Genomic DNA, 72089 nt, shown 5'->3' on the forward strand with positions numbered 1-72089 from the left:
TGTACCACAAATGTTATCTGTATTGTTATGTTCTTTAATGATGTATTTTGTACTTTTGTTATTGTATTCTTATGTTATAAAATTGTAATTGACACCAGTTCATCAAATTAAGTAACTGGTAAGCATTCATTTCACTGCACACATTTCTGTCGGTCATAGTAATGGACAATATGTGAGAAGTAGGGACTGATAGTGTTTGCACGTGTGTTAATAATTCAGCAAGGGACTGGATAACAGCATTGCTGGTTCTAAGGACATTTCAAACAAATTTTTTATGAGTGCACAAGTGGTGGTTCATGGACTTGCTATATTATCCGCAAGACTCTTCGATGGTGATTGTGCACCTGCACAGTCGCAACAGATGGCTGCTGGCTGTCTCTACAAGGACTACAGTGGGTCTGCATCTTTGATGACCCACCAATACCATTATTTCTACAAGGAGTACAGTGGATCTGCATGTTTGATGGCCCACCAATACTGTAATCTCTACCAGGACTACAGTGGGTCTACTCTGTGATGACCTACCTACCAATATTCTTCAAAACGTCGAATGACTCTGCTGTGGGTTTGCTCTGTTGTGGCCCATTACCTGTCAGCATGTCAAGAGTCACCACTGTCTTTCCGTTAGAAGGACAACACAACTTTTTCAAGACTGCATGGAAATCCACTACTTCCGTGTGCACTGTCTTTTACTGCTCAGACTTTGAGAAAAGAAACGGCAGTGTCACTGTGATGTATGATCAGGACTGTCTTTATGGTCTGTGAGAAAATTTTAGCTTTTGACCAACATTGTATTAATAAGTGTGTGCATCTTATATTTTTCTTACTGTAATTATGAAAAATTTTATCAAATCATTATTGGCCACTGCCCAAAACAATTTGTAAAATTTTTTGTGGGGAGCATGGGGGCTATGTAAGTAGGCTATTTATGTTTTCTTATTGGCAACGTTACGTAGCGCTCTGTATGAAAATCATTGGCTGTGCTGTGTGCAGTCTGTGGCTAGTTTGCATTGTTGTCTGCCATAGTAGTGTTGGGCAGCGGCAGCTGGATGTGAACAGCGCGTAGCGTTGCGCAGTTGGAGGTGAGCCACCAGCAGTGGTGGATGTGGGGAGAGAGATGGCGGAGTTTTGAAATTTGTAATACTGGATGGCATGAACTGCTATATATATTATGATTTTTAAGGTAAATACATTGTTTGTTCTCTATTAAAATCTTTCATTTGCTAACTATGCCTATCAGTAGTTAGTGCCTTCTGTAGTTTGAATCTTTTATTTAGCTGGCAGTAGTGGCGCTTGCTGTATTGCAGTAGCTTGAGTAACGAAGATTTTTGTGAGGTAAGTGATTTGTGAAAGGTACAGGTTAATGTTAGTCAGGGCCATTCCTTTGTAGGGATTTCTGAAAGTCAGATTGCGTTGCGCTAAAAAATATTGTGTGTCAGTTTAAGCACAGTCGTGTATAAATTTTTCAAAGGGGACGTTTCATAACGTGAATAAAGAAACCACATCGAAGCTAACCATAATATCCCGCTCAGCAAATCGCAGACCATTAATCCGATTGATAAAGTCCGCCGTATTCTTTATATGGTGTCCACAGTGTCCAAAGTACGTAGAGAGGAGGCTGGCCAGATGTTTAGCAAGTTTATAGGTGGGCGATCCGATGGTACTCATTATCGGCCTCACCAGTGTGTCCTTTTTATGCACCTTCGGCATACCATAGATCGTGGGCGGTCTTGGTGCCTTGGGGAGAGGTTCTTAATAGTATTCTCTTCCAGCGATGACCGTCTGAGGAGCTCTGACGTCTTCCTCACTATTCTGGATGTTGGGTCCTGAGGTAATTTTTGGTAAGTGTATTCCTCGAACATCCGTCTGATTTTTGCGCCATAGTCGGCTCGTTCCATTAAGACGGCAGCATTTTCCTTGTCAGCTGGTAGGACGACGGTGAGAGGATCATTCCGGAGAGCACGGAAACCAGTGCATTCAGTTCTAGTCATCCTTAAAGCTGGTGGTTTGGATTTTAAAAGAATACGGCTCGTGTCTCTACGAATTTTCTCACCACATCACTTGGAAACTTACGAACCGCTTGTTCAACACCACTCAATATGTCAGCGAAGGGGATGCTTGGTGGTGAAGGAGCAAAGTTAAGTTCCTTCTTACGTGCTGAGATGGCACCTGCGTTGATGCTTCTTGCTGTCATTTTGATCACAGAATGTTCCGTAACTTTATGTTCTGCTCAATGTTGTTATAGCGAAAGGCTACTGAATTTCCCTTTCTGCTTCTCCGTTGTTGTCTCGATCATGTTTGCTGTGCAACTGTTGCTGCGTCGATCCAGTCCCAATCCAAAGCTGAAAGTGACCTTATCAGTTTGCCGGTGAACGGCCAAAAGCTCACGACCGTTTGTATCCAGCTGTTTTCTGGTGAAATGTATCCTCTCCCGCAGCAGGGCGAACAGTAGCACGGCGGAAGAAGGCCCATTAAGAAAGCTAATTTACTAAGCTCGTTCGCCTTCCTACTACGCTGCCGTGATGAGAAGACGGTTCCACGTTTTGCCATCGTTAACCATCACATCGACACCACAGCAGCCAGAAGAATTTTTCGCCATGCTAGCTTCGCTCTGCTGCGCCACTTACGCAAAGTTTTTAAGGAAAACGGTTACAACAACAGACAGATCTCACAAGCAGTGTCATCCAAGCCTCAAAGGAAGAAGACCTCTGAAGAAGACACCAAGCAGGTTGCATTCTTACCGTTTTGTGGTTCGACAATAGGGAAGATTAGTCGGCTCCAGAAGAGGCACAAAATAGACACAATCTTCAGGCCTCCGGCAAAGATCCGGAAACTAATGAAATCTGTGAAAGACGATGTAGGCCTCAGAACGCCAGGTATTTACAAGATACCGTGTGGATGTGGGCAGTTCAATGTCGGCCAGACAGTTCGCACTACTGAACAGCGCCGCACATAGAACATGAAAGGTGTTACCGTCTGCGCTATCCCGAAAAGTCAGCTATAGCAGAACATGCTCTGGAAAACGGACACCGAACTGTATTCGATGAGACGTCTATTATTCTGGGATAGCGTGATAAACGAGGCCATAGAGATTAGAATTTCTGACAACACCTTCAATAGAGACGGTGGACTGCAGCTGAGTACAGCGTGGGATCCGGTGCTGAGGGAGTTGAAGCGGACCCGGCGATCGCGCGGCCAAAACATTACCATATAAGGTGCGGGACCAAGCACCAGTGACGTCACGAGCGATGTCTCGAGCGACGGCGCGGCTGTATTACAATTCAGAACATGAAGTTCTCTAAGATTTTGGACCACTTAACTAATTTTTTTTCTGTGAATTTAATTTGGCTAGATTTATTAGATCAGTTTATTGAGACAGCCATTGAATATACACTCCTGGAAATGGAAAAAAGAACACATTGACACCGGTGTGTCAGACCCACCATACTTGCTCCGGACACTGCGAGGGGGCTGTACAAGCAATGATCACACGCACGGCACAGCGGACACACCAGGAACCGCGGTGTTGGCCGTCGAATGGCGCTAGCTGCGCAGCATTTGTGCACCGCCGCCGTCAGTGTCAGCCAGTTTGCCGTGGCATACGGAGCTCCATCGCAGTCTTTAACACTGGTAGCATGCCGCGACAGCGTGGACGTGAACCGTATGTGCAGTTGACGGACTTTGAGCGAGGGCGTATAGTGGGCTTGCGGGAGGCCGGGTGGACATACCGCCGAATTGCTCAACACGTGGGGCGTGAGGTCTCCACAGTACATCGATGTTGTCGCCAGTGGTCGGCGGAAGGTGCACGTGCCCGTCGACCTGGGACCGGACCGCAGCGACGCACGGATGCACGCCAAGACCGTAGGATCCTACGCAGTGCCGTAGGGGACCGCACCGCCACTTCCCAGCAAATTAGGGACACTGTTGCTCCTGGGGTATCGGCGAGGACCATTCGCAACCGTCTCCATGAAGCTGCGCTACGGTCCCGCACACCGTTAGGCCGTCTTCCGCTCACGCCCCAACATCGTGCAGCCCGCCTCCAGTGGTGTCGCGACAGGCGTGAATGGAGGGACGAATGGAGACATGTCGTCTTCTGCGATGAGAGTCGCTTCTGCCTTGGTGCCAATGATGGTCGTATGCGTGTTTGGCGCCGTGCAGGTGAGCGCCACAATCAGGACTGCATACGACCGAGGCACACAGGGCCAACACCCGGCATCCTGGTGTGGGGAGCGATCTCCTACACTGGCCGTACACCACTGGTGATCGTCGAGGGGACACTGAATAGTGCACGGTACATCCAAACCGTCATCGAACCCATCGTTCTACCATTCCTAGACCGGCAAGGGAACTTGCTGTTCCAACAGGACAATGCACGTCCGCATGTATCCCGTGCCACCCAACGTGCTCTAGAAGGTGTAAGTCAACTACCCTGGCCAGCAAGATCTCCGGATCTGTCCCCCATTGAGCATGTTTGGGACTGGATGAAGCGTCGTCTCACGCGGTCTGCACGTCCAGCACGAACGCTGGTCCAACTGAGGCGCCAGGTGGAAATGGCATGGCAAGCCGTTCCACAGGACTACATCCAGCATCTCTACGATCGTCTCCATGGGAGAATAGCAGCCTGCATTGCTGCGAAAGGTGGATATACACTGTACTAGTGCCGACATTGTGCATGCTCTGTTGCCTGTGTCTATGTGCCTGTGGTTCTGTCAGTGTGATCATGTGATGTATCTGACCCCAGGAATGTGTCAATAAAGTTTCCCCTTCCTGGGACAATGAATTCACGGTGTTCTTATTTCAATTTCCAGGAGTGTATTTATCTGTTGGTCTATGACTCATTTTATGTTTTTGGATGTTGATTTAATCAAATTTAATCTAATTATAGACAGATGGAATATATATAGTTAATTAAAAAAATTAACCTTAAAATTAAGCACCCAGTTACTATCATACTTTACCTGTTAATAAACAAGAACATACTTACTTCTGTTATTTCACTTAGGTTTCCACTCTCGCAGCATCTTTACATATGTTGATGTATAATCACATAATAAAAATTGCTGCTTTTTGCCGCAAGATGTTTTATTACATTTATTGTTGAATATCGGAAAGTAATTACAAGGACATAACAACATGTTTTGAAGAAATAGATCAGGAATTTCACTTGAAACGTCGTTTCTGTACACATGTATCCCTCAAGACAACAGACACTTAAGTGCGGGAAGGAGGACAGCATTGAACACGAAGTATGCCCCTTGGTGAGGTCTCACCACGAGGTGAAGAGATGACGCTCTCCGGTTGCAGGGAACTTTTCACTGACTTCTTCCGTTGTTGTCGCCCTTTCTTGTGTTCGGCTTTGGCAGAACTTTTCTTGCATTTCTTCGTCAGTGTGGTTAGTAAACTCCTGCGCAGAAAAGAATTCGACATTTGATTGAGATGAAAGAAAACTCCCTCTCTGCAAGAATAAGCGATGAAATATTTTCAAGGCTTGCACCGACGTCAGTAAGACTGCTAATTCTGAAAATTTTCACATCGAACAGTTCCACGTGAAATCATCTGATAAGACGAGTGCGTACTAATACACTCCTGGAAATTGAAATAAGAACACCGTGAATTCATTGTCCCAGGAAGGGGAAACTTTATTGACACATTCCTGGGGTCAGATACATCACATGATCACACTGACGGAACCACAGGCACATAGACACAGGCAACAGAGCATGCACAATGTCGGCACTAGTACAGTGTATATCCACCTTTCGCAGCAATGCAGGCTGCTATTCTCCCATGGAGACGATCGTAGAGATGCTGGATGTAGTCCTGTGGAACGGCTTGCCATGCCATTTCCACCTGGCGCCTCAGTTGGACCAGCGTTCGTGCTGGACGTGCAGACCGCGTGAGACGACGCTTCATCCAGTTCCAAACATGCTCAATGGGGGACAGATCCGGAGATCTTGCTGGCCAGGGTAGTTGACTTACACCTTCTAGAGCACGTTGGGTGGCATGGGATACATGCGGACGTGCATTGTCCTGTTGGAACAGCAAGTTTCCTTGCCGGTCTAGGAATGGTAGAACGATGGGTTCGATGACGGTTTGGATGTACCGTGCATTATTCAGTGTCCCCTCGACGATCACCAGTGGTGTACGGCCAGTGTAGGAGATCGCTCCCCACACCATGATGCCGGGTGTTGGCCCTGTGTGCCTCGGTCGTATGCAGTCCTGATTGTGGCGCTCACCTGCACGGCGCCAAACACGCATACGACCATCATTGGCACCAAGGCAGAAGCGACTCTCATCGCTGAAGACGACACGTCTCCATTCGTCCCTCCATTCACGCCTGTCGCGACATCACTGGAGGCGGGCTGCACGATGTTGGGGCGTGAGCGGAAGACGGCCTAACGGTGTGCGGGACCGTAGCCCAGCTTCATGGAGACGGTTGCGAATGGTCCTCGCCGATACCCCAGGAGCAACAGTGTCCCTAATTTGCTGGGAAGTGGCGGTGCGGTCCCCTACGGCACTGCGTAGGATCCTACGGTCTTGGCGTGCATCCGTGCGTCGCTGCGGTCCGGTCCCAGTTCGACGGGCACGTGCACCTTCCGCCGACCACTGGCAACAACATTGATGTACTGTGGAGACCTCACGCCCCACGTGTTGAGCAATTCGGCGGTACGTCCACCCGGCCTCCCGCATGCCCACTATACGCCCTCGCTCAAAGTCCGTCAACTGCACATACGGTTCACGTCCACGCTGTCGCGGCATGCTACCAGTGTTAAAGACTGCGATGGAGCTCCGTATGCCACGGCAAACTGGCTGACACTGACGGCGGCGGTGCACAAATGCTGCGGAGCTAGCGCCATTCGACGGCCAACACCGCGGTTCCTGGTGTATCCGCTGTGCCGTGCGTGTGATCATTGCTTGTACAGCCCTCTCGCAGTGTCCGGAGCAAGTATGGTGGGTCTGACACACCGGTGTCAATGTGTTCTTTTTTCCATTTCCAGGAGTGTAGATTGTTACTTGGGTAATCAACAAAGAAGATTCAATCCCTTCTTTCATTTTTTCGACAATAATGCAAAAGAAGTACGCAATCGTTGTTGAAAACTGAATCACTCATAGAGATCTGCAAAAAGAAAGCCCTTACAATCGTAAGTAATCATAATAAAATTTTATTGTGTCTATTTATGTGTTTAGTTGGTGTGATGTAAGCCATAAATATCAAAATGAACGTCATCTAGCACTAACTGGATACAGAAATGTCAGGGGAAAAAGTGTAACTTTCTGAAGGAATGATTCTGTTTAGAAAACTGAAGCGTACCAAAGACAGGGTGTATCGAAAAGAATGGAAATACTTGCAGATAGGATTCCTCATGTAAAAGTAAGAATAGCTGAGATCAGAATTTGTCAACAAAAGGTTAGTTTCTGAAAGCCGCATCGTTAAATACCGAACTTGATATATTATATACTGTTTCACAGTCTTCTGCACCTCACGCAAGAAGAGATACTTAATCAGTATAATGTCTAAACGGATTTCTTAAATGACGACCGGTTTGATTTATGTAGGGTAAGGTAACAGAGAAAAAATTCCGATGTTATGCTTGATAATGAAAGCAAGATTTAAGAGGGCAAGGCTCTCGTCAACTTGTGTCAGGTCTGTCAAGGATTTAATTATGTTGTAGTGCTCTGCTGCCCACATCATTGAAATGTGTAAGAGAGGTATTGTTTATGGTCAATCTGACTTATCATGTGACGTTGATGGTTCACCAATTTAAGCAAGTCTGATTGTGTGTGGAATCCCAAAACTGATGTCTCTTTACCTCGGAAACAATTTACATGTCCAAGTTGATACGACTTGTTCTTATTTTCATGTGTGGAATCGTACATCTGAGTACTATTCGTTTATTTATTGTTCACCAATGTAACATGGAAGCATGGTAACAAAATCAGAGCAAATCTACCAGATGGTTGATGTTGGTGTCCGAACAGTAGCACCATTACACAGCATTACTCGCACAGGAGGAAATGGAGGCAAAATTCCCACTTGTAGGCGTAGGCACAGGTGTCGATGTCATCATGCAGTTATTACCGGCCTTAATATCTTGCACCTATTGTTATGGTTCTGCGATGGTTGAGTTAGTTGCTACCCCAACCATGCTATATAAGTTTAATGGGGAAGAGGTAAGCGGTATCTCCTTGGTCAGGGCATTTCATGAACAGGATACACAGCATGTTGTGTTGTAGCAGTTGTTTGTGAACGAACGTAATCGCATTGCTGTCAAAGGAATTAGGATTAACTTAACAGCTGAAATTTTTTTTCCTCCATAAAAACCAAAGGCGAACTCAAGATGTGACTAATGCCCCCCCCCCCCCTCCCAAAAGAGACTAATCATATGGAGCCAAGTGTGTGTGTGTGTGTGTGTGTGTGTGTGTGTGTGTGTGGGTGGGTGGGTGGGTGGGTGTGCGTGTGGGTGTATGTGTGTGTGTGTGTGTGTGTGTGTGTGTGTGTGTGTGTGTGCGGGGGGGGGGGTGGGGGAAGGCAGCGGGGGATGCATTTATGATGCCGACGACCTCCATTTATTCTCTCCAAATGACTCTTATGATTCCAGAGGAGATGAGCAAGGTGGTGATGTGGTTAAGGTCTTACAACAGACGCATTTGCACAGTTACTTGCAGTCCGTGTTGAGGCCTAGAGTGTCACTCATAAATCCCAAAGGCAGTGTGGACGGCTGCCACTTTTCAAACAATCTGTGGATCGTGACTTGCATTTGTATGTCATGGTCATCCAGAACAAGGTCAACGATCTTGGGTGTCTGCAGTTTTTTATCCGTGGGGCTGGGAGGAGGTGAGGGAGAAGGGGGTAGAAAGTTTCTAAAATTTCCTTTTTTTTTAAATTTAACTGAGCCGATGAGTTTGAAGACGTGCTACCTCTAGAAATTAAATTTTAAGTGACACACACAGAACTAATTGTATCTCTAGGGATTAATGGTTATCCGTTTAATATTCTTTTGAAATCATGCAACTTTTTAAAATAATTTATAATCAAAACATCGCGAAGAAAATAACAAAAATTACCATTGAAGTCATAGAATCAGTTGATGCGTTTTATATTTAGGGCTACTGAAGACAACGATCGGTGGAAAGTAACGGAGAAGTAAAAATACCTTTGGTAAAATGAAAACTAAGCTTCTGATGTGCGTAAAACGTGCAGTTTACAATCACTGTACATTAACACTTTCGGCTTGTAACAATTAAACATGGACTTTGAATACAAAAACGGTTGGACTTTCAGTGAACATGGAGAGTTCCATAACTCAAAATAAAGTAGCCATCCAGAGCAGGCTGCTTAGTTAATAAACTTAAGGATGAAAGTAATTTTCGCATGATGTGTCATTGCCAAGCAACATAGCACACTGAAACTGGGACCATATACAGAAAGGACTACTACAGTAGAGTACAGTAGACAACTGCAAGAAATACGTACTGAGACGAACAAAAATGACACTTCTATTCAAAGACAATGGTTACAGTGATGTCCTAGCGTTTTTGCTGTTCACTAGGCATTAAAATGGAACATGGTTGCCAGTATGGTGCGTGATCACCAAAAGCGGCAATGCATGCTCTGCAACGTGCCCCCATGCTGGTCGCAAGGTTGTAAGGAGTTTTTGTGGTAGGGCGTTCCATTCCTCCACCGATGCGGTTGATAACTGCTGGATGGTCGTTGGTGGATGTGGACGTGCTGCAATGCGTCTCCCCAAAGCGTCCCACACGTTCTCGTTGGCACTGAAATCGAGGAATGGGACAGGGCAGTCTATTCGCCGAATATGCTCTCGTTCCAAGAGCTACTCTACCTACACAGCCCGATGTGGACACGCATTTTCATCTACACTCATGCTCATAAATTAAGGATAATTGCAGACTGTGGTGCCACACAACGTGGCCCTACACAAATCTGGCGCTGATAGCATAGGCACATAGGGAACACACACGACACAGATTTGTAAGTCCACGGTATGGGTGATAAGTTGAGAAAACCGTCCCGAAACACATGTGCTACAAAACACCACTGTTTGCTGCGGATGTACCCCGACATCAATATGGGATATGAACACCATGCACACGTAGACTGGCCGCACATCGGGTTGGCATTACTCTGGATCAGGTAGTCGTGCAGCTGCTGGGCTATAGCCTTCCATTCTTGCACCAGTGCCTGTCGGAGCTCCTGAAGTGTCGTAGGGGTTTGAAGGCGTGCAGCGATACGTCGACCGAGAGCGTCCCAGACCTGCTCGATGGGGTTTAGGTCTGGAGAACAGGCAGGCCACTCTATTCGCCTGATATATTCTGTTTCAAGTTACTCCTCCACGATGGCAACTCGGTGGGGCCGTGCGTTATCATCCACCAGGAGGAAGGTGGGACCCACTGCACCCCTGAAAAGACGGACATACTAGTGCAAAATGACGTCCCGATACACCTAACCTGTTACAGTTCCTCTGTCAAAGACACGCAGGGGTGTACGTGCACCAATCATAATCCCACTCCACACCATCAAACCACGACCTCCATACAGGTCCCTTTCAAGGACATTAAGGGGTTGGTATCTGGTTCCTGGTTCACGCCAGATGAAAACTCGGCGAGAATCACTGTTCAGCCTGTACCTGGACTCGTCTGTGAACATAACCTTGGACCACTGTTCCAATGACCATGTACTGTGTTCTTGACACCAGGCTTTACGGGCTCTACTGTGACCAGGGGTCAGTGGAATGCACCTTGCAGGTCTCCAGGTAATCAAACCATGTCGGTTCAGTCGTCTGTAGACTGTGTGTCTGGAGACAACTGTTCCAGTGGCTGCGGTAAGGTCCCGAGCAAGGAGTCCTGCAGTACTCCGTGGCCGTCTGCAGGCACTGATGGTGAGATATGGGTCTCCTTGTGGTGTTCTACACTGTGGACGTCCCGTGATGTAGCGCCTGGACACGTTTCCTGTCTGCTGGAATCGTTGCCATAATCTTGAGGTCATACTTTGTGGCACACAGAGGGCCCGTGCTACGACCTGCTGTGTTTGACCAGTCTCCAGTCGCCCTAGTATTCTACCTCTCATAACGTCATCAATATGTGTTCTTTGAGCCATTTTCAACACACAGTCACCATTATCATGTCTGAAAACGCCTAACACTTACTCGTTGCACCATACTCTGACATGCACCAACACACCTCTGCGTATGTGGACTGCTGCCAACGCCACCGTGCGACGACCACAGGTCAAATGCACCGCATGGTCATACCCCGACGTGATTTAAACCCGCAAACCGCTCACCAGAGCGTTGTTTCATCATGTATCAGCATTATACTTAATTTATGAGCGTGAGTGTATAAAATTAAGTTACGGCTTAATGCATCCCTGAAAAGACGCACAGGGCGAAGGAGCACAGTGTCACAATAACGTTGAAAGGTAAGCGAAACGTGTTCAAAGATGTGGAGGTCAGTGCACCCACATTATGCCTCCCGACACCATAACTCCAACCCCACTAAAACGTGCGAATTACGACTTCTCACGTCTTGACATGTGAGAGAACGTCCAGCATCGTCGATCATGATCATTTCGGTGGTCCAGGTAATATGGTGTGAGGAGGCATAATGTGGGTGTACTGATCTCCAAATCTCTGAACACGTTACGCTTACAGGTCAACATTATTGTGACACTGTACTCTGTAACGCGTCCTCTTTGTATTATTATGTTTTGCTATTGTTGTTGTTAGAAAAATCTTTATTCAGTCGGTCGTCGAAATTTTGAAATAAAAGTTATAGTGGATGTCGCGTAATAAACATTTAGCGTGAAGCGCTGTTGCGACACGGCAAAGATCAATTGTGGAAACTAAGCCACTGAATATTACAAATAATGTTATTGAAGAATACGTCCGACGGTGAGTGGTAAAAAAAAGCGTTAATACTGTGTAGGAAATATAGTTACGCTTGTACACACTCAGATGTATGCGAACATACGAACGGGATAGAGGCACGTACATTCTGAGTGTAATCATCCCCCGTGGCCTGGATAAAAAGAATTACAGTTAAATGCATTTATTCATCTTAGAACGTAAATGCGTGGACTTCGAAATTAAATGAAAAGGAAGACAGCAGGTTCTGAATGTCGCGGCAAATATATTGAAATTGACGGTAGCGGCCACGAAAGAAAAAAGATGAACACATTCACATACCTCTATTGTTGAGCAGCGTCGCCGTGAAGATCGTCGCCTCCATGTAAATTCACCGCATAAAATTAAAGTAATAGTAATAATTTTCCAGAATTTCAGGAGCTGGGACCCATGGTATCACAAAAGACGTCAAAATCACTTTCATTATTTAACCCAATTTTATCAGTAAGAAATGCCACAACACGTCTTAACACTAGGACAGGATAACAGTGAAAGGTAACTTAGTCTAAAACTAATAAACGAAGAGCGTAAAGCTTCTTTTGTTCAGCAAATGCTTTACGCATTAATCTCTGGTAGTTGAACTAGTGTCTATATATTCATAAATTTTTTTATATAATTCCTTTACAACTCCTTCGCCATGCGCGTCTTTTCGGGGGCGCATTCGGCCCTGACTTCATTTTTATGGACGACAATGTACGTCGACAGCGAGCAGCGCGGGTGGAGGAGCCTTTGGAACGTGAAGATATGGACTGGCCTGTCCGTTCACCCGAGTTAAATCCAATAGAGCACGTGCGGGATGCGATGGGGAGACGTGCTAGAGTAAGTACACATGCATCAACGATCATCCAGTAGTTAACCTCGCTGGTTGAGGAATGGAACGTCCTACTACAACACCTCCTTGTGGCCAGCATGGGACTCCACATCCCATTAAGAACCCTGTCCTACCTTTTGTAACTTCTACGGGACCATTATAAATCACGGTGTCTTTAAGTGTAATCGTACAGATCTATCAGTTTATACTTTACAATATTTTTCTTAATCATTTCAGGTAATTATACCGTTTTTTGATGTCCTAAATTCAGAAATGCTAAGGGTTTCCCTCTGTCACGTAAGTTTTTCTCAAAGTAATGATAAAGATCAAGATAATACAAAACACATATATTTTAAAAAACATTAAGAAACTGATAAAATAAGGAACTCGTGACATTATAATCAACTATTATGTTCTTCAGGACTAATACAAAGACACAATTCTCAGTGTCACTTCTTTTTTCCCCTCAAATCTCCAGTGCAGTTTCTTCTTCGCGCTGACTGAGGGTACTTCCTGTGCAGCAGTCAACAGTTGTCAGCTTCATGCTAACACTCCACCGTTTGGTACTTGTAACGTGTCCAAATTAATTTTGATGTTTCGTGTCGCTATGTAAGTAACGTAGTCGTTTCAGTCTATTTTGATAGAAGCATAATGTCGTAAAGCAGATAAAGGGTGTAAAAATGCTTTATTTCTTGTAATTAAAGTCGGTATACAGGGCGAGTCACTAAATATTTCCACCTAGAATAACTCCGAAAGTGTTACGTCTGCCACAGACGGCCCCTGCCAGGCAGACTACACCCAAGACACCCCTGTGTACCATATAACAGACACAAGCACTTGCAGGCGTAACCATGAGGAAAACAATTCTTCAAAATAAACAGAACTTGCTAGAGACTAATGCGAACCTTTTTCTGCAGAGGTCGCCTCACAGACACAAGTTGGGAGTACTCCACCGACCTCCGCCGGCTTTATAAGGCCAGCGCAGCAGCAGTACAGCCAGTTCCTCGCCGAGCTAGAACGAACTCCGACGGACCTAACTGGCGCTCTTGATGAATAGTCGTCTACATGTTATTTGTTTTGTTTGTGTGTATATAGTGATTGTTCGAGAAGTGTAGTTCAGTTTCAATAAACGACATTACACTGAGTGTTCTACAATACTGAGTATTCTTCAGAAAGTATGGTAGTAGTTGAAAAGTTTGTGGGACCAATTTTGCATGGGACCATGGGGGCCATAACATGACGTTGGTTTTTTGTTGCTAGGTGGGATCGCTTCAGAGATATGAAGGTCAACCTTTTTTTAAATGGGTTGCTGTAGTTTAATACTTATTGTCTGATAGCGGCTATCGAGACGAATCCAATGATGTGTGACAGTAAGGTCTTTGAAGCTCAACGAGGTCAAAAAGGTGGGATGAACTTCCATTTACGGAAGGTGTTCGAAGTGATGACCATTGGTATCAGTGCAGTGCTGCAATCTTCTTATCATGGATTGAGTGGTGTTCTCTATCACTTCAGCACTTATCGAAGCACATGCTCTAACAGTTCTCTCTCGTATATCTTGCAAATAGTAAATATTCTCCGAATACGGCGTATCCATTTAACGTGCCATTGACATGTAAACACCGTTCGACGGTTTCGCAATACAACACTAATAGCAACGGTATGAGTAGTATCGTCGATTCAAGCGAATGTGAATGATGTGTTCCTTCGAAGAACAAATCGATAGGCTTGTAATTTACGGAGAATGCCAATGAAATTCAGTGACCGCTAGAGACTTATATGTTGAAAGGTATCCTCAACGTACTCACCCTACATGTCGTACATTTCAATATATGTATGATAAACCGAGAACAACTGGATCTTTAACGCATCGGAAACATATCCGGCAAAGTTACTAACGAGGAAACGGAAACTGGTACCCTTGCCACTGTGGTTCGTGACCCTTGTGTTGGTTCGCGCCAAATCGCAAGAGAATCTGGCATGAGCCAGAATAGTGTTGTTCGTGTTCTGCATCGCCATATATATCATCCTTACCATTTCAGTCTCCACCAAGAATTAACTGGTACGGATTGCATGCGTCGCATTGAATTCTCCCGAGGGCTCAACTTCACATTCAGAGAGATGACACATTTATTAATTTGATCTTATTTACTGTCGAAGCTACATTCACGAGCCATGGAAATGTTAATTTGCATAACATGCATTACTGGGCAACTGAAAATCCATGTTGGCTGCGGCAAGTCGCACGCGAAAAACAGTGGTCGGTGAATGAATGGTGTGGGATTCTGGAGGACAGAATTATAGGCCGATATTTCATCGAAGGAAATCTTAATGGTAGGAAGTAAACCACATTCCTGCAAGAAGCATTAGGTCTGCTATTGGAAGAAATACCTTTATGAACAAGGAACAGAGTGTGATATCAACATGATGGGTGTCTGGCACATCTTTCGCTGATGGCTAGAAATGAGTTGCAGAGACAATTCCCATATTGTTGGATTGAACACGTGGGAGATGTGTCGTGGCCAGCTCGTTCGCCAGACATGACGCCTCTTGATCTTTTCTAGTGGGGATTCGTAAACAACATCGTTTATGAAGACGTTCCAACTACACCTGAAGAAATATGAGAGAGAATTGTCAGAGCATGTACCTTAGTGATAAGGAATACCACTCAATCCATGATAAGAAGATTGCAGCACTGCATTGATACCAATTGTAATCACTTCAAACACCTTCTGTAAATGGACGTTCATGCCAGCTTTGTGACCTTCGTTGACCTTCAAAGACCTTACTGTTACACATCATTAGATTCGTCTTGGTAGCCGCTATCAGAAAATAAGTACCAAACTATAGCAAAAAAATGGTTCAAATGGCTCTGAGCACTATGGGACTTAACATCCGAGGTCATCAGTCCCCTAGAACAAAGAACTACTTAAACCTAACTAACCGAAGGACGACACATACATCCATACCCGAGGCAGGATTCGAACCTGTGACTGTAGTGGTCGCGCGGTTCCAGACTGAAGCGCCTACAAACGCTCGGCCACTCGGGCCGGCAAAACTATAGCATTCCATTAAAAAAAAAAAAAAAGCTGACCTCTATCTCTGAAGCGATCCCACCTAGCAACAAAAAACCAACGTCGTATTATTGTCCCCGTTGTCCCATGCAACTTGTAACAACACTAACGTTATCCTACTGTATATGTAATAAATTTTTTCTTCTGAATTTCAATAAATTAGTATAATCGATGTTCTGAGTTCATTTCTTTTTTGTTTCATGCCATTATGTTGAAGAAGCTATAAACAATTTTCGATGTAAATTTTAATATTTATGTCAAATTTCAAGCAATGTTGTAATCGAAGGGAAGTGTACCTAATGTTGAAACTATTGTAAGATGTGAAAGTTGTATTTGTACGCCTGGTCCATACGTAGGCAATGTATTAGAATATGTGGAATGTAAAACCTTTGGTGAATACCCTGTCTGTAGCAGAGCGGTAAAAGGTGGAGGCAGGCGAGCGCGGGAAAATGCACACGGTCGCGGTACGGCACAACGGGCTCAGCAGTAGTAGTAGTCGGAGTTGGGCATCGATCTGAGAAACACGTGCTGGATCGAGGAGGCTCTCCTAGAAAAAGTGGTTTCGTTGAGCCTCGGATGCGCTGTTTCCGACGCCTATACAGCATGGCAATATTCCATAGGCACTAAATGGAAAAGTATTGCGACGCTATGAAGAAGTGAAGTGCCAATATTTCAAGAGCCATTGCTGTAATTGCATGTGTGCTTTGTGCCTCGCCATCTCGCCGCCTGCCGACCGCCTCATCGATACGAACAGGTTGAAACTTTTAGTACTGTATTCGTGTGGACCAGTGTTACTTTTGCTACATACTGTTCAATAACAAATTTTACCAGAACTGTCCTACCAATTAATTATCCTCACAACTAAACTAGACAGGGTCCTTTCCACATGTTGTGCAATCCGTGTGTCCCAAGATGAAGATTTAAAGTTTATGTTAATAATAATTACCTGCAGACCTATCTATGTTAGAATGATGTTTGAAGAACTTTGTTGTTAATGAAATACTGGACGAATAATATAGATCAGACCAAGTTGGAAGATAATGTTGAAATTGGTTTAGTAATGAAGTTTATTTAAATTGAGACAAAAATAACGGTAGTTAAATGAGCAGGAAATAAGACAAAAAGAGCGGTAAATCATATTTTGGAAATCTTGAATGCTTAATGCTCTCAATAATCAAACTTTCACTACAGTGATCATAATAGTTTCAGGGTCTCCCTCCTCTTTTTTTCTTTTCTATTCATTTGAATTCTGAAGTATACTGAACTGATTTGACCAGCAAAGTTAAAGTCAATATAAAACCTAAATTTATCAGTGTTTTACCCTCCTTAAAATTGACGTTGTATGTGTGTTTCAAAAGTGCTATTTTGAGGGTAACCTATGCCCGATTTCAGTCGGATCAATAGACAGAACGCAGTTTGTAGTAATCATTATAGTGTAATTTTGAGTATTTATAGCTTGTCCAAATTAGTACAGAAAGTGAAAATATTAGTTCAGTAGATTTTTCTGGTTCTAAAATTTACCATATAATGCAGTATTACTATGTGTTGCTATGCTTGCACGTACATCCACTTGTACAGGGAAAAAACTCAGTTAATGCCTAATTAGGCTGGCGACCGTATTATTAACAATTGGTAGCATCTGCTAAGTATGTTTCTTGCCCGTCCTAACGTGTAGTTGCACTTTAGACTTGCTTGACGTATCACTGTTGTTACTGAGTGGGTGTAAGTCTGATTTTGCCTCCATTCGGGTACACGCGGTCAACAAATTTACTAAAATCCTTTCTTATAAGGTGAAGCCCGTCAACTTACCATAGTACAGGCTTTAAAAAGGATCGTACGCCCTTAAGCGCGCGTTACAAACTGTTTTCCCACAAACTTTTCAGTTCCTATCTTACTTTCGGAGTTAATCTTGTTGTAGACAGATGTACAAATGTTCGCCCAGAAGCGGCGAAGGACTTTATGTAGCAGTGGCTGACAGCAGAAACGCGCGCTGGAGATAATGCTGGGCGAGCTGGCCGCTATACAACGAAAAGACGGCCACAAGAAATTATATAATGGCTGTTAAAAATAATAGTAACACCCTGCGTTTGTCTAGATTAATGGTTCGGTTATGGTTTTGTGGAAAGAAGCAGTGAGTCACTATCGAGGAGCCGAAGAGTTGGTGAGCTGCAGTCGGCAAGACGACTGTTCCGTTACTGCATGAGAATCGAGACACGTTTACACGTGTCACTGTCGATACTTTGCTATGAGAATTCTGTATCAACTATCAAGACAGTGGTTTTCCGTGAATTTTTTTGTAAAGGTTGCGAAAGCTTGTAATGAGTAGATTTAGATTTTTAAAGGCCTGATTACATGGTTCAGTAACGCTATTAGGGTACAATCAGCGGAACCGTTTGATGAATTTTATTGGAATGTAGCTCCTCGTAATTTTGTATTTAACCTGTGGTCAAGCGACGTTTGAGCTTCGGGCTTAGTGTAGCACTGCTGGGAACCTGTGTTACTTTTAAGATTGATATTTGTGTGTCGTAGATACGAGCGTAAATGAAAGTTTTAATGCCAGCCACTGCGTCTGACTAGGTCTTGTTTTGTTGCCTGTAATAGTTTGTTGCACACGTCAAAGGATTTGGGTGTTGCGTATAGTTTGAAGATTTCAGGATAAGCACACTCTAAGGTAGTTGAGAGTTAGCTATTTGTGTAGGTTTGTGCAGGATAGTGTTACGAGGAAGAAACTTGTTATACACTGTGGATTATTTAATAATCGAGCGTCGTTCTCGAGTTTTTCCTTGATCCTAGGATCAAGTACAGGAACAAACGGACCGAAAGTGAATTGTGATTGCCAGTTTGTTTAGCCCGTACTCATTGTTAGTGACGCAATTATAGTGATTCCCTTGCCCTAGCTGAACCATCTGAAGACGGAAAATTCAACTGCTACCATTATTATAGTAGTAAGTGACGAGTGACATTCAGTTAGATAGGTAGTGGGTACGCGAGAACCCAACATCTGGAGCGGTTGAGTTTGAAAATCTGACTAAATTGACCTTGGGAGTGGTGGGAGCGCGTAATGTTTTTTTTTTTTTTTTTTTTTTCCTCCTTGTTCAGCTTGGGGATTAGATTTGTGGTCACTCTCTCACATCAACATTTGCCGATATAAAAATTTGATTTCTTTTTAAATAAACTCTGATTCGTTAAAATTATAACCAAGTCCCCGTATTATCATTTCACCCAGCATTTTAAATAAAATGAAATCCAATTTTGAACTTATAAAGGAAAAAAATAATAATGATTGAAAATTTAGTGATCAGACGTACAACAAGTAGAGCAAACACGCTCAAGTCGGCGACATAATACGAATAAATGAATGACGATCCTTTAAAAAGAAAGCAGAGAAGTATTATATCAAAGTTTAACGACGCAACGTTTACTATTTATGTAATGTCTTGAAAGGTAACACTGCAGTTACAGTTAAAAAATACTTCCAATCATAAACCAATACGAAAAGATTTACTTACGAAAGAATTCTGATTTAGTGCAAAAGACTACATTTAAACTTTATTAGCAGAGGTATCGCTAATCAGAGGATGTAAATAAATTGTTTGACTCCATAGTAACCAATACATCTTTGGCCTGTGACGACAACTTCTTTATAAAAATAATTAACTGCAGAGCCTTTTATACATTTTGGAATGCGTAAGTGCTTAATGAACTAAATAAGTTAATGTCAAGTACAACGTTGTTATTATCTGAGTAAAGAGTTAAGTGGTGTCAAGAATACGTGATTGAGTACGACTGCCCCGTATAATTTTCATTAGTAGCAATTTGTACGGTACCCACGTTTGTGAGTTTTGATGAGCTCTATAATTATTTATGAACTTAACTCAAAAAGATCCGGGGGATCGTTATAACATTATAGTGTTGGAATGCTTACCTACCAATTCGATCAGGTGCACGATTGCTGATTGTTTTATGAATTGATCATATAGTCTTTTCAAGAACCTGTTATCTTCTGAGAGGCTGGACTAAGATCTATTACTGCTCTGCACGAATTATTAGTAATTTATTGCATTATATTTAATTTTTTTCTCGGTTTCCACATGTACTGGGTTGTGGTAAAGCCTGAACGTTTCACCAGGGCTAGGTACGTGGATACTCGTAGGCGGCAATCCCGGAATAGCGTATATTCGAGTTCCGTTTGTTTAATGGCTTGATGAAACCTTTCTCCCTGCCCTAAGTAACAGCATCTAGACTGTCTAGAAAATAGTTGACACGGTAATACAGGAAGTGCAGCTTCAAGCTCAATGAGGCATCCAGTATTTTGAAGCTATCAAGCATGACTCCTGTTAACTCTCGTAATTAAGGTTTCTGCAGTTGCCAATAAACTTATTGACAATTTGTTTAAAAGATATCCAAGATGATGTTTATATTTCATTCATTTCTCGTTCAGAAGGTCCGTTTTCCAGTAGTTTCCGAACGTCAGGGCTGACGAAAGCCCCTTCTTTCATCTTATCTTCTAATAGCCGCAGTAACGTACTTGTCACATAGCTGAAAGTATCAGTGTCTTGTAGTATCTTCCGTAATGCTTTAATAAATTGTTTCATAATGCGAAGTTTTATATGAAGTGGTGGCCTAAGTTTCTTTTGGCTCCACCTTTGAATCGAATTGTTTTTCCCTACAACTTACGGTGCTTTAACTGGCCAGGTTTTTTGATAGCAGTGCTTGTCCTACTTGTATCGGAAGCAGGGGTCCTTTCTCACTAATTGTTAATTGAAAACACTGGAAGTGGGGCCCATGACTTGTCTTCAGCACCTTTACGTCAATCTACGTAAAACACACTTCTTTGACAAAGTATGAGATTGTCCGCCTCTGATTTTTCACTACACGTTTCACGGATGTATCATAAGTGCTCAAGAGAATTAATATAACTTCTTGAAGCCATGAAACTGACAAAGGCAGGCACCAGTGGATTATTCACTTATTGCTGAAGTTTGCATGGAAAACGATATGTAAAACAAACATGTGGGCCCCAGCGTTACAAAATCACCGAAACTTGTAGCTAGCAGAATTATAGCCTATGAAATTAAGCAAGTTTTTGCAGCAGGTTAAATTGCAGACTTTCACAAAACAATGCTGACATTATTATAACGATTAAGTTGCTACATTCTGCATACCTCAGATAATACTACGTTTGTGTCAAATCTGCATGTGATTTAACATTGCAAGTACTTTACCTGAAATCAGCACCCAAAAATACACCAGAAAAGCCCAATACCTTTAAAACAAAATTTCATTTTCAATCTGTTTAATCGTCTTTGAATAAAAATGTTATTTTTGTTCGTCTCATTGCGTACTTCTTTCAATTGCCGTCTGTACTGTGGACCTACTGTACTGCACTATACTATAGCAGTTTCTCCTACGTGTGGTCCACGTTCCATCGAGCTTCGTTACTTGGCTGTGACATATCGTGCTAAAGTTATTTTCGTCTTTAAGTTTTGCACACCAGTGCTACATTGCGAATGTTCTATAAGTGTCATTTTATTACTATACTTTCATCACGTCTTTGCAACTGTCACAGAGGAATAAAACGACATAGCGAATTTTCAGAAGGTTTAAATGTACATGGTTATTTCCAGTACCTTGAAGTGGATAAAAATTAATGCAGGTTCATGAAGACCTTATTACTGTGCGTCTGAATGGCGAATCATAGTAAACGAACAGTTCACTGGAGACCAGCATTAAATGGACGTATATAACGTAACACAAGCGAAACGTAATTTCAACACAGGTGTTAACTGCAACAGTGGTAAAGTTAGTGGTTTAGATGTAATTGTAATGAACATAAGTTTGTTCTATACGACATCCATTTAACTTATGTTTTTTGTGAACTCGACAAGGTATGGGACTTCATATTAGTATGTGGCAACCAAAATTGACTAAAAACATAATTCAAGAATGACCAAGTAACAAAAAAACGACGTAAAACTGGAAACCGTCTCATAAAGAGGAATTGCAATTATGCAAGGATATCAAAGAGGAAGGTACTACCTGTGCATCTCATATTCAGCAACTTACCTTTCACGATTTCTTAGTCGCACAACATTGTTTCGAAGTTTGTCGTTCTCCACTTTGTGTTTCTTGAGCTCCAACAGGGCCTCCTGTATAAGGAAATATGTTTTCATGAGCGAAAGAATCATAAGACTTTAACATTTACGTAAAAAAATACGAAAAAGCTTTTCCTTTCATCACTCAGTTTGTTTTTCAGTTCACCAGATATTAACCAATAACAGCAGTTCTTTCTCTCACTTTTTACGTTCCGGTGGCCAACATGAAACTTGAATCGGTTTTCAAATTGTGGTGTAGTTGACAGTCAACCACATCACAAGTCATATACGGAACATAAATGAAAGACAAGTACACGTTAAACGAAACTTAATGGTTTTGTTCTTTTTTTATGTTTTTTACAATCATATATATTTGAATACAAGTTGATATGTTTCACTGAGAATAACTGCATTTCTGGGGATCATTGGAGTAATGTAGAAGTGATAACAGACATTGGTTTAAGAAGTTAAGAGCATTTCAAAATTCTGCGTTGTATGCGTCCTGGTCTTCATTTACCTGAGCTGATACCGATTTCCTTCCACACTTCGGGGACGGCAGCGGCAGTAGTAGCGACAGAAGTACCAGAAATAGTCAGTTGCTTACAAGGGTATTTGGGAATTTTTATTGAATCATGCCCTAGATACTTTAATTACTTGCCAAATCGTTGTGATCCGAAAGTTGTGAATCCTCAGCTAATAGCATCCCACTTTACAGAAAAATGGTTCAAATGGCTCTGAGCACTATGGGACTTAACTTCTGAGGTCATCAGTCCCCTAGAACTTAGAACCACTTAAACCTAACTAACCTAAGGACATCACACACATCCATGCCCGAAGTAGGATTCGAACCTGCGACCGTAGCAGTCTCGCGGTTCCAGACTGTAGCGCCTAGAACAGCTCAGTCATTCCGGCTGGCTCCCACTTAACAGTAATGGTAATCAGTAGGCAAATTTTCCTTAACTGATCTGATAATTTTGAGTTACATGCCTTCGTGATCGATAGAAAAATGTTTTTAGATTGTTGGACATTGTCTAAATGTTATCCCATCGTCTGAACACAGCTATCTCGCCAAGCGAATATACGATCCAGTGCACGTTAATTGGTACCCAGGGGCTTCCTTTCAAATATTGCTGTTTTCGGAATTAACTGAAAGTGATTACTAATCACTGAAAGTAAGACAGAAATTTAATCATAATGCCAATACCGTTGTAAATGAAATGACAGACTGTTCCAGAATAAACTATTCAGAGGATTTTTTTTTTTTTTAAATACAGATGGGGCCCCTCCACGCCCGCACCAACGTGGTGACCAAACCAAAAGTTCTACTCTCACCTCTGTAAACATGTTAGTTATCTAGTAAGTGGATCACAGGATGCTGGGCTGTGATGTTGTGCGTGCGTCTGGGTAAGGCTACGCATTAACACGGTCCGTCAGGTGATAGATAGTGGACGAAGCGCGAGTGAGGGTAGCGATTTGAAGAGCAGAGGGAAAAAAGTGCCATGGCTCGTGCCGTGGGAAAAAAACCTCTGCGACAGTGGGATGGGTAGTAAGAGCAGTAGTGGCTTACTAGCTGCGATACCTCATGCAAGGTTGGATTTGTTAGTATAGGTATCATGCATCATTACCGTGACAAGCGATGGCGATGTGTCCCAGTTGCTGCAGCTGCTACACTCCTGGAACAATCAAGATCGTTATACAGTAGTGGGAGATCGGCCATAGATCATCTCACTGTGTGGGGGATGTGTGGAGCTTGTTTGCATGCAGTGTACGGTACGGCTTCCCTGTGTGGTGCCAGTTATTCGGCAGTGTATTTCAGCTGGATATCCAGTAAATGCGTCTGATTAACAGGGGCTCGCCTGTGCCGTTATGTTTGCGTATGCTTGGCCATAGATGTTATGTCCTTGCAAGTATGTCTTTTGGTCTTTTATGTTTCCATCTATGGTTGTGGTCGTAGTTCCCCAGATTCAGAATAAACGGGTTCTGCGAATGTCTGGAGTTTCTGTATAGTCTTGTGGTGAGTTTGTGGATTACCTCCGTGAGAGTCTCAAGTCGGTATTCCCGCTGTAGGTCCGCGATGCGTGTGTATCGTGGAGCATTGCTTATGATTTTGAGTACTTTGTTTTGTATGAGCTGCAGGCGGCGCAGGCGTGTAGGCGCAGCGTATCCCCAGACGGGAGCTGCGTACGTCATCAGGAGTCGGATAAGTGTCATGTACATGGACCTCGACACCCTTCTGTTCAGTGTGCTACGCCTGTTGAGCATAGGATAGAGCTGTTTGAGCCTCGCGCTAGCTCGGTTGGTCGTGTGTTGTATGTGGTGCCCCCAGAGTAATTTCCGGTCCAGCTAGACACCGAGGTATTTGACTTTCTCGCGGAAACGTATTGGACGTGCATGTAAAGTTATTGGTCTGCAGTAGCGGTGTTTGCGCAGTTGCTTCGGTCTTTTAGTGAACAGGACGGCTTCGCACTTGTCGACGTTTACTCTAACACGCCATTTCTCCAACCAAGGCTCGGCCACTCTGAGTGCAGTCTGTAGGCGTGACGTAATGTTTGATGGTTTCCAATCTTGCGCAAGGATGGCTGTATCATCCGCGTAGATTGCCATCATTGTGTTGTGTGTGGTTGGGAGATCGTTTATGTAGAGGTTAAACAGTAGGGGCCCTAGGATGCTTCCCTGGGGTACTCCCGCGTGTATACCGTGTCGTGTTGATTGTTTTCCCTGCACGTCAGTGTTGGAACACCTGTCTGTGAGGTATGAGTGTATTAGACGCAGCAGCCCGTCGGGGAATCCCGCGTCGCTAAGTTTGCGGATGAGGCCGTTGTGCCATAGACGGTCGAAAGCCTTTTCGATGTCCAGGAACACTGTCCCTGTACCTTTGTTTATGTTGAAGCCATGTGTTATATGTTCAACGACCCGTAGGAGTTGTTGTGTTGTGGAGTGGTGATTCCTGAAGCCGAACTGCTCCGGTCTCAGGATGTCATTTGTTATGCAGTGCCTAGTGATGCGTTTGAGAATCACCTTCTCAACAATCTTACTGAGCGAGCTCAGAAGGCTGATGGGTCGGTAATTTTGTGGGAGGCTGTGGTCTTTCCCCGGCTTCCTGAACATCAGGGCCTTGGCCGTCTTCCAAAAGGCGGGGAAGTGTTGGTGTTTTAGTATGGTATTCGTTATGTGTGTTAGGTACTCAGTTGCTTTATCCGTGAACTCCTGGAGGACACGGTTTTGAATGCCATCATGACCAGGGGCTTTCCTGGCAGCGGAATGCATTATAGCCCAGGAGACTTCGGCTGTGCTAGCATGTCGAATGTCGTCGCGCGATGGTTGGGCTAGAATGCGTGTAACCTCTTGGTCAGTAGCAAGTGTGAACGCTGGATCTGATGGTACCAGGTTCGGTGTGAATGACGCTGCGAGTGTTCGGGCCATTAGTTCTGCTTTCTCTTCCGCTGAATATGCAGGTCCGTCAGGCCCTTGAAGCGTTGGGGTGTATATTTTCTCCCTGGTGAAGTGTCGGGCTAGTTGCCACACGCCAGGTCGTGTGGTGTCCAGCCCTTCGAGTTTTTGGTTTCACTGTTGTGTTCTGTGTGTTTGTATTTTATCGTGTATGATGCCCTGTAGTCTGTTAATGTGCCGTTTGATGTACGGGCGCCTGGTGCGCTGCCATTGTCTCCTGAGGTGATTCCTCATTGAGATTAGGTCCAGGATTTCCTGGGGCAGGGCCGCACTGCGTTGTTGTGAGGTGCGATCAGGTATGGTGCCTGCCATTGCGTCCGCGACGGCATTGGTGAGGGTTTCTACTGCCTCGTCAATTTGTGCTGTTTCGTTAATTTCGTGTATAGGTGGGATGTGGCTATCAAGCGTTTGCTTGAACAATGTCCAATTCGCACGCCCGTAGTCCAACATCTTGCGTTGTTCCGTGTGCTGCAGTGTTTCCTCAATGTATAGTATTACAGGTTGGTGGTTTGAGGGCAGATCGTTTTCAACGGCGACGTTGAGTGTCGCTGTAATGCCCTTGATGAGGGCCATGTCTATCACGTCTGGCCTGTGTCCCCTCTGATAGGGAATGTGCGTCGGTTCAGTCGGCGCTAGTATAATGTAGTTTCTGCCTAGTGAATGTTCGTACAGTTTTTTGCCGTTGGGATTTCGTATGCGTGAATTCTATTCTGGGTGTTTTGCGTTCAGATCTCCAGCGACTATAACTCGCGGTGAAATGGTAAGTAATGTGCTGATATCGCGTGTTGAGATGCCTACAGGGCTGTTGTATACCGATATCAGTGTGGTGTAGGCTCCGTTGAACTTGACTCTGACGGCCGTAACCTCGATTTTTTCCAGTTCAGGGAGCTCTATGTTTGTGTGCTCAATGTCTTTGTGTATGACGATTGCAGTTCCACCTGCCACGGCGTCGCCCGGTCGGTCGGTACGATAGACACAATAGCCAGGAAAGTTTAATTGTTTGCGCGGTTTAAGTTTAGTCTTGCTCAGTAGCGCGACAAGGATTCCCTTGCGCTCCATGAACGCGGCAAATTCTGCCCTTTTGTTGTGGATTAACTGTATTTTTCTTACTTGTCACTTCTTCTTCCGTGTGTATTTGCTTTTAGGAAGCTTTAATTTTCGAGTGCCCTTAAGTGTTCCATAGATTTCGTGTTTGTTTTGAATAGAGTTAGAGAGAGTCCCTTTAGTCAGCCATAGTCAGTGTCAGTGTCGTCGTAACTGCCGCCTGCTTCACGTCTGCTGTGCAGCGAGCTACCTTAATTTAAGTATTAACTGTATTTTTCTTACTTGTCACTTCTTCTTCCGTGTGTATTTGCTTTTAGGAAGCTTTATTTTTCGAGTGCTCTTAATAGTGTTCCATAGATTTCGTGTTTGTTTTGAATACAGTAAGAGAGAGTCCCTGTAGTCAACCATAGTGCCAGTAGTGCTAGAGTTTGTTTTCAATACAGTCCAGAGACAGGTAGTGCTTTTTTCATTGTTTTCTACAAGAAGTGGCTAGCCACCACAGTTTAGTGAATAAGCAGCCGCCTTTAGTGAATTAGCAGTCTAGTTAAAGGTTGATTAACTCTCTTCAGTAAATTGATTCCTTAGGATGGATAGGATGTGTGACTGCTGTGTACGGACGCAGGAGGAGCTGGCCACTGTTCGCGAACAGCTGAGCGTGTTGATGGCCGCGGTCAGCCGTCTTCAGGCTGCTGCCTCGGAGTGTAGCGGCAGTGGGGAGTCTGGTGCGTCGCAAGGTACACCCCAGGTGTTACATGCTTCACCCACTGTCCCTGCTGTCGAGACATCTTCGCGGGTACCGGGCGCGGTTGGGCCACCCTCTCCCCAAGGGGAGTGGCGGGTTCAGCGGCGTTCGCGGCGCACGAGGCGGAAGGTCAATGTGGAGGCTGGCCGTGTGGCGTCGCCCGCTCTGCCTGTGAGGGGACATGTGGCTGCTCCTTCAGCAAGGTCCGAGCAGGCACACGGGGGAGGGGTTTATTAGTTATTGGGAGCTCCAACGTTAGGCGGGTGATGGAGCCCCTTAGGCAAATAGCGAGAAGGTCGGGGAAGAAGGCCAGTGTTCACTCTGTCTGCTTGCCGGGGGGTCTCATCCGAGATGTGGAGGAGGCCCTACCGGCGGCGATAGAGAGCACTGGGTGCACCCGACTGCAAATTGTTGCTCATGTCGGCACCAATGACTCCTGCCGTCTGGGTTCAGAGGTCATCCTCAGTTCGTACAGGCGGTTGGCGGGATTGGTGAAGGCGGAAAGCCTCGCCCGCGGGGTGGAATCAGAGCTAACTATTTGTAGTATCGTTCCCAGAACCGATCGCGGTCCTCTGGTTTGGAGCCGAGTGGAAGGCTTAAACCAGAGGCTCAGACGATTCTGCGGAGATCTGGGGTGCAAATTTCTCGACCTCCGCTATCGGGTGGAGAAATGTAGGGTCCCCCTGAATAGGTCAGGCGTGCACTACACGCCGGAAGCGGCTACAAGGGTAGCGGAGTACGTGTGGAGTGCACATGGGGGTTTTTTAGGTTAGAGAATCCCCTCCCTAGGCCCGACAAGACGCCTCCTGGGACGCGGCAAGATAGGAGTAGGCAAAATGCAACAGGGAATAACAATATTAATGTGCTAATAGTAAACTGCAGGAGCGTCTATAGAAAGGTCCCAGAACTGCTCTCATTAATAAACGATCATAACGCCCATATAGTACTAGTGACAGAAAGTTGGCTGAAACCAGACGTAAACAGTAACGAAATCCTAAACTCAGATTGGAATGTATACCGCAGAGACAGGCTGAACAGTGAAGGGGGAGGCGTGTTTATAGCGGTAAGAAGTGCAATAGTATCGAAGGAAATTGACGGAGATCCGAAATGTGAAATGATTTGGGTGAAGGTCGCGGTTAAAGCAGGCTCAGACATGGTAATTGGATGTCTCTATAGGCCCCCTGGCTCAGCAGCTGTTGTGGCTGAGCACCTGAAGGATAATTTGGAAAATATTTCGAGTAGATTTCCCCACCATGTTATAGTTCTGGGTGGAGATTTTAATTTGCCGGATATAGACTGGGAGACTCAGACGTTCATAACGGGTGGCAGGGACAAAGAATCCAGTGAAATTTTTTTAAGTGCTTTATCTGAAAACTACCTTGAGCAGTTAAACAGAGAACCGACTCGTGGCGATAACATATTAGACCTTCTGGTGACAAACAGACCCGAACTATTTGAAAAAGTTAACGCAGAACAGGGAATCAGTGATCATAAAGCGGTTACGGCATCGATGATTTCAGCCGTAAATAGGAATATTAAAAAGGGTAGGAAGATTTTTCTGTTTAGAAAAAGTGACAAAAAGCAGATTTCAGAGTACCTGTTGGCTCAACACAAAAGTTTTGTCTCAAGTACTGATAGTGTTGAGGATCAGTGGACAAAGTTCAAAACCATCGTACAATATGCGTTAGATGAGTATGTGCCAAGCAAGATCGTAAGAGATGGAAAAGAGCCACCGTGGTTCAACAACCGAGTTAGAAAACTGCTGCGGAAGCAAAGGGAACTTCACAGCAAACATAAACATAGCCAAAGCCTTGCAGACAAACAAAAATTACGCGAAGCGAAATGTAGTGTGAAGAGAGCTATGCGAGAGGCGTTCAATGAATTCGAAAGTAAAGTTCTATGTACTGACTTGGCAGAAAATCCTAAGAAATTTTGGTCTTATGTAAAAGCGGTAGGTGGATCAAAACAAAATGTCCAGACACTCTGTGACCAAAATAGTACTGAAACAGAGGATGACAGACTAAAGGCCGAAATACTAAATGTCTTTTTCCAAAGTTGTTTCACAGAGGAAGATTGCACTGTAGTTCCTTCTCTAGATTGTCGCACAGATGACAAAATGGTAGATATCGAAATAGACGACAGAGGGATAGAGAAACAATTAAAATCGCTCAAAAGAGGAAAGGCCTCTGGACCTGATGGGATACCAGTTCAATTTTACACAGAGTACGCGAAGGAACTTGCCCCCATTCTTGCAGCGGTGTACCGTAGGTCTCTAGAAGAGCGTAGCGTTCCAAAGGATTGGAAAAGGGCACAGGTTATCCCCGTTTTCAACAAGGGACGTAGAACAGATGTGCAGAACTATAGACCTATATCTCTAACGTCGATCAGTTGTAGAATTTTGGAACACGTATTGTGTTCGAGTATAATGACCTTTCTGGAGACTAGAAATCTACTCTGTAGGAATCAGCATGGGTTTCGAAAAAGACGGTCATGTGAAACCCAGCTCGCGCTATTCGTCCACGAGACTCACAAGGCCATAGACACGGGTTCACAGGTAGATGCCGTGTTTCTTGACTTCCGCAGGGCGTTCGATACAGTTCCCCACAGTCGTTTATTGAACAAAGTAAGAGCATATGGACTATCAGACCAATTGTGTGATTGGATTGAGGAGTTCCTAGATAACAGGACGCAGCATGTTATTCTCAATGGAGAGAAGTCTTCCGAAGTAAGAGTGATTTCAGGTGTGCCGCAGGGGAGTGTCATAGGACCGTTGCTATTCACAATATACATAAATGACCTGGTGGATGACATCGGAAGTTCACTGAGGCTTTTTGCAGATGATGCTGTGGTGTATCGAGAGGTTGTAACAATGGAAAATTGTACTGAAATGCAGGAGGATCTGCAGCGAATTGACGCATGGTGCAGGGAATGGCAACTGAATCTCAATGTAGACAAGTGTAATGTGCTGCGAATACACAGAAAGATAGATCCTTTATCATTTAGCTACAAAATAGCAGGTCAGCAACTGGAAGCAGTTAATACCATAAATTATCTGGGAGTACGCATTAGGAGTGATTTAAAATGGAATGATCATATAATGTTGATTGTCGGTAAAGCAGATGCCAGACTGAGATTCATTGGAAGAATCCTAAGGAAATGCAATCCGAAAACAAAGGAAGTAGTTTACAGTACGCTTGTTCGCCCACTGCTTGAATACTGCTCAGCAGTGTGGGATCCGTACCAGATAGGGTTGATACAAGACATATAGAAGATCCAACGGAGAGCAGCGCGCTTCGTTACAGGATCATTTAGTAATCGCGAAAGCGTTACGGAGATGATAGATAAACTCCAGTGGAAGACTCTGCAGGAGAGACGCTCAGTAGCTCGGTACGGGCTTTTGTCAAAGTTTCGAGAACATACCTTCACCGAAGAGTCAAGCAGTATATTGCTCCCTCCTACGTATATCTCGCGAAGAGACCATGAGGATAAAATCAGAGAGATTAGAGCCCACACAGAGGCATACCGACAATCCTTCTTTCCACGAACAATACGAGACTGGAATAGAAGGGAGAACCGATAGAGGTACCCTCCGCCACACACCGTCAGGTGGCTTGCGGAGTATGGATGTAGATGTAGATGTAGATGGATCGAGTCTGCATTCCAGAACAGGATCTGTGATAGTGTGTGCGGGTCTGCGTTATGGGCCGGGTGTGGCATATTATTCATGTAAGAGTGTGAAAGAGTGTTGTGATGGCAGTGTGTATGACAGCCCAGTATTGCCCGGGTTCGGCGCTCATGAGCTGGGTGATGAGTGTAGTGACGGCCGTCAGCACCTTGGTAAGGATTTGAACGGTCGTGTGTCGGGGGAATAGTGTTTCCAGTATTCCCCCGGGTGGTGTGTTGGTGTTGGGTGTGGCAGCCTGAGGTGCTGTTGTGGAGTTAGCGGCCGCTTGTACGGGTATTGGTGTGTTGTTAGGAGCGGCATTTGTGCTTTGTGGCAGAGGTTGTGGCGCCTGTGTTACTTCTGTGGTGAGAGGGATGGTAGTGTGAGTTTCAGAGGCTGAGACACAGCGTCTTATCAACAACATTATTCTTGAAGACTCAAGTTTGCCAAGATCGCTAGTGATTCTTTTTATTACTATAACCGGTGTCGACAGATCTAGTATCATCGTCAGATCTTATAACATATTTAAATGTACATGTTAAACATACATGTCATATAAACAAACTTATGTAATTGCCAGATTGCTGAACCACTGCGTTTGTCAATGATGCATGAATGAAGACAGAGACTACGTTTCCTGAAAACATATCCGCATATATCTGCCTTCTTACAGGTAAATTATCGACTTTACGTTCTCTAACTACTTACGTTACAACGTTGCATAGGAGCTCTTATTTGAATGAGAGAACAGTAGAGTTAAGGAAACTATAGGAAACATTACAGTTTCGTCCCAGCACATTTGTGACCCAGCTTCGTCTTGACGATGCAGCAGCTTCATAATGTGATCGTCTCTCTCGATTTTAACAATTCTGAGTTTCTCTGCAGTGACATGAATAAATTTTCTCTTGCTTCCAAGTGCGTCAAATATTTATAATGCCATGAGCTTTCGACGAAGTATTCCTTAGCCATTGTCAATTGAATTAAGTGCTGATGGGCTGCTAGTACGCCTTTATATACTCCAGCTGCCGTCTGTGACGTCACTTGTACACATGTTATCGTCATATTAGGTCGTACGGTGACTGCGCTTTCGATGCGCCCGCTTCAACCTTGCGACCGCCGGATCCCACGCCGAGCTGAGGTGTAGGCTGCGTTGTCGGTGATTTTTATTTTAATAACTTCCTCAGTTACAATGTCCCTGAAAACGTTAGTCGCTAAATTTGATACAGTGACGGTTTTCAGAGCAATGTCAGCTAAAGCAGATTTTTCGGGGTAGCGTAGGAGATAAAACTTCTCATACTGCTTTCCGCTTTGTTTACAGTGCGCACAATTTTTACGATGTAAGAGTGTTCACACTCGCAGGATAATTTGTAAACCCCAGATGTCTGAGACCTGCCGCATCTTGAACTGGTCTCAGTAATTGCCCGATTTTCAGCGGGTGGCTTATCTTACGCGACATCGGACGACAGAATGGTAGAAATGCAAACATTTTTGCCTGCTCCTCGTCCATGCGATTCTTACTTTAGATTGGTTCGTTTATTTGGTGATTGTTGTAGCCGTTGTTCCTGAAGCTTTGAGCAAATGGCTGGCTCATGGGAGAGAGTATTGACGTCTGATTTCGCTCTTACACGACGTTCCAAAGTTTGTATCACAGTGCGCTCGTAAAAATGTGCACTGTGGAGCATCAAGACAGTTGTGATAAAGTTAATTTCATACGAATGAAACACGAAAAGAAGTGACACACCGACGGAACAAAATCGCAGCACCAAAAAATAATTAATGTAGGATAATGAAACTTCGGGAATACATTTTTCTAGGTAACTATTAAGTGATTAACATTGAAAGACCACGGGTTGATGTAAGCGCGAGACAAGCCATTGCAGATGTGAAATTCTGGCATGTTAATAACCGGTGTAACCACCAGAATGTTGAGTGCAAGCATGCAAACGCGCATATATTGTGTCGTACGGGCACCGCACGTCAGTGTGTGGGATGGAATTCCGTGCCTGTTGTACTTGATCGGTCAATACACGGACAGTTAATGCTGGTTGTGGATAATGCTGGAGATGTCGCCCGATGGTGTCCACATCTGGTGATCGAGCAGGTCACGGCAACATGTCAACACTCTTTAGAGTACGTTGGGTTACAACAGCGGTATGTGGGTGGGCGTTATCCAGTTGGAAAGCACCCCCTAGAATTCTGTTCATCAATGGTAGCACGTTGGATGGTTGGTTGATTTGGGAGAAGGGACCAAACAGCGAGGTCGTCGCTCCAGTCGGATTAGGGAAGGATGGGGAAGGAAGTCGGCCGTGCCCCTTCGAAGGAACCATTCCGGCATTTGCCTGAAGCGATTTGGGGAAATTACGGAAAACCTAAATCAGGATTGCCGGAGGCGGGATTGAACATAGTCCAGCGTGCTGACCACTGCGCCACCTTGTTCTGTGAATGGTAGTACAACAGGTTGATTCACCAGACTGCCGTACAAATTTGTAGTCAGGGTGCGTGGGATAACCAAGCGATTGTTCCTGCTGTCACAGGAAATCGTACCACAGACCATAACTCCAGATGTGTAGGTCCAGTGTGTCTGGCACGCAGACAGGTCGGTTGCAAATCCTCAACTGGCCTTCTGCACGGACACTAGGGCACCAGAGCAGATCCCTCGCTTGTCCTTGAAATAACCGATTTGTAAGAGTTCGTTAGGTCACCGTGGTGCCAACTTCTGCTCAAATTGCTGCTGGGATGCAGTATAATGCGCTAGAGCAATACGCCGAACATGGTATTGCCACGTGGCCGTGTGGAGCCCGGTCTTATTGCGACTGTACCTTCCCATGATACCCGCTGCCAGCAATCACCTACAGTGGCTACATCTTTACCAACTTCGCATTATTAAGTCTGTGTGTGGTTACTAAACGATTTAATGTCTTTCTCTGTCCGAAAACATCCACGAATCCTGTTTGGGGAGTCAGCTATCCCGGCCGATATTGTGGGACGAGTGGAGCATTGCAATCTGGTACGGTGTGTGGATACGTTTTGACGTTGAAGACATCCCGAAACCTCGTGGAAATCTCCTGAATACAGATGAATGTCACAAAGGCTCTTAAGCAGTATGGGACTTAAAATCAGAGGTCATCAGTCCTCTCGACTTAGAACTACTTAAACCTAACTAACCTAAGGACATCACACACATCCTACCCAAGGCAGGATTCGAATCTGCGACCGAACCAACCGCGTGGTTACGTACTGAAACGCCTAGAACCGCTCGACCACAGTGGGCGGCTGATGTCACAATTAACCTATTGTATTTGCTTAAGGGTTGTTGTGGGAAAGGTACGTATCTTTGTTTTGTTGGCCCAGTACTGGTCAGAACAGCTCGATTACATCGATGTTTATTGTTTGCGGCACACCGAAACGAGGTAATCGTGCTCAACAAATAAGTCTTCGACTTTCCAGCCATGTCAGTGGAGTATTATCATCTTGAATGATACAGTTCTCTGTCGGGAATGTTGACGGCACCATGGAATAAATTTGGTCACAGGAACCATTTTCAGTTATCTTGTATTTCATTGTGAAGGGAACATCCATTGGAGACCATGAAAGGACCGCTCAAACCAATAAAGAAGGTCCATCAGGCTTCACAATGAGTTGTTTGTTTCTCACGGTGTTTTCCATTCGAGAGCTTGTGAAGGTAAACAGTGCAACAGCAGACTGTTTGGTCCACATTGCAGTTTCCATTTCTGGCAAGTTTGATGCTCCTTGGACCAGTGAAGTATCTTCTTTGCTTTCAACTTGTTTCCCTGAGTCGACATGGCGTTAAGGCCACCTTCCTTCTTTTCCTTATTTACATGAGATTTGATAATTATGGGCCTACCTGTTCTCATTCCACGTTGTATTCTCTAGATGCGTATTAAGTTCTGTAGTCACCTCACTTTCTATCGCCATCTGCAAGTTTAGGTTTTGTTCCACTATCGTTACATCAGTGTCATGATACTAGGGGTACGATAGCTGTTGTCTCTAGTAGTACTGTGGACTATTATCAAGAGCAAATTAGTAAAGCATGCAGTAATAATTTTCCTAATTAAAAGTCTGTAAGGTGCGCCCTAATAATCAAAGAGCACAGCTATCACAGATATGCCAATGACTCAGAGATGCTGTACGAAGGGAAAACAAAAGATGTGATCGTTGCATTACAGGTGTCGAGTAGTTGGCTTGTTTGGGGATTAAGTTTCATTTGGCTCATTGTTACTGCTGATTACAGGTTTAAAGAGACTAAACCTCTAAGGTCTTCAGTTTCCTACTCACCCCCTAGAACAGAATCAGTGTACCCCATATTTGCAAATGTGAGAAAGTTTACCAAAGATTTGCTTAGCGTGTACCTGAGGTGAGACATGTGTAAGAGCCTGGTGTTCACCTGAAGTCGAGACAGCATAAGATCTCTGACAGATCGCACGCTGTTGCCAGGTTTCAACTGTGAAGAGCAATCGGCTACAGGCAACAAAGATATACGTCTACAGAGCTGTGACAACACTTCCCGGGTTAAATGCGTCAAGGTGTAGAATGAGTCAATTTGAAAATGGTTGCACACTGACCATTTGCTTGTGAGAAGATTACATAACAATACAAAAATGTTTTTATAACACAAGTACATAACTATTGTGCAATGCAAAAAAAGCAGCAACTTTTTAAATGAAAATTCTTCTATGGCGTAATAGTTGTCTTGAAGGATACTTTTAACTTGCTCTCAAACTTGGATATTTTATCTACCTGGAATTTTAGATCAGTTGGTAAGTGACCAAACATTGTGGTGGCATCATTATTCACTTCTTTTTAGGCTACAGTCACTTCTAAAGAAGAATAATAAAGGTTATTATTGGGTTGGCGCATAAATTAGTAGCGTTTTCCCGTAAGTTTAATAAACACAACAAATACACATAACAGAGACTTTAGTCATCAGTAATATATTCTCCCTCACTATTTACGACAGTAAACTGGGGTAACTTTTCGAGTCCATGACTGTATAAACCACGAAGTTTTGAGGCGAATAACTTGTCGAGGCATGTTCGGAGCGAATTTTCGTCCGGAAAGGAAGTTCCTTAAAGGTGTTCGACAGAGAGTGGAAATGGTAAAAGTCTGAGGGCGCAAGATCGGGTGAATAAGGTGGGTTCGCAATGACTTCGCAACCCAAATCCTATATAGTGTTTTTTGTCAGACTAGTAGAACGCGAACGGGCGTTATCTTTGAGTAGCATCATTTCACGCAGTCCTCCTGGCTGTTGTTCTTGGAATGTATCTGCAAGACGTCTCAGTTGTTAGCAGTAAATGTCAGCAGTGATGGGTGCACCTCGGGAAGCAATTCGTAGTACACCACACTGTCGCAGTTCCACCACGTGCATAACATTATCTTTTGAAGATCGTCGCAGGTCTTCGTACGAGGAGTTGGTGCTTTGTTTGGGGTTAACCATTCCTTTCTTTTGCTTATGTTAGCAAAAAGATACGATTTCTCGTCACCAGTAACGATATATTACGGGAATGGTCGGAGTTGTTCATGATCCAATTGCGGATGAGCAACCAGAATACAAATATGAAAAACAAAAACGCTATAAGCGTAGGAGTAACTCAACTCAATACTTCTTCTAGTTTTGTAATACGGACATCATTATCCCCTCTGAAAATTCAATCAACCATTCAAAAACAATGTAATGGAAAATATGTGCATGCAAGTCTATAACGAAAATACTTATTTCCTCACAATTGTCGCACATGGGTTAGTATCATATATTCTTCTTATGACTCGTATTTGTGCTCTAACATTTTTCTGTAAAAATGTATTTCACAAAATAACTGAATAGTTTACTACCTATTGAAAGTAAGCTCAGTATGGTACCTTTCGTGATAGGTTTCTATCCTAAACTTAAAATGATATCAAGTGCAAACATGCCTGAACTGTGTTCTTTAAGAGTGTCTAAAATATGCTGAAAATCTCATTAGGTTATAGAGAGAAAAATTTCAAAATTCTGTGTCGCTTATTAATTTTGGTAAATTGCATTGTATCGTGTGGTGCCCACAATGATATATTAAAGAACATAAATCAACAAACTTTTAAACAAATGTTGTGTAATGTCACTTGTTTTGTACCTGCATTGAGAGTGATTAAAATATTTTTATCTAAAGGATGACCTTTTTTGCCGCCCGTTTATAATGTAGAAGATAATTTGCCTCCAGAAGAAACAAAAGTAGACCTAATATTAAACCTTGTGGAGCATCAAAAATACTTATTCTTGTCCCCAGCCATTCATTCTATCACCTGTATGATATTGTTCATTTAAGACACCTGATGTGCAAGCAGTCTAACTGATGTCAACTATTCACTGAGGTGACAAAAGTCATGGGATACCTCCTAATAACGTGTTGGGCCTCCTTTTTCCCGGCGTAGTACAGCAGCTGTACGTGGCATGAACAGAATAAGTCGTTGGAAGTCCCCTGTAGAAAAACTGAGCCCTGCTGCTTCTACAACCGCCCGTAACTGCGAAAGTGTTGCCGGTGCAAAATTTCGTACACGGACTGGCATCTCGATTTTGTCCTATAAATGTTTGTTGGGATTCATGTCAGGCGCTCTGGGTGGCCAAACCACTTGCTCGAAATGTCCAGAATGTTCTTTAAACCAGTCGCGATCAACTGTGACCCAGTGACATGGCGCATACTCATCCATTCGCTGTTTGGGAATATGAAGTCCATGAGGCCGCAAAATGGTCTCCAAATAGCTCGAACCCTACCATCAGCTCTTACAAGCTTAAATCTGGACCTCATCTGATCAGGCCACGGTTTTCCAGTCGTCTAGGTTGCAACCGATGTGGTCACGATCCCAGAAGAGGCGCTGCAGGAGATGTCGTTCTGTCAGCAAGGGCATTCGCGTCGGTCGTCCGTTTCCGTACCCCTTAACGCCAAATTTCGCAGCACTGACTTAATGGGTACGTTCACCGTATGTCCCACATTGATTTCTGTGGTTATTTCACGCATTGTTGCTTGTCTGTTAGCACTGACAACTCTACGCAAACGCCGCTGCTCTCGGTCATTAACTGAAGGCCGTCCGCCACTTCGTTGCCGTTGTGAGAAGTAATGGTTGAAATTTGGTATTCTCGGCACTCTCTTGACACTGCGGATCTCGGACTACTGAATTCCCTAACGATTTTAGGAATGGAATGTCCGATGCGTTTAGCTCGAATTATCATTCCGCGTTCAAAGTCTCTTAATTCTCGTCTCGTGCGACCATAATCACGTTGGAAACCTTTCCACATGAAGTACCTCAACAGAAATGCTTCGCCAATGCACCGCCCTGTTATATCTACATCTACATCTACATCCATACTCCGCAAGCCACCTGACGGTGTGTGGCGGAGGGTACCTTGAGTACCTCTATCAGTTCTCCCTTCTCTTCCAGTCTCGTATTGTTCATGGAAAGAAGGATTGACGGTATGCCTCTGTGTGGGCTCTAATCTCTCTGATTTTATCCTCATGGTCTCTTCGCGAGATATACGTAGGAGGAAGCAATATACTGCTTGAGTCCTCCCCTGCGGCACACCTGAAATCACTCTTACTTCGGAAGATTTCTCTCCATTGAGAATGACATGCTGCGTTCTGTTATCTAGGAACTCTTCAATCCAATCACACAATTGGTCTGATAGTCCATATGCTCTTACTTTGTTCAGTGAACGACTTTGGGGAACCGTATCGAACGTCTTGCGGAAGTCAAGAAACACAGAATCTACCTGGGAACCCGTGTCTATGACCCTCTGAGTCTCATGAACGAATAGCGTGAGCTGGGTTTCACACGATCGTCTTTTTCGAAACCCATGCTGATTCCTACAGAGTAGATTTCTAAGTTCCAGAAAAAGTCATACTCGAACATAATACGTGTTCCAAAATTCTACAACTGATCGACGTTAGAGATATAGGTGTATAGTTCTGCACATCTGTTCTACGTCCCTTCTTGAAAACGGGGATAACCTGTGCCCTTTTCCAATCCTTTGGAACGCTACGCTCTTGTAGAGACCTACGGTACAACGCTGCAAGAAGGGGGGCAAGTTCCCTCGCGTACCCTGTGTAAAACTGAACTGGTATCCCATCAAGCCCAGCAGCATTTCCTCTTCTGAGCGATTTTAATTGTTTCTCTATCCCTCTGTCGTCTATTTCGATATCTACCATTTTGTCATCTGTGCGACAGTCTAGAGAAGGAAGTACAGTGCAGTCTTCCTCTGTGGTTCAAAAATGGTTCAAATGGCTCTGAGCACTATGGGACTCAACTGCTGAGGTCATTGGTCCCCTAGAACTTAGAACTAGTTAAACCTAACTAACCTAAGGACATCACAAACATCGATGCCCGATGCAGGATTCGAACCTGCGACCGTAGCGGCCTTGCGGTTCCAGACTGCAGCGCCTTTAACCGCACGGCCACTTCGGCCGGCCTTCCTCTGTGAAACAGCTTTGGAAAAAGACATTTAGTATTTCGGCCTTTAGTCTGTCATCCTCTGTTTCAGTACCATTTTGGTCACAGAGTGTCTGGACATTTTGTTTTGATCCACCTATCGCTTATACACTGTGTAAGCGATAGTACTGTCGTCTGTATACGTGCGTATCGCTGTCCCATGACTTTTTGTCACCTGTAAAGGCCTCCCCACCGGGCCAGCCGTGAGCCTCACAAGTAAACAGATGAGGCTACCTGCAGGCGGTGCGCCAGCTCGTCGGACTGGTTGCGGCGCATCTGCGCCAGCTGCCGCACCGTGGCCAGCTCGGTGCTGAGCGAGGCGATCTTCTTGCGCGCTTCCAGCTCGCGCGCCTTGGCGCGGCGCCAGCTCTCCTCGCGCCGAGACAGCAGGTCGCGCAGGCCCAGAACGTCCTGCTCCAGGCGGCACACCTCAGACCTGCGAGTGGTCTCATTTAGTACTGTGCACGCGATAATGCCCTCTTTAACATCACCACTCCAACAACATAGCAAATAATTACTCTGAAAATTAAGTACAACAATACAATAATATAGATTTCGGAAATTAAACGCAATAACCGTTAAGTACAGCATTAACAAGAAGAATATATAAATGCTTGAAAAAAGGAAAGATAGAGGGCAGGAAGATGAAGAAAAATATGCTAAAAATAACAACTGGGTTGAGAATGGCGAATATACAGTGTGTATCAAAAACAGTCATCCGATTTGGCACGTCTGCATTTCAGAAGCTTATAAATATATACAATGCATTTTGGTTTTTGATGTAAGGAAAACTCGAAAAGATTTTTTCATACTTTTTCATAGGTTTTCAATACGCCCCCCTTAAGATGCACACTAAAAAATGTGAAGAGCACCGGACCATCAGTCTAATTTCTCATGCAGCTAAAGTCTTGCTGAGAGTGTTGAATAGAAGGTTATATGGCAAGCTGGACAGAGGGATTGCAGAGGAGCAGTTCGGATTTAGAAGAGGAAAAGGAACAAGAGATGCTATTGGCCTGCTAAGAACTATAGGGGAAAGATATATGGAAAAGGGTAGAGAAATCTTTGCTGTTTTTATAGATTTAGAGAAGGCTTTTGACAAAGTTCAGTGGAACAAGCTGATGGATATCTTGAAGAGGAAAGGAGTAGATTGGAGAGAGAGACGACTGTTACAGAATCTATATTTGCACCAGAAAGTAAGGATAAGGATTGGAAATAAAATGTCAGAAGGAAGCAGCATTGGACGAGGTGTTAGACGAGGTTGTTTTGTCTGGAGTGTGGCACTATATGGGGCAGAAACATGGACACTGAGACGAGAGGATGAAAAAAAGGTTAGAAGCATTTGAGACGTTGATGTCGAGGAGAATGGAGAGAATTAGCTGGATGGAAAGAGTGAGTAATGAAAGAGTATTGGAAAGGGTTGGTGAGAGAAGATGTCTGCTGAAGGTTGTAAGGGAAAGGAAAAACAACTGGTTGGCACATTTATTGAGAAGGGAGTGCTTGCTACTAGATGCTATCGAAGGATTGGTTTGTGGGAGAAGGCTGAGAGGAAGAAGGAGATTCAAGGTGATAGATGACATAAAGGGAAGAGGAAATTATGCAGACCTGAAGGGGATGGCAGAAGACCGGACAGCCTGGAGAACTACCATGTGAAAACCTGCCTTTAGGCAGAACACTGATGATGATGATGATGATGATGATGATGAGATGCACGGCACATGTCAATGCGGTATTCAGATTGTTCTCACACTGCAGCGAGCTTGTCCTGACAGCTTGCACAGCTGCTGTTATGCTTTGTCCCAGTTCATTCATTGTTGATGATAACAGAGGCAAATAAAGAGAGTCTTTTGTATATACCCACAAGAAATAATCATATACAGTCAGATCCGGTGACCTTGGAGGCCAGTAATGTAAGGCTGAATACTCTGGTCCAGTGCGACCGATCCATCGTTCAGTAATCCTTTGATTCAAAAATTCCCGCACTTCCACACGCCAGAGTGGCGATGCCCCATCCTGTTGCTAAATGAAGTCTTTCGAATCAGTCTCCAACTGTGGGAAAAAAAGTTCTCAAGCATATCGAGATATGCGCTTCCTGTAACAGTGTTCTCAGCAAATAAAAATGGACCATACACCTTTTCCCGTGAAACTGCACAAAACACATTAAATTTCAGGCAGTTCCTCTCTTGTTGTACAACTTCATGTGGTTGTTCCGTACCCCATATTCTCATATTAAGACGGTTCATCTTTCTATTTAAATGGAGTGTCGCCTCGTCACTAAACACTAAGCGCGGAAGAAATAGTCATCCACCATCTTGCCAAGAACGAAATTACAGAACTCCACACATTGTAGTTTGTCACCTTCACGAAGAGCTTGCAGTAGCTAAATTTTGCATGGTTTCATGTGTAAAGCCGGTCGCTGTGGTAGAGCGGTTTTAGGCGCTCCAGTCCGGAACAGCACTGCTGCTAAAGTCGCAGGTTCTAAAAAAAAAAAAAAAATGGTTCAAATGGCTCTGAGCACTATGGTACCTAACATCTGAGGTCGTCAGTCCCCTAGAACTTAGAACTACTTAAACCTAACTAACCTAAGGACATCACACTCATCCATGCCCGAGGCAGGATTCGAACCTGCGACCGTAGCGGTCGCGCGGTTCCAGACTGAAGCGCCTAGAACTGCTCGGTCACAGCGGCTGGCTCGCAGGTTCGAATCCTGCCTCGGGCATGGATGTGTGTGATGTCCTTAGGTTAGTTAGATTTAAGTAGTTCTAAGTCTAGGGGACTGATGACCTCACATGTTAAGTCCCATAGTGCTTAGAGCCATTTGAACCATTTTTCAAGTGTAAACGTCGACGCAACACACGCCAGACGGACGTCGGGTGCACGTTGAGCTGTCGAGCTGCAGGGCGAACGGATTTCTGCGGACTCCTTGCGAAACTATCGCGGATGCGTTCGACGCCTGTGTCAGAAAATCGGGGACGGCCCGGTGGTTTGCCTTTATACAAACAACCTGTTTCTCGCAGTTTTTCATGCCATCGTCTAATGCTCTGTGCTCTAGCAGGATCCACAACATACCTAGTTCGAAAGCCACGCTGAACAGTTATTGCTTCACTTGTAAGGTTTTCATAGGTTTTCTGCCACTGCAAATAATTTACCTTTACTGTACCCGGACAAAGATGCATAAGCGCGGCGCGCTTGGTCCCCAGTCAGTTTGTGCGGCGTCGGAGCATTGTTATTTGAGGCATAGTAGCGGGCTACTGAGTTTTAAAGAAGGATAAATGATATTTGCAAGCCTGGGAAGAAATTACCTGGAATACTTTATTATGGAGATGAAAACTTGTTTCTAAAGATATTTTATTGATCATATTGACGGATAAGCATTATGGAGGCCTATTTCAAGGTAACACATGCAAGTGGAAGGATGAAATTTTTGTTTGTCGGAACTATCAATTGAAGGAAATTTTCGTCTTTTCATCACCATCATCATCTCAGCCTTTTCCCACGTCATGTGGGGTCGGCGTTGCTTTGCTGGATCCTTCTCTTCCATAAATGCCTATCCAGTGCTTCTTCTCTGGGCCATCCTTTCTCCTGTACGTCACCTGCTACCTTGTCTTTCCATCTCAGTTTCGGTCTTCCTCTTCTCTTTAATCCTCCGATTTCTAGGTCTTCAAATTTTCTCCCTACGTAGTACTCCCCTCTTCTCTGCACATGTCCATACCATCTTAGCCTACTTTCTTGGATCTTCTTCCCTATGGCCCCACTTTCACTGTTCCCCTGATGTACTCATTCCTTAGTCTATCCTTTCGTGTCACCCCACTCATCCACCTTAACATTCTCATTTCTGCCACTTCCATCTTTTCCTCTTGGACTTTGGTAATTGGCCAAGTTTCTGCACTATACAGCATCGCATGCCTCACCACAGACTTGTAAAGCTTTCCTTTCATTCTGCAGCTAACCTTCTTATCACACAGTACTCCGCTCAGTTTCCTCCAGTTCATCCATCCATATTTATCCTGTGCTCTATTTCGGCCTCCAGTCCTCCATCACTTTGCACGAAAGAGCCTCGGTATTTAAATTTCTTGACCAGCGTCAGCTGTTCTCTTTGTCTTTTACGTAACTAATAATATTCATAATTTATATTAATGTGATCTCGTTCTTTCCATTATGTCACAAATTACGCAGTTGGCTGAAACATCTGTAATTTTTGTAACGGGAGAATGCTACCAATAATCAGTGTTTAATTTTTCAAGAACACTTCTCTTTAAAGTAGAAACCTATTCCATCATTCTTCGTAAAGTTAAAATATTTTTCATGTATGGAGAGCGCCTTACTCCACACGCAGCCCACAGATTGTTTCTGACAAGCAAAGAAAACTTTAGAATAGAGTATTTGTCTTTAGCTGCTGCATTTGCTAATTTCAAACTGCTTTCGAGAACGTCAGCGCACCAGATACAAAACGGTATGCTCACCATGAGCTACGTTACTTTTATTTCAGGGCAGATCTGACTTTGCATTCTTGTGAGTAAACAGTAGGTAGTCAGAATTTCCACGTGTTGTGCTAAGTACGCAGATTAATTTATAGTGAACAGTTATCTAAAACGGCTGTTTTTAACGCGTTGAGTAGTATTTTATTTCGTAGATATTTCAAATCAGATATTGCATTTTATGTAACATAACTTTCGATACTTCAAGCTATTCTTTTAGCCTCAGGAGTAACCGTAACATGAGCACATCATAGTGTCAGTTTGCACTGAGTACGTATTTAGCTTCTTTTGGTATTTAATTACATTCATTTTCGTTATTTCAAATTCAGTATTTCGTTAAGATTGTTTTGTTTCACGTCACTGTTCACTTGCGCAGCACAGGGCCAGCCAACACTCCTATTTGCTCAGCAGTTGAATAAGATATCTGAAGCACACGTTACACGAGGAGAAAGTTTTTTAAAAAACTTCATGGTATGTGTTTATTTCTTTTCCAATGTGTACTTCCAAGGTACTCTGAGTTAGTAGTATCTTCAAATTGAGTCAGTTGCAACGTTTCGGCTACTTTCTCTTCTTCAATTTTAGCTGCCATTTCATTAAAACTGAGCTCGCCAGATCAAATATTAGCTACTCCCTTCAAAGACAAACCGGTCGCTTTGGAGAGCTGTAGATGGTGTAGAATTGTCCAGGTCATCTGACTCTCCAATTGCACTTGACGGTTCGCATTACATCAAGTTGTGTTGGCTAGACTGCAATAGCAATGTCGCAACGGCAGCCTCTACACGATACGGTTTTCTGTTCCATCTTATAAATGTAAGCTATTGAGCAATAACAGTATAAATAAGAACTTGCTACCACAATGACAGCAAATAAACAACTACATAACAATGTATATGGCGCTCTACAAAATTTTACCGTACATATAATCATAATGAAGCACACGCTTTCGATAATGGAGCAAGGAAATACAGAAAATAAGCATTTGATGATGACCGATATCTTGAAAACAATGCGGAACAGAGTTTACAAAATAAGTAACAACCGAGATTGTAACTTTTCACTCTACGTCTAATAATGACAATAAGGCAATAAAAAACAGATATTCGTTGCTCTTTACTCACCATTTTATGGAGAAAATGGCGCAATTCCATCCAGTTCCCCATCGTCATTGTAGTTGGAATTTTGCGCCAAAACCGTCTTCAAGGTCGTCACCACAAATACTTATCGAATGAATGTCCTTGCCCCCAATTTTTTTCAAGAATATACTTTGAGCTTTTCAATATGCACCTTTTCTAATAGGACTTGGCGTTCGTCTAGCGCTTTCTAACGGAAATCCGTACTTTTCAGCACAGTTTTAGTGACGTTTTCCCACCCCTGAAAAGTTCATTTTCTTTTAGCGACACTAGTAACTTTGCTACCGTAGGATGCTCGTTCCTGCTGTAGTAAGCATAAATACGCCTGTGAGTTGCACCAGTCTTGAAAGAATCTATGTAGGTGGCAGGGTGAGGCTGCTTTTTCTTCTTAGCTGATCCAGACGGCTCCGAATCGTTAAGGCTCATGTCTGCATCTCTCAGCCTCTGCACAAGAACTGATGGTTGTCCATGAATACTTAAGTATTCTTTCTCTTGCTCGTACAACTCACGTGTTCTCTGTAGTAACTTCATTGTCTCGCTGCCCAGTGGCACGCCTTGACGCAAAGGATTGTCATTAGACGAACGAAGTTTTTTCGAGTATCAGAATTTTCTGAACTACATTGGAGCAAAGCACAGTCCAACGCAAGCACTCTGTAGAAACGATAAGCAATGTACGTCGTTTACGTTCACACCGAACAAAGCCGTCAATGTGGGGGTATGACGTCACGACCGTCAGCGATTATCACCGTGGGATTGGTTCACGTCCCAAGCCTAGTGCCTCGCGTTTCTCGTTCTACACTTGCTAACCTGTTACGCTGCCAACTTGAAACGAAAACGTCAAGTGCAAAGTTTCAGCGGCCTTGGGGTAGGTCTTGTCACTGTAGTGGTGCGTACATTCCAGCCGGCTGTATGGAATCAAAGCAATAAGATCGGTTGAGCGGAGACGTGGAAAAAATGGTACAAAGGACCTATTGCTGGACGTCCCCATGACCACACCTTGAATGAAGTTGCCGAATATGTTATGTAGTGTCGTCTGAAGAGTGAGGTTCCGTAGTAAAGTTGGTATCTCACGACGAAACCCTGAACTAAAGACAGTGGTTGCCACTAGAGATAGGGGATCCGCTCTTGAACTAATTCATAGAGTTGAATCTTTCAAAGGAGTGAACAATCAGTGATTCAGAAAAAAAAACGGTAGCTCCAAACGTTTCCCACGGCAGAGAGAGAGAGAGAGAGAGAGAGAGAGACGGAGCATATCAGCAGCGCCTCTGCTGGTCAGAGCACAGTGCACGCCACACAACACAGCCAGCGCCGGCCTCTGCCCTGCTTCTACCTTGGCTGCCTGCATTGTGCAGTGCCCCATTGGATTTTGTGTTTCACATATGCCGTGCCGTCTCTGTGCGTCGTCTGCCGTGTGCAGTGTCTGGTGCAGCTTAACTTCGCATCACACTCTGTCGGCGATCGTTTCAGTCGCACGTCCTGCCCTCTGGGCAGTTGATGCAAGCAACAGGACAGAGAGCCACCTAGCGGATAACATAGGAACTACTTGCAAAAACCTGCTCGCAAGGGAACGGACGATTTGTCTCGGAGTGGGTGAGTTCACCGCTCCCCCCACCCTCGGAACTCGCCCGCTCAACGCTCACCCCACCGTCTCGACTCTAGCCAGAGCGTTGAGCAAAGCGACTCAGGTGTCACTCTGGTCTCTGCGGTCTCAGCTCATGCAGTAATACAGCTCGCGGCTCGACCTACTCAACTCAGCGCCTCTGCATCGGAGTTCGTCCCCACTGGATATTGTTCTTCGTAGTAATACCGCTATGTATATTACATTATTATGTTATGTATACATCAATTGTTTTTATTTTATTTTTATTTGTTTAAACTGATTAGATTAGGTTCCTGATGACTCCTCTTACTATAGGATTTTTATTATGGACACTCGAATTTACGCTTTAATTACGAGCGAACCGATAAACGTATCGCAAAATGTGATACACCAATATTTTCCTTGTTTTATTCTGCGTAAGGCTATATGCAGCACTTTCGTTTTACAGTCAAATTTATATTTTTTTTCTTATTCTGGTACGGATTTTGCGATTTTAGGCGTCTTCGGAAGGAAACGTTCACTTTAAAAATATATGGCTTGCGATGTATTTGTATGAGGTTAATGAAATTTTAATACATTATAGCCAAATATATTGTTAATGTAAATCTCAAGTTACAACATTTTCCGATCACCCAAAAAACCACGATAGTGCAAAATAAATCAATAATCAAAAACTTTGACATATCGTGGAAATTTCAATAAACAATACAAAATTCTTACTCATTATCTGTGTTACTTCAAAATAGGATCAAATAAGATCAAAATACAGGTATAGTACTGGAATAAACCAAGTTTAAAGGGCAATGTGCCTTCCATTTATTTTCTATTGTAAATGAGTGGTGAGTCATGAAAAAGAGCTAATTCATTTCAGGGAGTGAACAGTTCTGATCCAATCTCTGAAAAGAACAGTTCTGCCCATCTCTAGTTGCCACCCGTAGCCACGTATGAGACATGTTGACGAGGACATGCCCTCGAAAGGTTCCTACGCCGTTGCTGTTGGAACTCTACTTACGTCGGAGCGCATCACAGCTCTCTCCATTCTTTGACAGCCCACTCTGATAGCCGATTCTGATAGCAACCTCATCGCCATTCAGATCCAGGAGGGAGCTTGTGTAACTACTCAGAACAGTGTTCCAAAGTTCGTAGTTAAAGTTAACTGATATTTGACTGTAAGTCTGTACAAGACTAAAAGTAATTGCTACAGTGCAGCGCTATTATTGAAGTAAAGAACAGATCATCAGGGTGTTTTGCAATTGTATCAAATGTGTATCATCCTTCATATTGACATGGATGTCTAGCAACATTAAATATTCTGTATTAACCCACGCAATATTTTCAAAATATTGTAATCCAGTCAGTTACTTTTAAAATTTTGGAAAAAATATATTTAATGTTTTTAATGAATTCTTTAACCAGATTCTTTAAATGTTTAAAATTTTCAGTTAAACTGAACCCAAAGGTTTAACGCTAAAGTAGCAGATGTTACTTTCCACAATGAACGTTATTCAATACTTTCAAGTTGGGGACCTTACTTACAAATCAAAATCTCATCAAGGACAGTGTCGTAAATAAAAGTCAACGAAATGAACGAAATTTCCCTCTTTAAAATTTTTTTGTCATAGTCATAAAATACCTCCAGCTTGGTAATACACGTCATTGAAAATACATTGGTATTGCTAAGAGCATGGGAAAAGATGTTTTCTGGTTCTAGACTCTATTTACACACCAGAACTTCTTTAAAATGCATGTTGCTAATATAAGTCAGCAACAAGTAACGACTTTTAATTTTTTTTTAGGATGTGCGTAAAGTAGCCCCCTTGCAATGCACATTATGGAAAATATGTTGGTACTCCTAGGGTTCAAGTATTTTACTGAAACTGATCTAACATTTATTATAAGTTGTAGCATCTACTCGACCTCCTCCAGAGGTTAAATATTTAGAACTGTGGTCTGTGCTTGTTATGATATACAAAATGTTGGTATGTCAACGTGGCCTTTCCAGCATGTCTACAAGCAATGATGCACTACTCGCAGCTATGTAAGATTGAGTAAAAGTATTGGTCATAAAAAATATGGTACCGGATAACAAGATCACCTTTTACTCTATTGCTAGTTTCTCTATTCATTATTATGCCTAATCTTGTTCTACTTTTAATGGATCCATTGTAAATAATACTATGACCCTCACTCAATATATATTAAACTTTTGGTCATTGCATTTTACTTTTACCTAAAATATTTGGGCACATCATTTCACCCTATACCTTTTGATTTTCTAATTTCATGCAGTGCCTTAGCTCCTATCATTCAATAAAAAGCATCCTCGTTTTGTCTAGTAGCTTCTCCCGAGTAGTTTCCGCTCAGATACCAGAATGGGAGACTACAGATATCTTTCAACCAGGTGGAAGCTGTCATGAAATTTTCAATGGAGGTTTGCTTGTACTGGGGAAAGTAAAGTGATGGTTTCACGTTTTTACAATGGAATCCTGTAACCATTTAAGTCAACCCGACCACAACTGCAGGAGGCCTTATAGTTGACGTAGCAATATCCTTGGTTTCCGCCAACTACGACTGCCAGAGACAAAGCAACAATCGTCCCAGTGGAAGAGCCCGGGCACTCCAACAACCAAAATGGGAGACATGTGAAGGGCAAAGTGAAGAGCATGATCATCATTTTCTTTGATACCAAGGGAATTGTGCACAAAGAATTCGTCCCATCCAACCAAACAGTGAATTCTGCGCACTAGTGTGGCGTTTGGCCTACGGGCTCCGTGAAAACGTGCGGCGACATTGGCCTGAACTTTGGCGTCAAGGAATCTGGCTGCTGTATCACGACAACGCGCCCTGTCACACGTCCTTGCTCACCAGGTCCTTTTTGGCAAAAAACAAGATGGCCGCTGTACTCCACGCACTGTACTCGCCAGATTTGGCACCTTGCGACCTCGCGCTATTCCCAATATAGAAACTCAAGTTGAAAGGCCGTCGATTCGACACTCTTGAGAGGATTCAAGAAGCATTGCTGGCGGTGAGAAACACCCTCAAACAACAGGACTTTCAGAAAATGTTTTGTGGATGGGAACTACTTCGAGGGTGATGGTCACCACTAGTCCAAAGGTACGGTTTTCAACAGATGGCAGCACCAGTCCCAAAAATTTTGGATAGCACCTGACATGCCTTCGAAAAATGGTTCAAATGGCTCTGAGCACTATGGGACTCAACATCTTAGGTCATAAGTCCCCTAGAACTTAGAACTACTTAAACCTAACTAACCTAAGGACATCACACACACCCATGCCCGAGCAGGATTCGAACCTGCGACCGTAGCAGTCCCGCGGTTCCGGACTGCAGCGCCAGAACCGCTAGACCACCGCGGCCGGCGTGACATGCCTTCGGCTTTACAACAATTGAAGGGCATGTACCCTAACCTCAACCATGTCACATGTATTGCACATGATCTACATCACAACTGGGAAAATATCAGGGAAAATTACCGCAGGGTAAATGACTTCACTACTGCTCTGAAGAAGATTCTGGTAAAGGCTCCCAATTGTCAAGTTTTACGTCAAGGATTAACAGGGCTCCACCTTTCACAGTTCCCTGACATCACAAGGTTGGGTACTTGAATAAGAGGCGCAGTTTTCTTGTGCGAAAACTTTGACAAAATCAGACACTTTATATGTGTCCTAGACTCAGTGCAGGCAACAGCCATCAAGCAGGCCCAATAATTAGTCAACTCCTTTTGGTATGAAAGGATCAGCCACCAGGTCATTCTGAGTTGGATTCTGAAATTGCCCGGGGAACGCCCGATTGCAATTCATATATCTGTACTTATCATTAAACGTTGCAATCTTTGGGGAGGCTCCTTTCATGTACACAACAAGATGCAAGACCAGTATGCAGACCTGGGGTTTCTCTGTGGACTCACTTCTTTGCTAGTGTGGCGTTGAGCAGGCTAACAGCCATTTCCTTCAGTGTTCCTCATCACCAACCACCCTTATGAGAGCTACACCAAATGCACTTCAAGTGTCCAATTTTTGGTAGTCTTCTTTTATGTAAAATTATGTCAACACTTATATACTGTATATATATATATATATATATATATATATATATATATATATATATATATATATATATAATATTTCTGTATTTTGACCTGATAAATAAATAAATTAGTGAACAACAAAGCCCGAGAGTTGGAACTTTTAGCAGCTTATGGCTGCAAATATTTGCCTGATATGATTGAAAGTTTGTGAGAAAAAGGAATGGAGGAGGAGGAACAGTGGAAGAAGTTGACGAGTGTTAGGGAAATCTTTGCTCGATATACTAAAGACAAATTCGAATTAAGTTTGAGCCTTTTGAAACCTTTGCAACTTTGAACTTCCATTACAGTTGCTGAAAAAGACATGCTCCATGGTTTTTCTGAATTTCGAGCGAAGTATCTCTGTAGTAGAAGGAGCTACTGAATTCAAAGAGGGCTGCGCGGGGTAGCCTCGCAGTCTGGGGCGTCTTGTCATGGTCCGCGCGGCTCCCCCCGTCAGGGGTTCGAGTCGTTCCTTGGGCATGGTTGTGTGTGCTGTCCTTAGCGTAAGTTAGAGTAAGTTAGATTAAGTAGTGTGTAAGTTTTGGGACCGATGACCTCAGCAGTTTGGTCTCATAAGATCTTACCAGAAATTTTAAAATCTTCCAGTTCAAAGTGACGGTTACATAGCGTGTAATCCAGTACAACAGAACTCTGTAAATGAGACAAATGAAGTTACTGTAGCTGATTTATATCCAAATTAAGTAATTTTGATCAGCACATTTTTTGCATCTTTTTGCGTGTATTTTGAGAACCTTCTCCCTCTTTTCTGACCGTAATTTGCACCTTAAAATCCTTTCACTACACCATGGAATTCAGTGCAACCTCTGCAACGAGGTACGTAAGGAATTCTTGTGGTGAGCATCCTATTTCTACACCAGCGCGATTGATAACTGCTAAATGCTCGTCGATGCATGTGAGCGTTCTGCAGTACGTCTCTCCAACGCATTCCAAACCTGCTCGATGGGATATCAGTTGGGGGATCGGGCAGGCTGGTCCATTCACCGAATATCCTCTCGTTCAAAGAGCTCCTCCACCTGCGCTGTTCGACGTGGGTGTGCATTGACATCAGTAAAAATAAAGTCAGGACCGACTGAAACACTGAGAAAAAGCACAAGCGGAAGGAGCACAGTGTCACAATAACGTTGACAGGTGAATGTACAGTGTACAGTGATTTGGTCAGTACGCTCATGCAATATTACACCTCCTGACACCATAATATCCGGGCCACCAAAACGATATTGTTCGACAATGCAGGGCGTACTCTCATATGGCGAAAGTTGGGAACACTTTATACACCCAGGAACGTTGTGGAACATGATCGTTTTGGTGGTCCATGTGCTATGTTCTGAGTAGGCATAATGTAGTACAGTGTCCTGAACTCCGAATCTTTGGACACGGTACACTCGCTGGGCAATGTTATTGTGACACTGTACACCATGTGCATCTTTTGAAGGGTGCATTCGGCTCTTCATTTGTATGGATGACAATGCACAGCCTCATCAAAAAGCGCAGGTGGAGCACCTCTTGGAACATGAGGATATTCGGCAGATGGACTGGCCTGCTCATTCCCCCTACTTAAGGCCATCGAGTACGTGTGGGATTCGTTGGGGAGGCGTACTGTAGCATGCCTATATCCACCAACAACCATCCAGCAATTGTCAGCCGCGCTGGTGGAGGAATGGAACGCCCTCCCACAAGAACTCCTTACTCACATTGTGTCCAGCATGTGAACAAATTGCAGAGTATGCATTGCCCTCCATGGTGATCACATACCCTATTAAGAAACATGTCCCAGCTTCTGTAATGTCCAGGAGACCATCATAAATCGTGGTGACTTCAGCATAGTTATTGCCTTGAAGTAAAGGGTCGCTTTTTTTTCTTTATTGTGAATTCATTTCCCTGCCCCATATGGGCAGGGGAGGGCTTGCAGCGGCACAATCCACCGCTCTTCAGCCGAGTGACATGACAGTGAATAAAAGGAGAAAATTATACAGAAAAACGCGATAAAAAGGGGGACATGACAACAGAATAAGTGGAGACAGTGGGGGTTAAAATATAAACTGACACAGAGACGTTTATGGTGGGACAGTTAAAAAAGTCGACACAAAGTTAAAAAACAGTTGGCGATTCATGGAGCACATAAAATCCTCTGAAGTCACACGCATTAAAAGAGGGGCTAAGTAATAAAACACACACTTGTAAAACCACTGTAAGAGACGAAGCACAGATGACGAAGAATAAAAACAGCCAGGAGGGACCTGTCGACGGAGAGGGTTGAGAGGAGGGAAAAAGAGGGGTGAGCAAGGTGTAGCGGGGTGGGCGCGGAATGAAAAGAATAGGAGAATCAGGGGGCGCACCAAGAGGCAGGAGACGGGTGGGGCAGGAGATGGACAGGGAAGGACAAGGCAGGAGGGAGCGCAGAGACACAGAAGGGGGGCGCGAGAAAGGTAGGGATGTAGGAGAGAGGAATACAGCGCAGGGGAAGGGAAGGGGAAGGGAGAGGGACCCTGAGGAGGAGGGGGGCGTTGGAAGATGGGGTTAGAGTTGGTAGGAGGTTTTTGTTTGTGATGTGTATTTCTTTAAGTTACTGTAGAATTTCTTCCTATGTATGGTCCAATATTGATCGAGCTATGTTACCTAGCAGAGACACACTGTGGGAAGGTTGGTTTCATCCATACGTTTTGTACACAAGTGTACGCAACATGCAACCTCATGTCTAGCAACAGAAACTGAAGAAAATTTCGAAACTGCTTGTGACGGCCTCTAGTGGACATTTTTTCACGTCATTCTAAAATTAGTCAATAGACTGAAGAGCGTACCAAAGAACATCGTGTATTCCTAGGTACACAATTCTCGAGATACATCAGTCTCTCCTACAGTTATACATTTTCAGCCCACATCAACTCATTTAGAAAACACATTGTTTTTAGTGTCAATATTCTTAATACTGCTGTTACTAATACCTTTATTAACGTCATTGCTGACAGTCTTACGAGACTGCTTGTGTTGTGAATATCTTGGGCCTTAGTTAATTAAGAAGGGAGGTGAGTTTGAGGGGATCGAATTGACATATAAGATAATCAAATTTTGGCCAGGTACACACAGTAGACAGAACAATTTTTTTAAAGAGGTACCGACATCCTTAAAGGCAACTTCACCTCAGAAAAACAATGTGCAGACGACTACAAACACGAAAACATGCATTTCAGAGTTAATGGTATTCGTAAATTGATGGCGAATACGCGCCATTTTTCCTATTTTAGCTTAAGTGACAATGTGGTGACAGATACGAAAACCGGCTACAAAAATAAAATAGCATGCTGGATAAAGAGTAAATAGTGGTCTCTGCACCACACCCTTAAATGAGCATGCTGGTTGCTTTGGAGCACTGTCGGGTGTGTCGAATAATTGCCTATTTTCTAACGATGTAAGGCGACCAGTACAACGAAGGTCGGATGAGACCTTTAAACCTCAGTGTGTGGCGGGTATAGTTCATGGCTAAAACTGCGAAGGAAGTAGGGACATTAATAACTGACGATCGTACTTTAATCTGAGTGTTACATTCACGATTTGCGTTCACTGGGACTTCATGGTACATTTCATGTACGACAGACAGAAGCATAAAGTATCTTGTGGCCCAAATTTTGCCGGGCATAACTGATGCATAAATGTACGTAAAATTAACAGATGCGAGCTGAGACAGGAAGTGAGAACCTGGTGAGCGTGAGGCAGGGTTCCCCGCGGATGGCGTGTCGTTTTATGGCGACAGGCTCCACGGTTTGCTGTGGGGGCGACTCCTGCTGTGGAGGTGGCGGGGGCGCCGGCTGTGGCTGTGACTGCGGCTGCGACTCCGGCTGTGGCGCCTCCTGCTGCTCCATTTTGGCTTTGGCGGCCTCGACCTCTTCCTTGTGGGCCTGTAGCAAACGGCAGGCGGGCCACTAAGTTTGCTTTCGCTAACAAACCATTTTTCTGAAAATTTATAAGCTTACCAGACTAAACACTAATCACACCCTTAAATGAGCATGCTGGTTGCTTTGGAGCGCTGTCGGGTGTGTCGAATAATTGCCTATGTTCTAACGATGTAAGGCGACCAGTACAACGAAGGTCGGATGAGACCTTTAAACCTCAGTGTGTGGCGGGTATAGTTCATGCCGGAGGAGTTCCTTGATACTTTTGGGGTATTTTTCGTATCACAACATGGACTCACTGGGGAAGAGATGGTTCAAATCCGCGTTAGACCATCCTGATTTAGGTTTTCCGTGATCTTTCCAAATCATTCGAGGGAAATGCTTGAATGGTTCGTTTGAAAGGACACCTCTGATTTCCTTCGCCATCCTTGATAAAATCCGAGCTTGTGCTGGGTCCCTAAGGACCTCGATGTTGACAGAACATCGACGCTATTAGATCCTAATCGACGCCATTAGACCTTTTCCTTCATGGATTTAACCATTCAGGTTATCGTGGTCATGAACCTAGAAGCTTATTACAACTATTATAACATTCTAGATAGTCACTCTCTCTTCTATAGGGGCGATTAAAAAGTTTTCGTTCGAGAACCGTAAAATGCAAAATCGATATGCCAATCATAAAAAATCGCCGTGAACGTTGAGGAAATCATTCCACCATTGTACTAGGTTGAAGATACACGTTTGGTAAGACAACTTGCCCTGCACGAAGAAGTCTGTAACTGCCTGTTCGACAGGAATCGTCGACCCTTCACGACCATTTTTAAGTGACGGAAGGCGTGATAATCGCATGAGGAGAGATCAGAGCTTTAGGGCGGGTGCTAGAATGTCTCCCATTTGAGTTGGTGTAATTTCTGCGTTACGACATTCGCGATATGGGGACATGTTTTATGATGAAATAGCAGCACCCCTGCGTGCACCACACTACAACGGTGATTTTCGACAGATGTGCTGCCCCACACATATTCTTCATTCTTCAATGGATGCGTTTGTCCTCTGACAGCGAAGAAAAAAGTAACAGCACGTTGGTCCTGTTTGGACGGATTTGGTAATAACCTCGCCATAGTTCGCGCTACGTCATTTACCGCACGCACGTCGGAAATACACGAATACAACGCTAATCCCTTGCCTACACGTCCATGCTTCTATATCCGCATCGCAGTCGCGCTACTTGCATATTCGCTACAGCAACGCAGTCAATCGGATAAATGGCTGTTGAAGAAAACGACGTTTGAAAAGTAAGTGTGCAAGTACACCATCGATGATGTAATTGCAGTATTGACTGGAATATGAGCAGATGTTTAGAATGCCTACAAACTTAGACAAAACAAAAGACATTAAATGAGAACTGAACAACTACTCGATGACGAACGTGCTGTTGTCAGTAAGAGGATGACCGTAGCCAAAGCTGTTTTGTTTTAGTTACACTGGACAGCCAAGACAGTACAGACAATCACTGAAGCAATCAACATTACTAAAAGGCTAACTCGTGACAGAGTCCGAGTTCCAGGTTGCCTATGTAACGGCTTTTAATGTACATAAATTTAATGTGCAGTATTTCATACACTTATTGATCGAATTTAAAAAAATACTGTAATAATTTACTCATTAAGAGCTTGAATCTTACGTTAAAGTTTTAATAAGTCGAGTGTTACAGAAAGAAACTGTGTACACAGGGTGACTGTAATTAAATTCAAGTTACCAAACGCTGTAAAAAAAAAAAAAAAGATCTGCTGCTCAGAATAACGTCAAATTTGGACGTAATATTATCGAAGAAGGGGGAAACGTCATGGAAATAAAAAACTGTAACGAAGAGTTTTCCACTAAATGTCCCTATAGCATCATAACGTAAATGGTTTCGGCTACAATTGACAGATGAATCGCAATACGACAGCAATGGTGTTAGTTGCACGTTGTACTGTGCAATGTGCATGGCCGCCCAAGTTCGGCAGTCTACAGTTGTGGCAGTCTTAGTTAGGTAAGTTCAACTACCGCAGCAAGGTCGTATCGCAATGGATGGGAGAAATGGGTTTTTAACTGTCCCAAGGCCAAAAGCCGCATAATACGTAACAACTAAATCGGTATTTTAACTGCAGCGAAACTTTCGCAAGATTTGTTCAGTATGCTGTCCACCGCTTCATACCACAAGCTGAAATCGAGAGATATGTTCCACAACAGATCGGAGTCTCAGGGGTCACTTTCAGAATGCGTGCCTCCAATTCCGCAAAGTTTGTAGACGCCACAAAAATTATGACGGCTGATAATTCTAGCATTTCCACAATGTTTCTACAGCGGCTGCTTCACTGGCTGTGCAATGTGAGAAGGAGCGCCATCTTAGGTCAAAGTGGTCAAACCAAAACATCCACGCTGTTGAAGGGTTGGAATGACGTTGGTGTGCAAATGACTCTCATAGTGTTTACCAGAGACGGCACAGGTAACAGGACCCGCACGACCCATTTCCTCTAAAAAATACGACCCTATTATAACGGATTCTGTCAACCTGCGCTACACTGTTACCTTTGCAGAAACGAGCTGTACCTGTTGATGAGCGAGCAGATTTTCCGTCGCCCACATTCCGCAGTTCTGCGTATTGACAAAGAGGGTTCCATGGCCATTCATTGCCCACTTTCATGCGAGCAAGAAATTCTAGAGCAAACGTTTGTCTTACTGGCGGGTCAGCATGAAGAAACTCCTGAACGTAGCAATGCAGGATGTTTCGTAGAATTCTATATACCGTGCTGATAGGCATGTCCAAACGTCGGGCAGCTACCCAAGCACTGCAAGTTTGCACACCACTGCTCGACCCCTCCTGCAGTGCTGTGGTCACATCATCTACCAACGTCGGATCAATTGTTTTGCACGATCTGCTACAGTGTACATCAAAAGAATCTGTCGTTTCGAATTTCGTAATCAATTTCTCTGCGTGGTATCAACGTTCGATACCACACTTGTTAGGGGTTGCAGTTACCGACTGCAGTCCGTACTAGTATCGCTGGACCGGCGAGTCGAGACTGGCGCCGTTAGTGCCGCTCCGCGGCTTGCAGCAAATCTCTTACCTTGCGCTCGGCGACTCTTGCTCGGGACGTCAAGTAGGAAAGTAGTATAGCCTTCAGCTGATAGGAAGCAACCTCTAACAAGGCGCTTAGTTAAAGTATGGCCTATGTGATGCCTCTATAGCTCTCTGTTTGTAATTATATTCATCCTGACTATGAAGACTACTGTACCACCAGTTAAGTACAATATATTATTTTTTACCAACGACTTCTAATTATTTTGGTCGTTGCAGCCCAGACCATCCAGCCATCTCCTTATCGACTTCACTGACAAACCTGCTGTATGTGCAAAGAAGAGATTTGTATGAAACTTCCCGGCAGATTAAAACTGTGTGCCGGACCGAGACTCCAACTCGGGACCTTTGCCTTTCCCGAGCAAGTGCTCTACCATCTGAGCTACCCAGGCACAACTCAAGACCCGTCCTCACAGCTTTACTTCTGCCAGTATCTCGTCTCCTACCTTCCAAACTTTACAGAAACTCTACTGCGAACCTTGCAGAACTAGCACTCCTGAAAGAAAGGATATTGCGGATACATGGCTTAGCCACAGCCTGGGGGATGTTTCCAGAATGAGATTTTCACTCTGCAGCGGAGTGTGCGCTGATAAGATAGAGCACTTGCCCGCGAATGGCAAAGGTCCCGAGTTCGAGTCTCGGTCCGGCATACAGTTTTAATCTGCCAGAAAGTTTCATATCAGCGCATGTTTCTATTTAGCATTGGCCACCAGTCATTCACATTGGCGACGAATCGTTAGTCGTCATCATAACACTCCAGACCCTTGGCAGATGTCAGACTATCATCATAACACTCCAGACCCTTGGCAGATGTCAGACTATCATCAGACATCAGACTGTTTTCGTACGCTGGAGTGTCCGAAACTTCTGCAAAGATATTGGTGCTCGATCCCCGTTTTTATAAAAGAGCTTTACCAGCAGCACGCTATCGGGCACTGAGACTATCTTGTCAATGGTCTCAGACGCAAACTGAGGAACAGCTGTGTATTCGACTTCTTTTATTTTCTATATTCTGCCACTTACAGAGCCCCCTAGTAGAAATATTTCCATAACGTTTCCCTCTTCTTCGATAACGTTCTGTTCAAATTTGACTTCATTCTGAACGGTGGTTCTTCTTTTACATAAACTGGAATTATATTTTAATCACCCTGTATGTCTTGAGGCACCTTAACTCATGGTGCGCAAATTAACCAGACTAAATTCACCCAGAATTTGAGAATGAGAACACTTAGCGACTTCCAGCAAACTTAACATACAACTTCACACCTTTCGAATTTTTTTCGCTGACACCCTCCACAAAATGATGAAAGGAAAAAAGACTCTCGTTTACTACGTTTTCCCTGTTTCTGTAGCAAAACTGCAGTATCACACACGACGTACTCTTCTGTTACTTCGTTACTAATGAATCTTATCGTAACACATTTTTCGGACAATCTTCATATTACCACCGAATGAACCTGAAGAGGCCCGGCTCCTCATCTCGCACGGGATGAGGAAGGAGGAGAAGAGGTAGTAACACCTCAGAAAAACACCTGGGTCCATCCGGTTCCGGATGGCAGCACCCTATGAGGACCCCATTACAGATGAAACACGGTAAGAGCCTCAAAGATGGAAGAAGAATTCTAGCTCCCAACGGCAGAGAGCGGAGGAACCTAATGGAGAAAACCATGAAAAATAATCATTTCGGACTAACAATCCGATCTTATATTCGAATTTATTTCGTACAAAGTACAATTTCAGCTGCACAAAAAGTCCGCTAAAAGTAAGCACTACCACAGAAAGAGGAATGAGCATTGCTTCATGCAGTGCATCGGGACCTGGGGTTCTGGGGAGTCTCAACATGTGCAGTGAGGATGAGTCGGAGAATCCTTGGTATCCTTCCAAACTCAAATTCAAAAGGAAACTCTACGCAGGCACCTTGAACATAAACTCATTACTAAAGATTAGTAAACTGAAAGAACTTGAATTTCTCTTACATAAGCGTGAAATACAAATTTTAGCAGTACAAGAAACAATATTTTTGAAATAAAATGTTACAAAACCGAAAACCATCGAATTTTTAAGTGTTGACCAGTAATAAAAATTATAAAAGGCATGCCTATACTTGCTACCGTCTTCTATATTCATAAAAATTTAGAAGTTAACTTACAGAATTCAAATCACGTTCAGAAAGATACTGTTTTCCCACAGAGAAATTCAAAAATGAACAGTATACCTTTGTTAACTGCCACTCTCCAATTAATGATGACAAGAAAAACCCGAGTAAAGTAGGAGCATTCAGGGAACATCTGGAAGACGAAATATCAAAACTTCCAAAATAAAATATTGTGACACTACTGGGGGATTTTACCGCACAAATAGGGAGGAAAAAACTTTTCGAAAAATAGTAGGAATATCCAGGTCATAAAAGAACGAACAAAAATGGCACATGACTAATTAATCTATGTAAAGCATTTCAGTTGAACTTAATGTCAACGTCCTTCAAAAAATCAAGAACAGTAAAAACATGTTTATCTCCAAATATAATACCAAAGGAGTTCCAGTTAAATAACGCAGCTTTTTCTCAAAGCAATATTAAAGAAATCATGGGTGAAAAAGTAACAGGAAACAGAGAATTTGACTCTGATCGTTACCTGACTAAAATTAAAACTGAATCTTCTCCCTAACAAAAACCAAAACAGGCAGCAAAAATTGGTTAAATATAACACAGACGGGTTCAAAGTCACAAAAGAGGCAACGAAACATTTTCAAGAAGAAATTAAAGTATGTAAATCAGGGAAATGGGAAGAATTTCCAAAGGAATCAACAGGGCAACGAAGAATGTATGTGGATCAACAAAAATGAAGAAGAAAGTCTGGTGGAATGAAACCTATGAAAAAACACTTGCAGAAAGAACAAAACAGTGGAAAAATTGGAAATGTTCTGGGAAGACAGAGCACCATTGTGAAATTAAAATACAAAGGAAAGAAACCGCGTGGATAATAATGGATGCTAAACGATCTTTTGAGAAGTTACAACTTCTTGACATACAAAACAGAACACATTCGTTAAAAAAAACTACCGAAATTTCTATCACATGTTTAAAAATCATCTAAAAGGTTACCGAGCTCCAAGTATTTTCTGCAGAGATGAAAATGGTAAAACAGGCCTAAGCAATATCCAGAACTGTGAATATTAAGAAAGTACTTTGAACAACTGTTGAACTGTGAAGAACCGAACTGTAAGCTAGAATTTCCAGACCCTCATGAAAACTCAGCAGCAGACCCACCGCCTACAACTGAAGAAATTAAAAAAAACAATAAATAACCTGGAAAACAACAAAGTCAGTGGAGGAGACTATGTTACAGCTGAACTTAGAAAATGATCTCAACCAACAACTACAACTAACCTTCAGATCATCTTTGAAGACATATAGGAAACTGAACGGAGTCCAGAAGACTGAAAAATGATTCTTATCCATCCTTTGCACAATAAATGTGTTAAGCATGGTGTAAGTAACTACAGAGGAGTATCTCTGTTGCCAGTGAGTTATAAAATATTTACGACAATTTTACTAAACAAGGTGGAAGCAACACTTGATAGCCATTTGGGAGAATATCAGAGTGGATTTAGAAAGACCAGATCTTGCTCAGAACAGATTTTCAACCTAAAGTCCATAGTCCGTCACAGACTTACAGACTCTAAAGACATTGTTGTAACATTTATAGATTTTACAAAGGCATTTTATTCACTTGATAGAGAAACACTAGATAAAAGATTCGAGAATTTGGCATTAAATCGAAACTAGCAATCTTCTTTGTGGAACGCTCACAGACACGAAATCAAAAGTTTCGGGTAAAATATCTAAGGCATTCAGAATAAAAACAGGCGTAAAGCATAGTGGCAGCCTGTCTCCACTCCTCTGCAACTGCATCCTAGAGAAAATAATAAGAGAATGGAAGTAAAATCTAAAAGAACATAAGGTATCACCAATAAGACTGGGCACTATGATCAAAGGTATTGAAATTCACTGTGTGGCATCTGTGAATGATTTTGCCATTCTTTCTGAAAACCTAACAAATACAGAAATACAAATCAGTTTCTTAAAAGAAACAATCCACAAAGCAGGTTTAAGAATTTCTGTAAAAAAATTATGACAAACAGAAAAAATGGTTCAGAAATTCTAGTAAGAGATATTGGACAGACAAAGAAGGTTAATAGATTTAAATATTTGGGAGAAATGATTCAAAAAAATGTCTTAGAAAAATCCGCTGTAGCAGAAAGTGTATGTAAAAAGGAGAGAGCATATGGTATTACCAAAAACATTTACAACAAAAGGTCATTGTCTAAAAATTTGAAAATACAGCACGACAACACAGAAGAAAAGCCGGAATGTCTATATGCAAGTTAATGTTCAGTACTGAATTACAAACTACACAAATTTGAAGTCCTAGAAAGAAGAATCATTTGAATAATACTTCGTCCGCTAAGCAATACAGAGGTATGGAAATTAAGAGGTAGTGAAGAAGTATATCGCAACAAAGTAAACGTAATTGAAATGCTACGAAAGACGCGATTGCTATTTTTTGGAAATTCATACAGAATGATCTGCAACAGGATAACCAAACAGATTTTTAAATATCTTTGGGAGAAGGCAACAACAATAGCCTGGATTCAAGAAGTTAGTAGACATCTGGAAAGAAACAACGTTAGCTCAAAAAGACGCAACAGAAATAGAGATTTTGAAGAAGAAGATGTTAAAAAGGCAGGGGGAGAAGAAGACAGGGTTAAATAGTTTGAGGAGAGAAAAGGATACACAGTGAGAAAGTGAAACACTACTGGAGGAAGTAGAAAGAAGAACAAAAAAGGAAGCTTTGAAACTGGTGCTGATCCGTAGGTGACCCAAACAGGAAATTTAAACATTCGGGAGATATGACGTTTTGTACTTGGGAGTTCGATTCTTTAAGAAATCGGTAGCCGGCCGCTGTGTCAGAGCAGTTCTAGGCGCTTCAGTCCGGAACCATGCGGCTGCTACGGTCGCAGGTTCGAATCCTGCCTCGGGCATGGATGTGTGTGATGTCGTTAGGTTGGTTAGGTTTAAGTAGTTCTAAGTTCTAGGGGACTGATGACCTCAGATGTTAAGTCCCATGGTGCAAAGAGCCATTTTGAACTATTTTGTTTTTGAAAGAATCGTCCGGCGGTTTGGGCAGTTACACCTGAAATGTTGCTGAATACGTGGCGAGAAGTGGAATATCGGTTCGATGTGTGTGCAGGGCAACAAATGGATCCCACATTGACGGCTACTAAAATTAAACAAAACTTGAAGGAATTCTCTTTCATGACATGTACTCATTGATGTAATTTTTTCTTAATTTCATCATTAAATTTACACTTAAAACTAGGGAGCTCTTTTTCAAACACCCTGTACAGTGTGTAGGACTCGCATTCTTGAGCACTGGGGTTCAGTTCCCCTCCGATTAACGACATTCAGCTTTCTCATGATTTCCCTATATCATTCAAGTTAAACATTGGAATTCTTCCTTTTAAGAAGGACAGCGGCGATTTCTTTCCCTAAACGTTCCCAGACGTACATATTCTCCTTCTACAATAATCCCATTTTCGACACGAAGTTAAATCGTGATCCTTCTCCTCTAAGTATGGCCGAGTTCGTGAGTTTTACCCGAAAATCTCAGGTGGTAAGAGTATTTCCCGTAAAAGATGGAGATCCGGTTTGATTTGCAGTCCGGTATACAGTTTTCAGACTCAGGTCCTGTTTTGAAAATAAGCAACTGTAATGTATAAACCATTTTTAAAGCCTCTATGTTCTATGTAAAGGTAACCAGCCTAGTTCTGCCAGGATGATCATACGTATCTATCAGCAATGACAGTATATGGATGATCTATTTTGTAGCTACGATTTATTTTTACACGTCAAGAGAAGCTTACCAGAGAGTGAAAGAATACACATGGGTGCAGCATATATTTAGAGAATAAACCAACAGTCATTCAGTACATTTAACTGTAGTGCGTGATTCGTCTTTATAGCCGAGGTCATTAACGAACACCAATGAGCTGGTGCTGGACCCAGCCAGAATTAATTCGTATCAATCTTGGTGGATAACAAGTGGAGGATATCGGGTGACATTATTTTCCTTGCTACCAAACTGCTACATTATCTTGGATTAAATCTGAAACCTCTCCCCAACAATCACAGAGAACATGTCATACCGGTGACGGTGACCATAAGCCTGATGATAGACGAGTATGATTTTTGCGTACCTGGTTTTACCACTGCCGTTCTCTCTGTACTGTCCACAACAGTACCACGACATTAGATTCTACACGAAATAGTTGCACTTAATGTACAATGCTCACACTTTGCAAAAAAACGTTTGTCCAATGACTGCGAAACAATAAAATATTTGATATTTTAACAGCCAATCCCTGTCAGCAACGTCACAGGGCATTAACATTTGTTATTTACAAATCCACAAATAAGTCAAAATTACGAGGGGCATTCAGTAAGTAATACAATATTTCTTTTTTCTCGGGCAATTTCGATTGAAAATAATTCAGAATTTATTGTGGGGCATCGTAGAACATTCGAGCTTCAGCCCCTGTAGTTTCATGAAGTTCGGATAGGTGGCGGCGCTATACATAGCCTTCAAAATGACATTTTTAACGGAGGTGGCTTCCAACCAGATGGCTTCATTGAGGTTTATTTATTTGATTACTGTAGAAAACTAGTACATCGCAGATATTCATAGGCATTTGCAGAATGTCTACGGAGACCCGGCAGTGAACAAAAACACAATGAGTCGTTGGGCGAGGCGTTTGTCATCATCGCAACACTGTCGCGCACACCTGTTCGATGTATCGCGTGCTGGGCGGCCGCACACAGCTGTGACTCCTGAAATGTTGGAACGTGCGGACACACTCATTCTAGATGATCGATGGATCGCAGTCCGAACATCTCGCTTCTCAACTGGGTGTCCCTATTGGTGGCGCTGACACACTTCTCTGTCAGTTGAGATACTCAGAGGTGTGCGCCTGCTGGATTCTGCGCGGAGTTACTTGCAGGTTACAAGGCTGATCTGACAATTTTTTGTCAAACATCATCGCAGCAGATGAAACGTTGCTTCACCACTTCGAACTGTGCCCATCTGATTTATTGCAAATGAGTTCACAGTTGAGACAAACTGTCGCCTTCGAGGCGTGATCCAGTATGACAGTCGCTTAGCGCTGTTACATATAATCCCTACAACCCTGTCTCTCCTGTCGTAGAAGAGCGTGATTACCCCATCCCTACTCTTCCCTCTCATTTCTAAGCATATACCAATGAGTAATGTATTATTCTGTCACACGTAGTGTGATGAGTTACGAATGAGCACTTGTTTCTGCTGTGCCTCCCTCGGCAGCAAGCAATTTTCGTGTCATCGCCAAGAGAACCAGTAAGGAGTTCTCGTCCAACGTCACCAACGACGCAGAGACCCTCAGCATCGCGGGGAACTGACATTAAAGGACGCTGTGCCCCTGGATAGTAGTAAAACCTAACAGTTACTTTACTGTGGTATATTGTGATATGCATGCTGCCCAAAAATCAGAATGTTAAAATACCAACACTTTATTTGGGTAAACAAAAACACCTATAGGACTGATAGCAGGCACTATAAGCGATGAATCGGATCTGTGTAAGATTCCACCATTAATCCGTGGTGACACTCCTGGATGATTACTCTGGGGCCCCCCATCCCACCTCCTCCCCATCCATTCTTTCATTACTTTTATATTTACTAATTTAAGACTTCAATGACACTATGCTGGACACTGATGTAGTTGGATTTAGGGCGCGAGGTTATCAGCACCGTCTAGAAACACATCTTGTGCCTCGAACGCTGAAGATCACAATCTGATACAGCCGAAACCAGTCATAAAAAGATGTCTCCAAATGATTATATCATCTTATACATGTATATATTTTTGTTTTCAAAGGACGATCACCGTGGTTATGGCTTGAAGTTATTGCAAGACAAGTATGACGTTAGATGGTGATGCAACAATGAAAAAATAACAAAGGAAAAAAAAATCTTAAATTTTGTCAGCCTTTCATTTTTCTTTGTTTTATTGTATTATACAGACTTAGGCTACATCTGTTTCGTTACCTAATTTACGATTATGTATAGATCTGTAATACCTAAATAACTGTATGCCGTTCTGTTAACTGTATTGTTAACCAGTAAATAATTCAAAAATGGCTCTGAGCAGTATGGGACTTAACATCTATGGGCATCAGTCCCCTACAACTTAGAACTACTTAAACCTAACTAACCTAAGGACATCACACAACACCCAGTCATCACGAGGCAGAGAAAATCCCTGACCCCGCCGGGAATCGAACCCGGGCGCGGGAAGCGAGAACGCTACCACACGACCACGAGCTGCGGACCAGTAAATAATTGTAAAACTGAGTACGAGCAATTAAAAAAACAGATGGTAGGTCAAAAACGTGTGACAATAAATTAAATAAATGTAGACCATCAGAGAAATACGTAAACTTACGCACCTAAGATTTATGCTACGCCACAAGGGTTGTCTTTCACGAGACACTGAGACAACGCCATGTTCTCCGTTGACGATAAAACATCCACGCATATTGTTTACTTTGTACGTTGATCTATCACTCAGAGAACCGTTCTCTGCTTTCGTTTATAATGGCGGAACATTGCATTAAATTTATGTATAATAAACAGTGCTCACCTTAATGAACTTGGACATTTCCTTATATTCTGCTCTCATGCGGGCATATTTTTCGTGTCCTAAAAACAGTGTCTTATACTTCTGTTTATCAGCTTCCCTCCTGGAACAGGAATAAATAACAGTGTAAAACCGCGAAACGTAGCTGTTGGCTCAGCGTCTATTTGACTGAAAGTATAATAAAAAATACGAGTTTCTTGGTGACAAAGAAATAATTTAGGGAAACGTTTTTGCTGTATTTGTGCAAATGCGAAATTAAATTCCTAACAATGTTTGGACTATTTTTAAAACCTCCGACTGATTTTATTCATCAATTTGCTGCTGTTAAAATTATTCAGTCGCACCACTTCACTCAAGTAGCGGAAAAAAATGGAATCGATTTTATATGTCAGAAAAGGCAAGCTCAATGTTTTTAGGGATGCAAAAGAAATTATTTCTGTTAAATACGTCACAAACAGAAACATTACACAAGTCATCAGAATCAAATGAAATAAGAAACAGAAACATTTCACAAAGTATCATACCCAAATGAATTTAAAAAAATGTGAACTGAAGGCTGGAATGCTAATGGAAAGAAATACTGTTCCACATAAAAATGTAACGGTCTTCACAACATACAGAGAAAACCTGAGTGAAGTACGAATGATTGTTCCAACCATTCGTCCACTGAGAACTTTTTGACAGAACTAGTGAAATTTGTGTCTGGGAATGGTTTGTTTCCAATGTAGAGTTTATGGCAGTCGTAGATATGTATTTTAGAGACTTTCCAAAATCACTCAGCTGAGGGGAAATCTAGTCACTGGAAAAAAAGTTAGACAAAGTGGATTTCCGCCACAGAGGAAACAAATTTTAGACCTGAAAATCATATCTTTCATTATCAGAATAAGAACTCATCATGATGCCCTCGTATCTTACGTCTCAGTTCAGAGCCAGATTAAGCAAATTGCACAGGGACATGTAATCAGCGATTTTTTGGATGCTGTGTGCCAGAATCGAGCAGTAAAAAACAGCAGCACACCCTACAGTGATTCCAGAATATGAATGTATATGTCCACGAAATAAAAGATATGATGTGCATAACGACTGGTACATGTGAAAAGTGTTATTTGGCAATAATGTGGAGCAATGTAACGCTGATAGTGTTAGTACGGCAATTGTTTAGGTCATTGGTCTAAATAACTATTTTTAAGACTATCACCAAGCCTAAGCTTTGAATATTGTGCATCCAATCAATTCCAAGAGTAATAGATGCAAGGCAAAAATTTGTATGGATTAACTGAGACATTTGTCACTTTACTTATTTTAAAAACTACGTGAATTAATTACGCTATATTTTTTATGTTTTCGACTAAAACTTATATTGTCTGTTGTCAGCAGCAGCTGACGGAAGCTTAGCATAGAAAAATCCCATAATTATGTTTTGAACAATTTCATTGTAAATATGACGTAACTTACTTCTCATGAAGTTGTCGTATTTCTTCCTGGAGAGCGTTGTTTTTCTCGGTGGTAGCTAACTGCATTTCTTGCAGCTCTCTCAGTTTTTCCTCGAGATCCATCAACGTTTTTGTTGACCTGAAAGAAAGAAACACAGCAGTTTAGGAACATAGGCACAATTTCGAATTAATTACAGTATATGGAGAACAGAAAAATGTACATATCTTCCTGAACTATTCTCACATGGGATTTTGCTAAAATGTTTTATCTTTGATGTCATAGTTATGTTGTATTGAAGGAGCTTTATTTACAGTTGATTGGGAAGACAATATATACTCAAAAGAATGCACTGTAAATGTTGAAATACAGATACTTTCATAAAAGGTGCTAGCTTCGCTAACGAGACAAAGAAGCGTGCGGGAGTGCCACAGGTAAATCATTTTGCGAGATGTGTGTGGGAAGAGGTACTATGTTACCGGACACTTCTTCGAGCTTAAGCACTCACAATTTTAACACTAAACCTCTCTATGATGCACAATGTCTCGCTTGTAACGTCTGTCTCCCGAAGTGCTCTCGTTCTTTATGAACGAACCCTTGGCGAAATGTCCTATTCTTCCTGGGGTCTTACCTCTCTCATCAATTAATCCTACCCGGAAACGGTTCCTCACTGACGAGCAATACCGAAGAATCATTCGAGCTAGTGTTTTATACGTCAAATTATAAATAATTTTTCCTTAGGAGTCTTCTAACTTGTCTCCGTCTCCATCTACTTTTCCCACTAGCTTCATGTGGCCGCTCCTCTTTAGGTAACTACGGATGTTTAATCGTAGATACTTTACGGTTGTTTCTGCATCTCGTGATTTATCTCGAATGGTATTATTGAAAAAGAATGGATCTTTCCGCCTATTTATGTCAATACGTAACATTTTATTCAGGTTGAGGGTCAACTATCATTCCCCACGACAATGCATTTCTCTGAAGGTATCTGGTTTGCAACTTTGTAACGAGCTACATCATGGTTCGATGCTTCCAACGTTATTCACTAGATCATTTGTATATATACTAGCTTAGTGTCCGCGACTGTATGGTGTCCAGAGATTTTATTTGTTAATTCTAAGCCTTTCACGATAATTAAGGATATATAAGCATGGTCTTTTCCGAATGTGCTTCTGACCAAAAAGCGATTCTGGTCGCTAGATTCCAAAGATTTTTTTAATCACGTCTTTTGCGTTCTTGTGGAGATATTTTCATAACAACTTTCAACTCCTAACAAATATTTCTTTATATCTAATAGCGAAGTGAAACACCAATTTTTATAAATTTAGCTGTAAAATTTTTTTACTGTAATTAAATATTTCCCTAAAAATGTTCACCTCCTTTTGCACTCCCTTAGGGGTTAATTTCCAGAAACACTGAAACACGTATTTTTTTAATTCTAACCGAGAAGTCAAATATCAGTTGTCATACATGTAGCCTTATAATCCTTTAGTAGTTATGTAGTAATTACTTATTGTCAAAAACGTTTTCGCCCACTGTTTTACCCACTTAGTGGTTAAATTTCCAAATACGCTGAAACGCGCATTTTTAAAAATTTTCTGACTCAGAAACCAAACACTAGTTTTCGTAGTTCTAGTTTCAAAATTCCCTTAAGAGCGATACCCCTTCAAAAAGCCTTTCATCCTCTATTTCATCCCCTTAGGAGTGGAATTTAGGGCAATCCCTTCTTAAACCATGCCTACACTATAAGATCCACACCCCGTCCAAACTTCAAGTTTTTATCCTTAGCGGTTTGGGTTGAGCGGTGATGAGACCGTGAATCAGTCTCACTCTATTTCACCCGCTTCGTGGTTGAATTTCCAAAAACAGTGAAACATATTTTTTCATCTCTAACCGAGAAGCCAAACAATAGTTTTCAAACATTTATATTTAAAAATGCTTTCGTAATGAAATACTTTCATAAAACGTTTCATCCCCTATTCCACCCGCTTAGGGGCTGACTTTCCAAAAATAGTAACGTGCCTACGTTTTATTTCTAACAGAGAAGCTAGATACAACTTTTTATATATCTAGCTTCAAAAATGCTTGCACAGTGAAATATTTCCATAGAAACTTTCAGCCTCTGTTTGACCACTCATGGGGGTATTTTTTTATTTGTAACTCAGAAGCCAATTTTTAATTTTCGTAGATTTCACATTAAACATACTTTCATAATAAAATATTTTCATAAACATCTCATCCCCTACTTCAACCCCTCCCCCCCCCACCAATGGGGTCCAGTTTCAAAAAACACTGAAACACAAATACCAATTTTCATAATGTTGCTTTAAAAATACTTTAGCAGTTATTTGATAGTGAAATATTTAAAAAAGGTTTCACCCATTATTTCTAAAAATGCTGAAGCACTTATTTCTCTGTTTCTGACCGAGAAATCAAATACCATTTTTCATAGGTCTAGCTTCAAAACTGCCTTAACAGCGACATTTGTCAAAAAACCTTCATCCCCTACGGATTGGAATTTCGAAAAATCAATTCTTGAACAACGCCTATAGTATAAGATCCACACCCTCTACAAATTTCAAGTTTCTATCCTTAGCGGTTTGGTATGGGCGATGATGAATCATTCAGTAAGGAAACTCCCTTTTATTTATGGAGATTTATTGTAATTATAACTATAACACACTCTTTGGGTATTTCCGAAGTTACTTTTACATATGAGGATTTCGTCCCATTATTCCCTTTGGATTCTCCAGGTATTAATGATGGACTGTAATTTTTATCTACTAGTCTTACGGCATTTATGGAGAGGATGGTATCATTAACAGTGAACTACTCTTATCAATTGACACTTATTTGTTTGCAGCTGGAATCAGTAAATGATGTAGCCACCCATGCTTCAACAATAGTTCATCAACATGACACTGAACAAAATAACATCTAGTCAAGATAAGGAAAATTTTAAATCATTAAAAACTGTAACTCAGAAGGGTACAAGAAATCCAGGGGAGAGCCAATCACCAGTTACAAAATTTTGATTACTACAGGTGAACGTTACACAGCTTTACCGTAAGCACCAAAGACAAGCGCCGACTCAAGCTACGAAGAAAATCAACACCCGCAGACGGTAGGGAGCAATGAGATAATTAATTTGATGCTGATCCATATATAACATTCATTAACAGTGAACAAAAGGAGAATACCATTACAAATTACACCCCATAGTTAAACGTCGGCGTGTATGAAAGCTTGTTCACCGACAATGTAATTAAATTACATCGGATTATCTCAATCCTATTAAAACAGAACGAATGGCTGTTAACTATATTGTTAAAAACCCTGTACTCTCACATGAAGGACTTGATGTATGTGTAACAACTTTCCAGACAAGGCATCAGGGAATAACAAACAAAATGACAGATTGTAAATGACTGTGTGTCGAGCAATCTACTTTAAGTCGAATGGTTCGTTATGAAGAGCACAGAAAACCAACAGGTTATGGAAACGCTTTAGCTATTATGTTTTGTAAGCTTTGTTGTTGTTGTGGTCTTCAGTCCAGAGACTGGATGGATGCAGCTCTCCATGCTACTCTATCCTGTGCAAGCTTCTTCATCTCCCAGTACCTACTGCAACGTACATCTTTCTGAATTTGTTTAGTGTATTCATCTCTTGGTCTCCCACTACGATTTTTCTCCTCCACACTGCCCCCAATACTAAATTGGTGATCCCTTGATGCCTCAGAATATGCCCTACCAACCGATCCCTTTTTCGGGTCAAGTGAAGCTTTAAGATGTAGAAACGGTTCCTATATCTTGCTGGATCTTACGTGGTATCTGTTCTCAGTATTATTAATGCGTACGACACAGTTATGACACAGTCTTGTTAGTAAGCAATGCTGTAGCCAGAAAGATTATACACTCTATTCTAGGTGGCACGGCATTAACGAATGTGAGAATAAGCAGTGGAAGTGGTAATAATGATTAGTCAACAGACGGAAACAGTAGCCTCACAAAATAAAAATACGAATGACGGATACACTAAATGCCAAATAAAATGTACAGAGGTTAAAATATGGCAAGCAGAGACCACACAGTTACGACCATCAGTCTGTATTCAATGGAGTCCCACAAGCTTCAGGAAGGTCCAATTGTTAAGAATGACGTACTTGATGCAATTTCCAATACGTAAAGCAGTTAAGTCGAATACTAAGTGGTCCATACCTAAGATCGGTATCTAACTATTATAACGTAAAAAAAGATACTGCAGATTCCATTGTGAGTGTGAGTCCTCACAGAGGCGATATTTGTCAAGAATGCTTATTCGAAAAGAAGTAA

General features: G+C 42.8%; 1 protein-coding gene across 1 annotated transcript; it reads right to left on the minus strand.

The window, feature by feature from the left end:
• Positions 1 to 5158: 5158 nt before the first annotated feature.
• On the minus strand, positions 5159 to 45304 carry LOC126156388 (uncharacterized). The gene is made up of 4 exons (XM_049916306.1): positions 45164 to 45304; positions 39508 to 39792; positions 21870 to 21952; positions 5159 to 5404 (listed from the first exon to the last, which is right to left on the minus strand). Exons 1-4 carry the CDS (start codon positions 45302 to 45304, stop codon positions 5212 to 5214), a joined length of 702 nt encoding a protein of 233 aa, XP_049772263.1. The 3' UTR covers positions 5159 to 5211.
• Between the last annotated feature and the right edge of the window lie 26785 nt (positions 45305 to 72089).

This window comes from Schistocerca cancellata, chromosome 2, assembly GCF_023864275.1.
Source record: "Schistocerca cancellata isolate TAMUIC-IGC-003103 chromosome 2, iqSchCanc2.1, whole genome shotgun sequence".
Classification (NCBI taxonomy): domain Eukaryota; kingdom Metazoa; phylum Arthropoda; class Insecta; order Orthoptera; family Acrididae; genus Schistocerca; species Schistocerca cancellata.

What these genes read in the sequence shown, in the direction of transcription:
- LOC126156388 (XM_049916306.1), bottom strand. Translation starts at nt 45,304, where the DNA reads ATGAGCCTTAACGATTCGGAGCCGTCTGGATCAGCTAAGAAGAAAAAG. An exon ending in AGCTGGCGCACCGCCTGCAG is followed by an intron (nt 21,953 to 39,507) that starts GTAGCCTCATCT and finishes TTCCTTATACAG; the next exon opens with GAGGCCCTGTTGGAGCTCAA. An exon ending in CGACTAAGAAATCGTGAAAG is followed by an intron (nt 5,405 to 21,869) that starts GTAAGTTGCTGA and finishes TTTTCTGCGCAG; the next exon opens with GAGTTTACTAACCACACTGA.